Raw genomic sequence first — 60,948 nt, 5'->3', positions numbered from 1 at the left:
TAAAAACGACTCTCTAGAAGACAGTCCAGTATTTTTGTATGAATATGATCAAGCTCTGTTGAGCAGAGAAACATGTGCTGTGTGAGGTCCTTCAGCCAAACACTTTATCATTTCCTGTGGCTTATTTTTTACATGTGAAATGTGAAGCTTTGGATTTTTGTTGTGGTCGATTTTTTTATAACAATACCCAGACAGATTTATGTTAGTGCACCAGTGCTTCTATAGCTAAACTACACAGTTTATGCTGACCATCGGGTGTAGAGACACAGTGACACCATCAAACAGCAAAAGTATTAGGATATATATAAATAAAATACATACAATTTTGAACAAACAGGTCTCAATATGTGTAATAGGCCTACTTAAATGTGGACCATGTCAGTTCCTGAAATTGATATGGTATAATTAGACTAGACTGCGTGCAACTGACTAGTCATACAAATAAATAAACAAGTATTAAAATATTCATAACACGGTTCTGGAAGGGATGTTTTCAAGTCTTGCATCTGTTTGCAAATGGGTCATTCCTGGGAATCTGTAATATTTCACCTTGGAATTTTGTTGGGTTTTTTAAATTCATTTTCTACCCCACATCATTAAGCACATATCAAACCCCCCCCAAAAAATCACATTTTCTTTTATAATTTTTAAACACCTTTTATTCTCAACCCTGTAACAGACAAAATGGAATTGGTTTCACAAAAAGGATTTTACACGAAACAAAACATCTACCTACTGCTCAAGTGTCCCTCATAACAATTAAATACAAATGTAACATTTATGATACTTTTCACATTTTTATGGGACTGAAGTTAAAAATAAACAAATGGTTTGTCTGTGGTCTCTTTATCTTTGTAAAAAATATGTTCAATTTAGATGTTTAACTAATTTTATTGTGTTAGTCCTTAACATATCAGATGCTAATCAGCAAGAAATGCTTTCATTTTTAATTGTCTTCCCTGTTTCTTTCAAAAATATTAATGTGACAAGGCTGAGAATAGTGTGAAGGGGCTGAAGACCGGTTTGAAGGCATGTTTTTTTTAATATATATTTTATCTTTCTCATATTATACCCTTCTTTCTGGGTCAACATATTTGCATGCACAACACTGTGTTTCTGCTGCTGATGTGCTGTCATTTCAGTGTTTAAGTGGACACATTGCATCAAATATTCTATTTATAACAAAATTATGAGTTGTCATGATTTTGGTAAGTATTTCTTCACTGAAACCATGACTATTATTAAAATTATTCATCAAATGAAGCGAAAAACTCAGGGTTGAGTGTGACAGGGTTGAAGTTTTTTTGCACAAAATGTCCACCGCTCCTTTTGTAGTGACCATATGTGACAGCAATGAAATAAGTACACTGGATATACTTATGGATTAAAATAAAATTTTGAAAAATAATCATTTTCCATCTTAATTTTATGTGATGGGGTTGAGTTGTCAAGCTTGAAAGCACCCTCCCTTGACTATAATAGGCCTCAAAAATATGAATAAAAATTATTCATGCACTACTGTTAAAGAGACCTGAAGATGTCATTTCTGGTAAATTATGTCTTATATGGGTGGAGTCTAAATTATTATTGGTGGAGAATGGTTGGCATGACAGGGGTTGAGTTCAGACCGAGGGAATTTTTTGTAGAAAAATATTTTTTTCACTAGAAAGTAACACAAATAAACACTTTTTGCCAAAAAAAAAAAAAAACTGTGCACATTTTGTTAAATATTTTCTAAGTATGCTACAAATTCAGTCTCAGGGACATGACAAAATGCTTAGTGTACAATAGTGGTGGAGGGGGAATTACAAAAATGCATTACAAGCATTAAAAAATGCTTTTAAAAAGGCACTACGGGAGCAAGTCTTGTACAACAGGCACGGACACGTTAAAAAAAAACGGCAGAGATCAAATCTGCCCATGCGCGTTCCACATGTTGCCAACGCCCGCCTCCTGTATTAGGATTGGCTATTGATCTTCCAAATCTGTCTACGATTGGGTAGATTAGAAGTCACTCATTATAGTACGCCCAACCATATCAGTCAGAAGTGAGATGAAGGGCGGAGCTCACGGACTACGGGTGGGGAGAACTGTAACGTCTAATTTGTGTCTGTCTGTCAATGCTGAACTTTGAGGAAGTGCTGGATAATTTCAACTAAGCGATTGTACGTTACACCTGACGAGCAACGATGGACAAGTTGCGACGTGTATTAAGTGGTCGAGAGGAGAACGAAGAAGTTGGACTTACAGCGCAGGTGAGTAGGAGAGTAACGTTAAACTTGTGTTTATTTGTAGTTTTTCTGCGTAACGTTACTCTGTAATGGAGAGGCCCCAGAGTTTACTGTGTACTGTAATTGACAGTATTGGTATTTTTAACTTCTTTTTAGTTCTTACAAAAGTAACGTTACTATGATACCAGATGGAGGTGAATGATTACCCAAAGAATACGATGGTAGTATGGTATTGCAAACAACAACATTGTCACAAATCATATTGTACATTTCTGTAAAGGGTATATTAGTCTGCATGTGCATGAAGTGATTACATTGTAAGTTTGCTCTATTTTGGACAGTATTGCAATGCAATCTGGTCTGTCTGTTTGCAAATGTTTGTTATGTGATAATGATATTTGTTAACACTACTGGTTTTACATGCTTCCATGAGGGAACGGATCATGTGAGGTAAGGTCAAGACCTCCGGATGTTGTTTAATTTCTGCAAGCCAATCTGAAATATCTGACACTGGGTTTTAAACAGTTGCTGACCCTCTCTAGTTGTTTTGTCCTTTTAAAGGGATAGTTCACCCAAAAATTTAAATTAGCCCATGTTTTAATCACCCTCAAGCCACCCTAGGTGTATATGACATTCTTCTTTCAGACGAATACAATCAGAGTTATATTAAAATGTCCTGGCTAATCCAAGCATTATAATGGAAGCCCAAAATTTGGAGCCATTATAAAAGTTATCCACACGGCTCCAGGAGGTTAATAAAGGCCTTCTGAAGTGAATTGATGGGTTTTTGTAAGACAAAATATCCACATTTAACATGTTATAAAGTAAAATATCTAGCTTCCGGCGGACTGCCTTCCGTATTCAACTTTGGAAAAAGTGTAACTGTTGCGACGATGACTTCGGGCGTAGCGTAAGCGTTTTGAACTGCGAGATCCGTTGCACTTTCTTCGTAAGTTGAATACTATCCCTTTAAATGCCACTAGGTATGTTTAACATGCATAGTGTCTTAAATGGTTCTTATCACGATTAATCACATTTTTCTTGGTCTTTTTGAGAATGCACCTCTACACTATTAAAACATTCTGTAACTTTCTATAACTGTAAAACTGCTGTGATCTTTTTAGTTTTTCAGTTAGTATGACACACGTTTATTCTCATGTAAGGTACCGACCATTCTGTGAATCAGTTTGATGCATGCATGCATGTCCATTTATTTGGAAAAGCAAGAACAATAGCACATTTTATTCCTGTCTTGTTCTTCCTGTGGGTTAGTGGCATTTTAATGAATCAGATACAGTCAGGAATGCATGCTAAAAGCATGCACTTTTGGTCTTTGTTCTTGGGGCATTACGAACCATGTGACATCCTGTGATTCTTCTCTGTAGATCATGGACGGCTCAACACTCAGTTTCAGCACACGGGTGAAGTGGTTCGTCATTTGTTTCGCAGGAGGGATCTTGTGCTCTATACTTGTGAGTTAACTTTTCTCATTATTTCCCGATTAAAGGGGACATAGAATGCCATTTCTTTGGGGGTGAGCAAAAACACACTGTTTTTGTGTCTGTCCCTTTAAATGCAAATGAGCTGCTACTCCCTGCCTGTTCTTTCAAGAAGAGGGCGGAGCTTCAATAGCTCATGCAACAACAACAGAACATGTCAGAAACTAACTCGGACAATAATGCCTACAGAGCCAGATAATATATGCTGCATGGAGATAGAACAGGTATAGTTTAGTTTAATTGACCAGTGACCAGTATTGCTTTGGAGACTGTAAACTGGATCATGAACAGTTGGTACTGATCCATCCTTGAGCTTTAACTTTTTAACACCTGCATTGCTTACAAGATATTGTTGTCACTACAGCTGCTCGAGCGCGGAGAAAATGGCGGACAGTGTACAACTGACTGAGGGTAGAAACCAGTGGTGGGCCGTCAGGGCCAGCAAGGCCTTCTCTGCTGGCCTAATCACTATCAGAATCACAGACTTAAATTTTAATATATTTTGTCCATAAATGTGTGTTAAATTATTCCCAATAGTCTATTTTCTTAACTTCATAGCTTTCATGCCAGGTCAAAGAAATCTGCCTTGAGGCCTTCAGAATCAATATTGCGGGCGCCGCTAGCTTAAAATGAATGGCAATGAAACTTTGCGCTTTAACCAATCAGATAACCACTCCGATTTAATCAGCCAATCAGATTTCGAGTTGGCGACAGCGGGGCCATCTAGCTGGCGTACAATAACGTCGACATTTTCACATCCTTTGTTTGGATGGTCAAAGAGCGTACTAGTAGCCTAGACATAATAACCAGCAAACTGCACAAGATAAAACATCTGTAGTTTTAATAGTGTTTTTTCAAACCCCAATGGCTGACAGAGGAGAATAAATTAATGTATTATTACTTATAATTAACATACCCACAAAGCCATTTTCAAAATTCCCGCATACAGCCTTCTCCAGCTTAACGCACAGTCACAGAACACTGTTCGATCTGTCACGGCTAAAAACGAACGGACTGTAATGTATACCGTCACTGATTTTGAAGTCCCGCGGATCTCCTTGATTTATTTGAGAGGACGGGTCAGCTGCACACATTGGCATGTTTTTTGTACAAATAATCATTTGGTGAGTAAGTTAAGCTATAATGCATTTTATTTACATTTTTATAGCCTACAGTCAACCCTGGGCTGGCTAGTCCGTGCCCCGGTTTTTTTCCATTTATTTTTTTCTTGTAATTTTATGATCGATTTTTTTATTATTTTTATTATTAAGTTTAAATGTAAAAAACTTAGTATTATCTTTGAACCTCACCTGAAATAAATTCATGTAAAATTTGCACAAAAAAACGAACAATTTGCTTTTCGTGGTCGGAGAACTCAAAAGGTAACGTTAGCCTACTACACACAAATGCACGGAAAACTTGGAGCGGATCGATGCTTCTGTTAGATATGATGTATGTGGTGCAGCTGTGGCTGCAGTGAAAGGAGACTTGTTGAATTGTGTCAATTAGGTTTCCTGCGTTAATTATTTTTAAATCATTTAATAATTTAATCATTCATTCTCGCTTCATGAGAGACGCAACGCCCTGTAATACTGCATTTCTGTATAATATTAATGGTTTCTATAGCGTCATGATGATTTTATTAAGAGGTGAATTAATTCAGGTAGGATTCCACTGAAGGCCTAGGTGTGAAATGCACGGCCCGCCACTGGTAGAAACTATGCTAATACGGAACAGTCTGTCAGCGGATGTCGTGGATGGAAACGTGCAGATTAAGGGGTGGTAATATTATAATAAAATCAAAGCGGCTTGTTTTTTCACATGCTTGCAGAAAAATCTTACCAAAACAAAAGTTACTGGGTTATCCTTTTTCACATTTTCTGGGTTGGTTGATGCACCGGGGACCTGATTATAGCACTTAAACATGGGAAAAGTCAGCTTTTCATGATATGTCCCCTTTAAAGTCTTTATCTGTCCAGTAATTTGTTCTTTCAGCAGCCACTATCATATATTGGTCTAGTTCAGTGGTTCTCAAACTTTGTATACCAAGTACCACCTCAGAAAATATTTGGCTCTCCATGTACCACCATAATGACACACATTAAAATACAGGGCCCGTATTCATAAAGATTCTAAGAGTCCTCTCAGAAAACTCCTAATTTAGCTTAAAAACTTTTACGTAGGAGTCTTAGCTTAAGAGCTATTCGGGACCAATCTGAGAGCAACTCTGAGCAAGGAAAATACAAAAACTTTTATCTTAGTGAAGAGGCGGGGCTGACCCCGTTGCTACGTATGACAGTCTTTTGAAGACTGTGATTGGTTGGTTGTCCAAAAAGGGGAAAAAGGAGTGCTTTTAAGTATAGGGTCTATTCTAAGCCTTCACTTTGAATTTACAAGCGCAAATTGTCCTATTTTACCGTTCTCTCTCACTCACACACACACGCATACACACCCACATTATATATATGTACACTGAAAAATTAAATTAAGCATAATTAATTTGTGCTCGTTTAAATAATTTAAATTTAGTTTTTTGATTTTAATTTTAAAAAATGAATTGGTTTTATGGGAATTGCATTTGTTTTTGTTTAAATTGAGATCAAATAAATTGATTGCGAGTGCGACCACTTACGATAACATTTTTTAGTAAATTCAACAAATCATTTTTTTCAGTGTATATTAATCCTTTTATTATTTACCATGCTGTTAATTCTATAAGGTATTTGATTGGCTTAGAATTATAAACATTGTTCCACTCTTTCCAATTACACTGATTGCTGGCATGTCTATTTAATTGGTGGTTTGAAAGTTGGATTTAATGCAACAAACATGATCCCTGCACAATCTAATCTATAGTGTCTTATTAAGTCACTGTTATCCATTGTCTGCAACACATTTCTTCTCCCTCTTTGTCTTTCTGCCATTTTCTCCACTGCTAAAGAAACTCTTAAGCCTCTTAAAAGTCCTCGTCCGTGCTCCTAACAAATTTGACCTTAAGACCTCTTTTAAGGGTTAAGATGCTTTCTGAATTACTTTTTTCTTTACTAGGATTTTTTAGTTAATTTTAAGAGTAAACGCACACATTTCTAAGAATTTTCTTAGAATTTTGTCACTAGGAGCTACTCTTTGCATTAAGATTCTTTATGAATACGGGCCCAGTAGTGTAGTACGCCTAACTATTCAGCTACATCTTTGCACAGTTAAAAAACGAGGCAGTTTATTCCTAATAAGAATATTTATTGTTGTCAGCCACTTTAAAATTGAACATTAACACTGTGCTTACAAACAGGCAAATGAAAAATGGAGGTGTTATGATGAATTGAATAAATAATGATTAAAATATGTTGTACCTAAAAGTTAAATTAAAAAAACTGTACTTTTATGTAAAAAAAAAATAAATAAAAAAAAAAAAATAATATATATATATATATATATATATATATATATATATATATATATATATATATATATATATATATATATATATATATATATATATATATATATATATATATTTATTTATATATATATATATATATATATATATATATATATATATATATATATATATATATATATATATATATATATATATTTATATATATATTGTGTTTTAACATTAATTTATATTTAATTTTGTGATTCCTCTGTTTACCACTAAAGGGAGCTTGAGTACCATAGTGGTACTCGTACCACACTTTGAGAACCACTGGTCTAGTTGATTTCCAAGACCACAGTCATGTGTTGTTCAGGTTTTTTCCTGCATAGAGAATTCCGCCTCTGTCACATTTCAACTAAATTGTTGACAACTCAGACAGGCAGTCACATGCTCAGATACCCCTTTTCTACAAACACGGTTCTGTTGCAGGTTCCTGGCCTGTGTCCATTCTTGAACCCTTCTTCCACCCATTTCCACTGCAGAAAAGGCAGTTCTGGGCCTGAAAGATTGGTTCAACTCCGGCCCTAAAAAATGGCTGGTCTCGAACGGCGCACAATAGTGATGCACGGATCGCTTTTATATCCGTGAACACTGTGGTTAATCCACGGGTCAGGCGGGCCAAGCAGGATTTTATCACCTCCACCTCATTTTCAGCCAGGAAAAACCCTGTTGTTTCCTTAGTCTTTAAAGAATATTTCACCCAAATCTGAAATTCATTTTCTCACCATCATGACGTTTCAACCTGATATCATTTTTTTTCTTTTTTTTTCTTTTCCAAACAACAAAATTGGATGGTTATTTGTACTGCCAAGCTCCAAAAAGAACTACAACAAGAACACCATAAAAGTAGTCAATAATGACCTGTCCGCTATATTTGTGTTATATGGTTTTCTGAAGCCAAACAGTATTTTTGTGTGACTAATAGGCTAATTTATCCAGCAAATCTAATTTACTCTTGAGTTTATTTAAAAATGTTGTATTGATACCCAATGCCATAGATTATTGCATGTCACATTAGAAATTACATTAGCAAGTTTAAATATTCCTGATCGTAAATTGTTTGAGAAGATGGCTAACATTTTGGTCACACACACACACACACTCACACACACACACACACACACACACACACACACACACACACACACACACACACACACACACACACACACACACACACACACACACACACACACACACACACACACACACACATAAAAATAGGCAATTGACAGCAAAACACCAATGGTTCTTGAATTTCATGCAATGCAACACAATTCATAATGATGCCACCCTGTTCCGGCTTTCAGTTTGTATGTGGTCTGGCCACAGTGTGATAGCACTTTTACTGATAACACCTACAACAGTGACAATAAAGTTAAACTATAGACTGCTGTACAATATACCAAGCTGTGTAAATCCACTAAAATCACCTTGGCACAAGTTTCTGTACAAATCATTGCAAACAGGGACAGCAAGTTACTTCTAATAAAAGCTCTAGAATCATTTAGCATGCCACTTTGTGTGATATTTTGTTATTTGATGCAACAACATTCAGACAGTTTTATGTAGTGCTCTATGCAAAAGCTTTGCAACACCACTAGGTGGCAGAACTGGTTAAGAGTTTGTAAATCAGAAGGATTTCATTTTATTACATATGTGCTTTGTCCGTCAATTTCCACAATTTTTTTAAACAACATTACATCTTTTGAAACAGGGAACTGCACTCCTCTTCTTGCCTAAAGCTGGTATTAACCTGTTTGCTGTGTTCTACACTCTTGGAAACATTGCAGCAATTTCAAGGTAAGTGCAAGGCAGGATATATGACATGCATATGATGACACAGTCTCTTAGATGTTGATTCAGTGTCATTATATAGTGGGTTTGATTACTGTATATTGTATAAAGTACTTAATTTGTCTAGTTTTGACGCTTCCATGGATATGGAGCAGGTAATAAACACAAATGACGCATTTTTGTTGTGAAAAACGATTAGGTATGTTACATAAACTATTATCTAACGTAATTAATAAATGGTGACAATATTTATTAATAGAAACAGTTTTGCAGACATTACATTTAGTGTTGTTGACACAAGCAAGCTTCCATTCATCCCAGTTATCCAAGATTATCGTAGCAATCACTTCTTTAACATATGGGAAATGTATGTTTATCAATAACTACAACATTTGGCCCAAACAGGTCAGCCGCTATTGGGTGACCGCTTAAAGGGATAGTTGAGCCAAAAATGAAAAATCTGTCATTAAAGGAACACTCCACTTTTTTTGAAAATAGGCTCATTTTACAAGTCCCCTAGAGTTAAATAGTTGAGTTTTACCGTTTTTGAATCCATTCAGTCGATCTTTGTATCTGGCGGTAGCACTTTTAGCATAGCTTAGCATACATCATTGATTCTGATCAGTCCATTAGCATCTCATTCAAAAAATGACCAAAGACACTTTCAATATTTTTCCTATTTAAAACTTGACTCTTCTACAGTTAATTCGTGTGCTAAGACCAACTGAAAATGAAAAGTTGCAATTTTCCACACCTATATGGCTAGGAACTACTTTCTCATTCCTGCGTAATAGTCGCGGATCTTTGCGGCCGTACCATGGCTGCAGCGGCACAATGATTCGTTGGTATTCTGTGAAACATGGTGGTAGTGATACACCTTCGTCTTACTATCACAGCCCTTTACAACACACAGAACCATGGCTAATCACACAGGTAAATCCATAACACAATTTGTTGGCTGCAAGCCTGAAACTTTCTCTGCAACTACACGAACTTAGTGCCGGTCACATTGAAAGTTACCTAGCTGGGGGCTACTTTCAGGCGCTGTGTTCCATCATTGCGCCGCTGCAGCCATGGTACGGCCGCGAAGATCCGCGACTATTACGCAGGAATGAGAAAGTAGTTCCTAGCCATATAGGTGTAGAAAATCGCAACTTTTCATTTTCAGTTGGTCTTAGCACACGATGTAACTGTAGAAGAGTCAAGTTTTAAATAGGAAAAATATTGAAAGTGTCTTTGGTCATTTTTTGAATGAGATGCTAATGGACTGATTAGAATCAATGATGTATGCTAAGCTGTGCTAAAAGTGCTACCTCCAGATACAAAGATCGGCTGAATGGATTCAAAAACGGTAAAACTAAACTATTTAACTCTAGGGGACTTGTAAAATGAGCCTATTTTCAAAAAAAGTGGAGTGTTCCTTTAATTACTCACCCTCATTTTGTTCCAAACCCATAAGACCTTTTGGATGAAATCTGAGAGCTCTCTGATCCCTCCATAGCTATTTAATTAACACATTCAAGGCCCAGAGGTAGGAAAGACTTCATTAAAATAGTCCATGTGACTTCAGTGGTTCAACCTTAATGTTATGAAGTGACGAGAGGACTTTTTGTGTGCAAAAAATAACTTTATTCAACAATTTCTTCTCGTCTGTGTCAGACTCCTACGTTGGCCATCCTACATCAGCATCACACGCATGCTTTGTGATGCTCATGTGAACACCATCGGCCAATGGTAAGCCGGCATTCTGGCGTAGCTCTGACATAACTCGGAAGCGCTGGACTGTGTTTACTATTTCAACAGCGTAGGAGACTGACTCAGACGAGAAGAAATTGTTGAATAAAGTCGTTATTTTTTAGTTTTTTGCGCACAAAAAGTATTCTCGTCGCTTCATAACTTTTAAAGTTGAACCACTGGAGTCACAATTGGACTATTTTAACGATGTCTTTCCTAGCTTTCTGGGCCTTGAAAGTGTTAATTAAATTGCTGTCTATGGAGGGGTCAGAGAGCTCTCGGATTTCATCTAAAATATCTTCATTTGCGTTCCGAAGATGACATGAAAATGAGTAATTAATGACAGAATTTAAATCTTTGGGTGAATTAACCATTTAATTTTGGTTAAATCTGCAGACTTGTTCCCCTTTTCTTTCCGCATGCATAGAGTATATAACATAAAGTGATATCTACTGTATAGCAAGCCTTAACTCCCTGCTTGTTTTATTTTGCTGCAAGATGTAACATTGGATATATACAGTAAGTATTTCATACATGCAGTATACTTGTGTAGGGCACTAAATACTAACTATGTAGCATAAATATAACTGCTTGATTACTTGTTGTTGCAAAATCTAAACTGTATTAGTGCCCAGCTCTAATCTGCTGAATCCGACTGAGGCATGAAGAAATTAAAGTCGTCATGAAACTGAAGTTGCGATAGTCTTTTTTCCCTATTGTGATGTATATATCCGAGTGAAACGGCTTCTTGAACAAGAAAAGAAACTGTAGGACGGGGACTTTTGTCCATTGGGAACTCTTTGTCCATTTTGTTCACTCTCATGTGAGTGACAGGTTGTCCCGACCGCCGCCATTCATCAGAGAAGAGATGCAAGAGGGAGGGGAAGTTCTTATGATCAAAAAAATTATGAGAGCACATGAATAAAAAAATAAAAAAACATCTAACACCGTAACAAAACAATGTTTCCTAGCAACAACAACTGCACTAAAAACCAATGAGAAAAGAAACAAATACTTTTACAGTGCTGTCCAATTTTGTTGCTTGACTGCTTCTCTATTTATAATAATTACTGCAATATTCCATAAAAAATAGGAATTGTCCTTTGACTTTAGGATATTATAAACATTATCATGATTTTCTTCAAAGCTGATTTGAAACAGAGTATTGTGAAAAGTGCCATATAAATACATTTCTCTTTACTTGACTTTTGGGCATTTTACATTTTTATGCATTTAGCAGACACTTATCCAAAGTCACTTAGCGTGTGTCTCAATCACTGATCAGGACATAAGTCAATGGGCTGACTCCCTGATCAGTGTCCTGACTACTGAACTAGGGAGCTGATTGAGACGCACCAAAGTATTAGGGCTGGTCCGAATACCATTTTTTGAGCTTCGAAGCTTTGGTAGTGATCAACATTGAATATTCGAAGCTTCGGAGGGAAGGAGCTGAACATATCCTTTTCTCTAATAAAGGCTGGAATCTGGAGAAGCGGCGCGCCTCACGCGGGCAGGGCTTTTATGCTCCGCGAACGGGCAATGAATGAACTAGTGATACAAAACACACAGATCTGTTACGTCCCAGTTTTGATATATTATAGCTAGTAAAAATAATTCTGTTCAGTTATAGAACAGACTAAGAGCCCCTATTTCTGCCCCTGGGGCCGGGCTTCGGGCCAATTTTCACGTCATACCTCAAACGCAGGCTTTTTCCTTCATTTTATATTTTAGACATTCATTAATTAAAAGAAACAATGAGGTGTGCAGCGCTGGTGGAAACAACATGAGACTATGACAACACGACTGTCAAGATGGCTCACAGTGTTTAGAGTATCGCCGCAAATGAGTAAAGCAAGCCAACACGCAAACTGCCGAACCTCTTAGATGCTCAAAAACACAATCATCTTCATTAATGAGACTCAATGCTCTTCCAGTGCTTAGGTCACTCGTTCTGATATTACGGTCTTTGATCTTGAAATGAGCTGATGGATAGCCTATAATGCAGCTCATATCTGTTGCTTTCGTTGAAATGAACAAGAATTGAAGATCGGATTTATATTAATTTTGCGGAGAGGTGTAAGTTAAGACAACCTGCCTAATTTTTATTTATTTCTTTTTGAACACGTTTCCTCAAAAAAAAAAAAAAAACGTAGGCCTATTATAAGCAAGACAAGTTAAGTGTTGATTTAAGAGGATAAATGGATCAAACGTGTTGTTAACTCACTCAGTCCGCTTGGTCGTTACTTAAAAAAAAGAAAACTTTAATTTAACAATCAAAAAAATGCTTTAAACATTTTTCTAAATTAACTTAATAAAGAAACAAAACGAAATATAACTGCTTTGACATTAAAAACAAAACTGAACTATTTTAATGGCTGCAACAATGTGTAATAGGGAGGAATGTTTACTCAAAAAAAAAGGTTCTATATGGCACTAAAATAAAAAAACAAATTAAATAAAAAATAAATTAATTAATTAAAAAAACACGTCACGTCACTTCATTTTATTTGTTTCATTTGCGCCGTTGCGAGCAGCATCAGCCTCACTGTGCGTTCACACCGCCGCCGGCGAGAGCGTCAAACTTCGCTCTGGCCGCCCTGCCATCGACGCTGTAGAAGATTCGTGGACGCGCTGCCGCTCTGACGTAGATCGAATGCTTGGTCTTTTTTGAAACTGCATTTAAAGGGGCTGCAAAGCAAACAATCATGTTGATCGGCGTTTGTGCTGACTGACCACAAGTAGGGTATAACCGTATAATATAACCTCATGAAATCATTTAAATGTGAAAGTTAAAAAAAGCAGATCGATGGAAAGAACTTAACAAATATAGTTACATGTTTGCTAACGAAATAAACCGATTAAAAGCCATTTGTGTGGTGTATAAATAATGTTGCGCATCTTCTTATCAAACCAGCCGCACCAGCAGTGATCAACCTCTCTCTATTTTGCTTGGGAACTAATGTAGTCGGAACCAAAGTTTACAGCGCTGCGTTCTCTGGAATCATCTCAAGCGGAGCACGTAGCTCATTACCATAAAGTTGACCTGATCCCAACTCTCCTCGACGCCCAAATCGTCCAAGACGCGCCGCGCCGCTCTCGCCGGAGCTCTCCGCCGGGCTCCCATTGAGAATGAATGACTTCCGGCCACTTTGACGCTATCGCCGGCGGCGGTGCTGCCTTTTTACTGTGCGTCAGGGACGTCACTAGGATTGGAAGACAGGGGGGGCTTAGCCCCCAGGGTATTTGTAACTTTGCAAAATCTTTGCACTCACATCTAGAGCTACACTTATGTCAACAACCAGTCGAGAACCAAGATGTTAACAAGTAAAACGTGACAGACATATCCTCTTCTTCCATTTCTACTCTGTTAAAGAAAAGTTACTGTAATGTTAGCTTTTAGACACATCAAAGCTGGGGAATTTACTTATAGGCCAGACTTTGCTCCTGATGAGTTACTATAAGCAATGACTTAAATGCTATCTGTCTGCTCATGTAAATGTATGATAAAGTAACAGCATAGCCTACTATATCTAGTTCCTCTCTATATAAGATAAGTTGTCCACAGAATGTTCATGGGCGTCAGTTTGGTTAGAAATGTGCTGGGGACAGAGACGCATTCAGAAGTGCATTTTCAGAAGTGCTGGGTACATTTTTTTTTCTCTTTCGCGCAGGTCATGTTTTGAAAGACTATGTCCTGCAGCTTACTAATGTAAATAAGTAAAAAATGTCAGATGAGACATATTGCGGGTCTTATAGCCTATCTTACTCATGCTGACGAAAGCGCCCCGTGAATTCTTTAATGTTTTTCATTTTTGCAATTTTTTTTACCACTTCATTATCAGAGTCCCACTGGAGCCCGTGTTTTTTTTATGCTCCCTATTACACATTAGTTACAGCCATTAAAATAGTTCAGTTTTGTTTTTAATGTCAAAGTAGATATATTTCGTTTTGTTTCTTTATTAAGTTAATTTAGAAAAATGTTTAAAGCATTTAATGTTTGTTAAACTAAAGTTTTTGCTTTTTAAAGTGACGACCAAGCGGCCAGCAGCCGACAGTGAGTTAACCCAACACTTTAGCCTCTGAAATCAACACTTGACTTGTCTTGCTTATTAAATCCATAAAAAACACTTAAAGCATCGTTTAAACGTTTAGCCTATTATCACCACCATCACAGTAAAAAGGCATTTTTGACAAGATGAGGTAGGCAGATCGCAACGGCGCGCGCAAACAAAACGGGCTACACAATCTAAACAAATAATTAAAAATAAAAAACATGCTGGTTGTCTTACCTTAGGCTACACCTCTCCGCGAAATGAATATATATCCGATCTTCAATTCCCGTGCTATATGCACATTTAACGGAGTTCATGTCAACGAAATCAACCGATATGAGTATTTTATTCATCAGCTCTTTTCAACATCAAAGACTGCATTATGAGAACGAGCGACCTAAACACTGGTAAGAGCATTTAGTCTCATTAATTTTAATGAAGATGATTGTGCTTTTGAGCATCTAAAACTTAGCTTATTTTCAGTTTCACTTGTGGCAGTTTGCGTGTTGGCTTGCTTTACTCATTTGCGGCGATGCGTGTTGCATAGCGCCGTCCTATAGCCTAAAAAAGCCCGAAGCCCGGCCCGCGTCTGAGGTAGGCTATGACTGGAAAATTGGCCCGAAGACCGGCCCTAGGGCGTAAAAAAGTCGGGGCCCGTCGGGCTCGGGCAGAAATGTAGGGCTCTACTTTGAGTAAGGCTGAAAGCGTCTTTCTTTTTAATACATTTCTTGAATGTCTCAATTACAGTAGGCCTAGCCTATAGATAATTATGATATTTGTGGCTGCACCGGGGTCCGTCATTACGCTAAATCATGAGCAGTCCATGGCACCTGCTACCCATGGCTGTAAAGAACTGTATAGGCTACATCAATCCATTACAACAATTTCGTGTTATGGGCACTGCCACTGATACAGGCAGCGGAAGAGCCTATTTTACGTAGCTTGCTTCTGCTTTTCAAACGTTTTTACAACAAAAGATGTCGTTAAAACGACATAAGATCTCGTATCATCCACAAAATAAGTGATTTTTTTTTTTACACGATTCTTACCCACAAACTTAAAAAAAAAGAGTCTAAAGAGTTTATAACTACACAAAATATTTTGATTTTGGCCGTCAGCGTCCTGATCCATCATTGCACATCACACTCATCTAATCTCCTTGAAGTTTACTTCCCGCTACTTTTTCCCTCTTCCTCCCGCCCGCGTCTTCTTCTTCTTCGATAGTAGCCTAAGCCAGTGTTTCCCAACTTTTTTCAGTCATTTTATCATACGTTATGCTAGGGGTATAACGGTACAGATTGCTCACGGTTCGGTTTGTATCACGGTTTTAGGTTCACCGTTTCGGTACGGTTCAGTATTTGCTATGTTCAGGGAAAAAAGGACTACAGTCAAATAAAAAAAAAGAAAATAATAAGAACAAATCATTTATATACAAGCAGCAGCACAAATAAATACTATCGAGCAAAGATACTAATAAAATAAACTATGCTTTTCAGGTTTTTCAGGTACGTCTAACATTAGTTTTCAGGTACAGAAATTGATCAAATGTAAAATAACATTGCATATTTGACTGTATAAATTAAAGATTAATGCTATTAAACTTACAAAAGCTATTCCATCAAGAGCAGTGAGTGATGCCCTTGTCTTTTGTTTGACATTAAACAGACAGCTGTAAAGGCTCCTGCCCCTTTAAGACCTCGGATATGCGTCGTCTTTTCTGGACTGTATAAAGTTTACTTAAGCCATAAACAGACTATGTCTGCTATAATACTCATCAATATGGACATGTTGACATAGGCTACTTTTTGCGTGAGTTTGTCCGTTCAAGAGCAAGACTTGAAAGAGAACTCAATATTTGCGCGCTGAGAGACGTGTGCGCGCTCTCGGATGAGTGCACAGACAAATTTTCTCACAGTGCGCGCGACTTCTCATTCGCGTCTTCTGGCACTAAAACAGATAGTTGTGTGTTCTGAGTTAACACAATCAGAACGTAAAAATACGGGATATTTTACGGGAAAATACTAAAACGGGAAGACAGCGGGAAAAGAGCTAAAATACGTGAGAAACACGGAAAAAACGGGAGGGTTGACAGCTATGAATTGAGTGGAAAAAATAATATGTGTGTGTCAGCAATGCTTCACCGCAAAATTGAACTCGAGGTTTAAAAAAAAAAAAAAAAAGTGGTGGGTACAAAAGGACTCATGACGAAATCTGGTGGGTACGCGTCCCCCCCGTCCCCCTCCGAAATCGACGCCTATGAGAATGTTATTTAATTACACAGAACCGCATGTATTCAACCGATTTTTGAGCTAAAATAAATCCTACAGCTAAACCTAAATTGAGCTAAACCTATACAAATACCTCAGCAGTACAATTTTCACACCCTATACTAAAATTACTCTGTAGCCTACAATAGCCGAATGACATAACATTATTTAATATTTGAATCACAGCTTATATTGTGTTTTGACATCGACAACCCAAGTGCATTTTACCTCAAACTTGCGACTAGTTAACTTTCTAAAGTAGCAATCGCTTCTCGGGTCGACATTAACACACTGACAAAATTATATTCTGAATTAAAAATATTTTATACCACTTTTTAATGTGTGATTGTGTAAAGATGTTCACGAGATACCAACCTTTCGCAGGAGGGGAGGGGCTGTGTGTGTGTGTGTGTGTGTGTGAATGTGGGCATGTTTTTGTGAAATATCAGGACAAATGTGTATAATGACATGGGTATTACAAAAAGGGTGAAATATGAGGACGTTCCCCATGTCCTCACTTTTCAAAATGCTTATAAATCACAGAATGAGGTTTTTTTCACAGAAAGTGAACTGCACAGTCTCCTGTGATGGGTAGGTTTAGGGGCAGTGTAAGGGGATAGAAAATACGGTTTGTACGGTATAAAAACCATTACGCCTATGGAATGTTCTCACATTTCACAAAAACAAACGTGTGTGTGTGTGTGTGTGTGTGTGTGTGTGTGTGTGTGTGTGTGTGTGTGTGTGTGTGTGTGTGTGTGTGTGTGTGTGTGTGTGTGTGTGTGTGTGTGTGTGTGTGTGTGTGTGTGTGTGTGTGTGTGTGTGTGTGTGTGTGTGTGTGTGTGTGTGTGTGTGTGTGTGTGTGTGTGTGTGTGTGTGTGTGTGTGTGTGTGTGTGTGTGTGTGTGTGTGTGTGTGTGTGTGTGTGTGTGGCGCGGCGCGCGTGAGTGAGTGAGAGACGCAGCGAAAGGAAATGCAGCTGAACGTTATTTGCCAGAGGTGGACAGTAACGAAGTACATTTACTTGAGTACTGTACTTAAGTACACTTTTTGAGTATCTGTACTTTACTGAAGTATTATTTTTTAGGGAAACTTTTACTTTAACTTCATTACATTTGAAAGACAAATATCGTACTTTTTACTCCATTACATTTCTATCAAGATCCTCGAAGTCAAAAGTCGTTTCTGTGGCAGCTTTGCAAGTCAGTGGATGATTTTTTTTTCTTCTGTAAAAGTGTTTTTTTTTTTTTTTTTGCACAATGTAAATGTCTGGGAGAAAGAGAAGCATAGACATATGGATAAATCTGAAAAAGCATGATGAAAGAGCTCAGTTCAGTCTGTTTTGTTGTGCCTCTCAGATGCCAGAGTTTGAGTAGCGAAATGAATAGAGCTTTCTTAGCACTTAAACAGACCAATACACACAAAATGTCACAATTTTCATTTTGGAAAGTATTCACGTAAACAAAGCTGATTATGTCTCAAGTGAACGTAAACAGTTGGGGGAATATCAGATGTGTATCAGTGTGTAGGATTTGTGCATTCAGCCTTAAAGTGACAGCAGCTTTGTAAAAAGCTTTGTAACTTTTAAGTATTTAAATTAGTTCAAGGTGGTCGTATGCTAGCATGTTGGACCATGATGGCATAGCGTGCATTTATACAACAATGCAACAATAATGAAATAATGCATTGACATAAAAAAGGAAATTTACTTTTGATACTTAAGTGCCTTTAAAAGCAAGTACTTCTGTACTTTTACTTAAGTAAAAATAGTTTTTAACAACTTTCACTTGTAACAGAGTAATATTTGACAAGTGGTACTTTTACTTTTACTCGAGTAATGGAGTTGTGTACTTTGTCCACCTCTGTTATTTGCTCTATGAAAGACATTGATAAAGACGAAAACTAAGGACATTTAATCTATCATTTTAGTTAGTTTTGCCAAACACACATTACAGATTTGGTTAGTTATCGTTTTTTTTTTGTAATGCCTTTTTATTTTACAGTTAATTGCAGCAGCGCTCCGGTCTGCAACGCTCTGAAAGCTGCCACAGTTCACACCAATGAGACGAGACGCGCATCATCTTCATAGCACGACTCTTTGTAGGCTACTTGTCCAACTTCCGACTTTTCGGCTATTTTTTTGTAGCTGGATATATATAATTTGTTGCATCAAAATATGAATGAGGATACGGTTATTGATAAATCAAATTGTTATTGTTGTTCTTATTATCATTTAGGGGGGCTTGGGAACATTTTGGGGTAGCTTCAGCCCCCCTAAAATAGGCCTAACGACGTCCCTGCTGTGCGTTCACACCGCCGTCGGCGAGAGCGAAGTTTGACGCTCTCGCCGGCGGCGGTGTGAACGCACAGTCACTGTGGTGGTGGTGGTGGTGGTGGTGATAGTAGGCTAAATGTTTAAACCAACATTGTGATGCTTAAAGTGTTTTATATCTATGGATTTCATTACAAGTAAGACAAGTCCAGTGTTGATTTGAGAGGCTAAATTGATCCAACATGCGGTTAACTCACTGTCAGCTGCTGTCCGCTTGGTCATTACTTTAAAACAACTAAAACTTTAATTTAACAAACAAAAAAATGCTTTAAACATTTTTCTAAATTAACTTAATAAAGAAACGAAACAAAATATAACTACTTTGACATTAAAAACAAAACTGAACTATTTTAATGGCTGCAACGATGTGTAGGCCTAATAGGGAGGATAAAAAAATAAAATAACAAATAAAAATTCACGGGACTCGGGCCGATAGTTTTGGTAAGCTGTAGGACACGGCCAGGCTAGGGTCTAAGACTAACTACAATTAAAAAACTGAACGTGCCACTCGAGCCAAACTAACGGCCGTCTCAGCACATCAGCAGCAGCAGTCAGATCATATTCTACACGAGAGCGAGGAGCTAAATTACAAGATGATCGCGGAATATTTGGTTTTAAAGCGATGTAAAAGCGCCTACTTAAGGGAGTTTGTCATTGTACTGTTTTGTTGCTATGTTTTTCATTATAGAATAATAGCTAATGAACCCACAATTCAAGCAACCCGCCCCTGAATGGGCAAACCGAAAGTAAACGCGGCGCAGGGCTGCATGCGTTCAGCCGCTCAGCGCACAAGCACAGCATTGAGGGAAACGCTGAGGGAATATTTTTTCACCGTTACATCCCTAACGTATAAAAAGGATAATACATTTCGATTATATTATTCTATTTTCCACAATGTCAAACGAACGCAGTTTAACCCAAAATGCAAGCTCAGACATGGCTTCTGCCACATAAGCTTGTGCAGTTGTGCGCTCTGGTGCACTGAACACTAAGAAGAAGCAAATATATTTATTAAGTATAACGAGGCTATTAAAATGGCTTGGCTATAAGATAATTGAAAACAAGTATTGTATTTTATAGTGATTTTATAGTGTAAACATATGCAAGCGCGAATGAGAGCCGTTTTGAGCGGGATGCCATGTGTTCACGAAAAAAAACAACAACAACGAATATTCGAATCACAAATTTGAAAATCGAATACCAACCCATCGAACGAATATTCGAATATTCTGGTCCAGCCCTACAAAGTATACATTTTTACCAATTCATGCATTCATAATTGAACCTATGACCTTGGTGTTACTAGTGACTCTCTAATCCTTAAAGTTTCAATTGTTTCAAACATTAACTAAATAAAAATTGTATACCTGTTAAGTTATCTTATCCATTACAGTGTACAAAACAATTGTCGCAAAATGGCAGCAGCTGCGTTTGTATGAAACAAGAGCGAGTCTGCGATATCCGGATGACATAATGGTAAAATTATTCACAAAGTATTGATTTGAGTTGTAATATTTTGTTAGCTCACCAAACGCAAAACTTCCAGAAAGAAAAAAAAAAACATTCCTAGCAAGCCTAAAGCGCAGAGTTACCTGGATGTGCCTGTGTTATCAGTTTTTATAGGTTGCTATCGGGGAATAACATCTCCGCTGGATGGCACAACTGACCAATCAGAATCAAGTATTTCACAGAGCTGTGTAATATTATTAAATGGACTTGAGCTAACATGAACAACAATAAACAGTTGTATTTTTTGCATATTTTGTAGTTTTATTAACTAACATTAACAAAGATGAATAAATACTGTAACAAATGTATTGCTCGTTAGTTCATATTAGTTAATGCATTATTAACCAACATTGAATAATAGAACCGTATTGTAAAGTACTGTAAAGTAAAAGCTCATGTGATATTTCCTGAGGTTTCAGCACAGTCTTTACAGGACTAATCCTGTCAGTCTCTTTATGCAGTCTCTTTAACTGACCATTTGGTGCAAAATAAAAGTAACTTTCAGGCCCTATGTTCAATCCTATTTGTGGAAAGCGACGTGCGCATGATCTGCAGCGATTGCTTGCGTTGCCCAGATCAGAAGCTGCCCTGTTTTGTCATTTTTGTTTTTATATTCTGTTAGCAGAAGACCAAATCAACAACTGCCACTGACCCAAAGTGGCCACAATTGTCCTAAAATGAACCTGGACTTCAGGAATGTGTTCATGTCTCCTGTTACATATCCGTTGGAGGGATGATTGCATAAAGAGACTGACAGGATTAGTCCGGTAAAAGCATGTATTTGATATGGTTTCATGAATTTGTGCTCTGATGTCAATGCATCGCCTCAAAGGATGACAATATAACACTTTTTTTTTTTCAAGTTGTCAAACACTTGCAACTTCCCTTCAAAAATGGTCTTTGGCTTACATTGACATGCATTGTCTTTTTGTAGGACTTAGAAGTTTGAGAGATTCCTCCTCTTACAATGTTGTTGGGTTGCCATGTGGCAAGATGTTCTAAGACTGAAACCGGTCTGTCAGGTTCTCTGAAATCATCAGCAGGCTGAACAATCTCTGTAATCAGCACAATATTGTAAATGGAAAGATAAAATTTTCTCTGGATTTTCTTTTTTCAGTGTTTAGTGCAGGTGTCACCAACTTGTATTACTTACAGGAAAGATATAATGCATTTAGAAATTAATCAGGTCTTCTTGCATGAAGACATCAAGGCCAGTTGATTCCATGGCCATCATGAATAAAAAAATGATGTATAGTAATATTTTGCAGAAGAACATTGTTTTGGTTGTGCTTTGGCTCTGCGTGACTGCAGATGAATTTCTCATTACTAAAAAGAGAGAGATATTATCCAACTGCTCATAAAACATTCACTACTAGGCTAAAGAAATGTAACCAGTTTAGATGGAAATGATCTCAAGCTGACTAGCTCAAGAGGTTACTGAAGCTATAACCATTAATAGACACCGTACTTCCTTAAATTCCAGCACAGCGCTACAACAACCCATAATGAAATGACACTTCGCAATAGATACAGCTTTACAATGAACACTGTTAGAGAGCTACATATGGTCATTTATCTGTTTATCTATTAATAAAATATCTTACTCACCTATTGAGTAATAAAAACATAAATGCTGCATCACTTTTAGAAAATTTCAAATCCCTCAGTTCTCTGCTTCTTGACATGTCCGAAAAGCCAAGCCGGTGTTTATTCTTGTTTTATTACGAGCTCGGTCATGTTCTCTTTTTGCCAGCAGACAGCAGAGATTTGTTATTTAGTGTTCTCCACATCAACCTTTCTCGCTCACTGTGACAACTAACATTTGCCACTCCCACACCATATATGTGTCAAAGAGAAAAGTTGCTCTGGCTACTATTTACGAGATTACGCATGGGCGAGTGACGCTACGCAAATTCCCAGGAAAACCATCCTGCCCGGTCTAAAATATAAACATAGTGAATCAGGGTAAGACAAAAACATGTTTTGGAAGAAGAGTTGATTATGTATTGACTTGTGCTGTCAAAATTAACGCGTTAACATTTATATTTACATTTAGTCATTTAGCAGACGCTTTTATCCAAAGCGACTTACAAATGAGAGCAAAAGAAGCAACTAGAACAGTCAAGGGCAACAGTATGCAAGTGCTGTAACAAGTCTCAGTTAATCTAGCACAGAACACACAGGACATTTTTTTTTTTTAATAAATAAATTAGACAGACAGAAAATGAATAGAATGATAAGTGCTATTCTTGATTGGTCAGGTGCTGCTGGAAGAGATGTGTCTTTAGGTGTTTTTTTGAAAATGGCTACAGACTCGGCCGCTCGAATTGAGATAGGCAGGTCATTTCACCAGGTGGGAAACACATGCAACTACTTTTTTTCAGTTTAATGCGTCAAAAATATTTAACGTAATTTACATATTGTTACATTATATGATCACGCTCCTATTAATTCAAATGCTTTTAAACCATTCAAGTGCAATAAGACACAAAAGAGAACGCAGTGCAGTACTGGTGCACGTCTGTGAATCTCCTGTCTGTGTGACACACACACTTATGCGCTGATAAAGCCGCTTCAGACATTGCTCGAAGGGTCGAAGCACACAAAATTATGCCAAAATGCTCATTTTGTCACGTATCCTCACAAGTACAGTCTTAAATTAGTTAAATGAAGTCTTAAATGAACTTAATGAGTTGAGAAAATGGTCTTAAAGTAACAGCAGCCTAATAAACCTGCCACTGTCAATGATAATCAAATAACAAAAGAAAAACTTTTGTAACTTTAATAGTTAATGTATATTTAATTTATAATTTATGCATTGAAGACTGTGAAGTGTTTGATAACTTTATTCAATTTCTCTGTATATCCTACCTTTTAGACCTACCTGAAATCTTAAAGCACTGTTTACAAGGTTGCATGGGTCAAAAACAATGAAAACAACAACTTTTTGTGCATTATGACAGGACAAGTAAAGATCTGAACTGGTCTGACTGGGCCAATAGAACAAATTAAGCCCTGATATATAGAAGGAAATAGGTAAATGTGGCGTTTTTTTTAATAATGGGTTTATGTGAAGCTTGTTTTGAGTCCACTTAAATTAAACGTTTTTTTTTTTTTAAATAATAAATGTTCAAATGTATAGCATTCAATTATAATGCTGAATGCATAAAATTGCGAAAAACAATCAATTTCATAGAGACATCAGTAGCAGTACTGGTATCGGTATGATACTGGCCTTCTTTCATTAAAAAAAGTGCCATTAAACAAATATTTAAAATATAGGCTACTCTCTTTGTTGTTTCTACATTAGTTTAGAGATTACATATGAAATTATTACAATATAAAAATAGATTAAAAACTTTATTTTTTTACTTCTGTTTTATTTATTTTTTTACTTTAGATTTTAGGGTGAAATACAACCTGGAAAGTTCTGGGTGTAAAAGGTTTATAAATGTAGCTAAAATTCCAGATTAGCATGACATTGGTGTATCACAGAACGCTTGCGGTCAGCTATTTCCAATCATGATGTAGGAAGAAGGAAGAGACCGAGTTAGTAACCAGGGCAGTGAGATGTAAAAATGACCCAGAAGAATTCCCCTGGCATTCACCCACACTGCACCTCTGCATATCTGAAGATTGCTTTTTACTTTGAAGGTCTTAACTCAGTAAGAAATCATTAAACTAAGCCATTCGGCCACTTAAGTAAAAAGTCAGTCTGGTTTGATTAGTAACCAGACTTTGTCTTTATTCTGAGATTTGTCTTGACAGAGCTACAGAGGTTAAGTCTTTAGAGTGACGGCTCATGCTGTCTGGGTTACCTGCTTTAAATACACACAACATTGGTTCAGGTCATGGTAGCGGTTTGGAAACCTACTGGCGTGACATATTAACAGGTAGCATCAGGAAACTTCATTTAAAGGCCATGACCCAGACTGAAAAGATGATTCAGATCATTTTATTTACTGCTCTGCATTTACATTCAAACAACCTGCTGTTCTGAAAGGAAGTTTGTTATTTGAAAATTTTGAAAGATTACATGGGCCTGTTTTTGACAGGTTTTGAGAGTCTAGATCATTTGTATGTTGGGGCCCTATCTTATGTACTATGCTATACTATGCTATATGCATTTATACTATGTAACGCAGGACGTGAAAATGATAACTGCGTTGGGCTGAAACTAGCAAAAAACACTTGCGCCGGGTGTATACCCGGCGCAAGTGTTTTTTGCTAGTTTCAGCCCAACGCAGTTATCATTTTCACGTCCTGCGTTACATAGTATAAATAGCAAATACATTTGTGCCCATGGGCATGCTGGTCTGAAAACAAGGTATTTAGGTGCATTGTTGGCGCGTTGCTATTTCGAGGCAACTGAAAATGACTGCGCCATTGACCAACAAAAACCTGGTCTAAAGTCAATATTTTTTGTGTTATTTAAAGGTCCCATGGCATGAAATTTTAATTTTTATGAGGTTTTTCAACATTAATATGAGTTCCCCCTAGCCTGAATATTGTCCCCAAGTGGCTAAAAATTTTGATCGGTGTAAATCGAGTTCTGGCTGTCTTTCTCTGCCTTTGAGAAAATGAGAGCTCAGACGAGCTGATCTTGAACTTTCCTGTTATGACGTCATGACAGGAATGGTTACCTCCCTTTCCTCCGCCCAGAGAATTTGGCACGCCCATGCGAGCGCCATGTTTGTTTGTCCTCGAGAGATCATGGCTTGTCAACGAGTGAATGCTGGCAGTTTCTCAGTGTTTGGATGTAAAAATGAAAACAGAAGTCTTTTTTTCAGTTCCTTCTGATCTGTGATCAGTGATTTCTGATGTGTAGCTAATTATTCAAGTTCACACAGAACTTTATTATTCGTGCTGCGGCTTTTCTCTCTCCCGACAGAACAGTGTTTTCTATCTTGTGAGTCTTTGTACGTTCTCGTTGCGTCTATCTGTTCTAAAATGTGCATATAGTCGTGAGTTTCTGCTCAACATCGGCAAAGTCACATCTTTAGAGATAAACTTCACACACGCCGAGGCTCAGGCTGCACTGACCGGTCGGCCCTCTAACATCACCGACCCCCAGTACTGCATCTGGCCCACAGCGGAGGCACCAAACGAGGTGCGAGATTAAGCAGAAGGGGGGTAAGCGTGAGGGTCTCCGGGCTAGGCTAGCCAGCTATCCCCACAATAAACTGGATTACATTCGATTACTGCTGTTGTGTCTTTGTTTGCGCTGTGTACTCAATGCGCGTCACTGACGCTTTTCAAATGATAGGAAAATATCTAAAAATAATGCTATAATAAACACTTACTCGTAACTCGTTTATCTCGACAGCTGTAATGGTACATTACATGTGTTACAAAGTTGGTAATAAGGACGAAGTCGGGATCGGCGTGACTGGGACTCGTGTTTATTCAGAACTCTCAGATACAAACAAAATAAACTCGCGCTGACAGCGCTCTCACAACTCAGTAGTTACAATATAACTTTGTTAGCAATCGCTCCGTCTCTGGTCCATTGATGTCCGGTTTTCGCGAACAAATCGTTCTTTTGAACCGGTTCTTTTTAGTGAACCGGTCGAACCAGTTCACCAAATCGGACTGAATTGTTTTAAATGGTTCGCGTCTCAAGTCAGCGCTGATCCATCATTTACTAAAGTTACTAACTTTCTGACATGAGTGACAGTCCCTCCGACTAGAAATAAACGAATAACCTGAAGTATATGCTGTAACTACAACAGTTCACTCAACTGAGACGTGCTGAGAGAACTGATGAGAAGTGACATCCGTCTCTCTAGCAGGCTTGTGCCTCGTAGACCTCGTTAAACCACGCCCCCTCCGCTCATTTCAAATGCAAAGATGTCAGCCAATCACAACAGTGGGCATTTTTACTGAAGTCTCACAGCAGACACGCCTCTTGAAACAGGGCATTCAGCCACAGGGCAAACATCAGTATGGAAAAAATGCCTTTTATTTCTAAATTATGACATTTTATGATGTAAAAATCATACTAATCAAGTACACCTCAGAATACATTATAAAATAAAATAAAAAAAATCCATGCAATGGGACCTTTTAAAGGGCGCGTTAGTCATGTGCCTATAGGCGGTACAAGTGGATTTAGACACGGCCGTAAGTGCACTTGTATCGTGCACTTTAGACCATGTGCTTAGATTGTTAAAATTGGGGCATTTAGCTTGAAATAACTCATACTGTAGATTAAAGGAGAAGCCCTGTTTCTTTCTTTAGAATGTTTTACCATTTTTGAAAATGTCAGATTATGGCTGCCCTAGATGCCTGTTCTCGTAGGAGAGAGGATGACATCATGGCTGGCTCGTGCATTAGTGTTTCTGTGATCTAATGAGTGTCCTGGTTAAGGTTGCTTGAGTAATGCAGGGGAGATGGGTTCAGCCCCCTGAGACCTGAGCACAGTCCATCTACTCTCACTGAGTCTGCACCCCCTTCCACGTCATTGTGATGATAACTGATGTCTTGCAGCATAAATTAATAAAAGGGCTTTATGGATTTAGGAATTATGCTTATCGGTGCTGTTGGTGTCTTCCTGTCACTCAAATGAAAATCAATACGATTTTGCTTTTGTAAGGTCAGGAGATTAAATATTTGTAACGGCTACAAACCAAGGGCTGGCTAATAATCATTATATGTTTGTGATTTTGCTTATGATATAAAATTAAGCAACATGAATATCACAATTATTTTAATATCTTTTAATTTGCTTACATTTTCTAGACATTAGATGATGCTTCCTTGACATATGTTATAAATAGCATCTAAAATGTCTTTGAGTTGGAAAATTTAGTTACATTTTTGTCAGTATGTGTTTGTTACATTTGCTTTTGTTAACACTATTGGGTAGAGGTTGACCGATAGTGGATTTTACAGATAATGATAACCATTTAATTAACCGATTGTAGTATTTTTGAGGATCTTTTGACAGAAATGCAATATAATATACATTACTATGTTTTCAGTGGTGTATAAATTCCTAACATAATGAAACGTTATGTATTTATTTCCTTAGTATGAGCTATTTCTATCTACATACCCTTACAGTGAAATCACCATTTTGTGCCGCCATGTTTCTACAGTAGCCCTAAATGGACAAACTTCTCTACAGTGCGCTAGTCACTCTCTGCTCTCTCCCGACGGACGATGACATTTTTGTCCTGTGTCAGTAACTATAGCTTCTCTTCTCTATGTGCTCCGAAAGGGAGGGGTGAGTGGTGGGCGATAACAATTCACAACCTCACCACTAGATGCCGCTAAAATTTACACACTGTACCTTTAAATGGAAAGTGAATAAAAACAAACATAGCACATCACATACATCTATTTTAGAACACTTACCCCCGGTTTCATAGACAAGGCTTAAGCTCAAACATGCATTTTAGTCTGGGACTAGCTGTTTTATTTGAAAGCGACATGCCATTGTTTTGTCTTAAGATGCACACCAGTAATGTTTAGGGGAAGTAAGGAAAAAAAAAAAAATTTAACTAAGCCTTAATCGTGGCTTATTCTAAGGCCTGTATGAAATCAGATCTTGATGGTTATCTAATCAAAATTTCTAAATGTTACAGTGATGATAAAAAAAGAACTGAAATCAAATGCATTTCTGATTTGTTAATACGTTTCTGTCAGTGTCATAATGAAACAGTTTGCTTTCTCATGTCTCTAGCTTTAAATATACAACTTCACTGCATAACGATACATAAAAGAGACTTACTTTAATATAACCTAACGCAAATAGATGGTAACAATCGTGACATTTAAACATTTGGGTTGGGCTTGTGTGTGTTTGTCACATTGTTTTAACCACTTGAGGTTAGATCCTCCCAGCCTCGACGGCAAACATACTGCTGAACTCCACTAATGCAGCATCTAGTCAACAAATTAATTACTTTTTAATGATATCAAATCACGTACGGCTGTGTACTGTATACATACTGTACCGTTTTATTGTCTTTTTTTAAAGCTGCATCTGAAGTGTCCTCTGTGCAACGCACATTCTTATGTGTCAAAACAAACTCCACAAGGTGTCAGTGATAGTTTTTTTTTTCACTTCTAGAGGCCAATCTTGTACTGTATAATGAGAGCGAACCCTTCTCAGCCGCTCCAGCAATGGATGCACCCCGGAAAAACTATTGGTATGGATTTTTGCCAATAACCAATTGTTCAAGCAATCGGTTATCTGTGCCGATTAATTGCCAAAATCAATCAATCGGTCAACCTCTACTCTTGGGTATGTTTTAGGGTTGCCATTTTGGTAGACATCGCCCAACCCTAGTATGTTTAGTGTAGGTGGTACTTTATTTTCAAAGGAGCATTAACCTTTTAGTGCCACTCACCGGACATTTAAATTCAGAACTGCCATGATACGTACAACAACCAATGTAATAAAACGTTGCCAGATTCACTTTCATCTGTTTTGGATAAAACTGAACACACTTTTAGCACCCCTCACTGGACATTTCACTTTTTGAACGCGCAAGACGCAACATAATATCATTTTGCAGAAATGCCACCACAGGCACATTTTTCCAATGAGTCTGCTGTTGAAATCTGTATCTATAAAGCTCAGTGTGATACACAATAGCGTTCAACTAGAACAGTCATTGTATAGTAAGCAGTCAGTATCAACAAAAGTAGAACAAAAATGTAATTAAACATTGTCAATCTTGTTGGCTGCTGCAGTTGTTTGGTCAAATCGATGCTGTTAAGATCACACATTTATGTGGTTTTGGAGAAAATGTATAAATATTAAGAAAATGTCAACAAATTATTTTGCTTTTGTTAGTTATTATGCACCTTTAGTGTTATTGTGAGTGATGGATACATGTGTGTTGTGAATTGAACTCATTCTGTGTCACTGTTTTTCCACAGCACCTGTTTTCTGATGGGTCCATTTAAACAGCTGAAGCGTATGTTTGAGCCCACCAGGCTTATAGCCACCATTATGATGCTGGTAAGAAAGTGCCTCTGGCACACACCACACTGCGTCAGCACTGGAGAGCTAATGAGAAAAGACATTTTGGAAAGGCGAATTTAACCTCAAAGCAGAACAGTTGACTCATCCTTATTAGATATTCTCCTTATTTGATGTTCTTTGTACCTTGTCATTGTATTCGATTTAAAAAAGTCAAACCAAGTGAAATGTGTTTAAGAAAAAAATGCATTTCAAAAACTGCAAAAAAGCACACTTTTATATTGAAACATAAAAAAAGTTTGATTTTAAATATTTTTATATAATGAGTGTTAAACTCATATTATTGACAGTTGTGTCAGGTATATACACCGATCAGGCATAACATTCTTAATATTGTGTCGGTCCCCCTTTTGCTGCCAAAACAGCACTGACCTGTCGAGGTATGGACTCCACTAGACCCATGAAGGTGTGCTGTGGTATCTGGCACCAAGATGTTAGCAGCAGATCCTTTAAGTCCTGTAAGTCGCGAGGTGGGGCCTCCATGGATCGGACTTATTCAGCACATCCCACAGATGCTTGATTGGATTGAGATCTGGGGAATTGGGGAGGCCAAGTCAACACCTCAAACTCATTGTTGTGCTCCTTAAACCATTCCTGAACCATTTTTAGTTTGTGGAAGGACGCATTATCTGCTGAAAGAGGCCACCGCCACCAGGCAATACCGTTTCCATTAAAGGATGTACATGGTCTGCATCAATATTTAGGTAGGTGGTATGTGTCAAAGTAATATCCACATGGATGTTATAATCAGACCCAAGGTTTTCCAGCAGAACATTGCCCAAAGCATCACACTGCCTTCGCCGGCTTGCAGCCTTCCCATAGTGCATCCTGATGCCATGTGTTCCCCAGGTAAGCGATGCACACGACCTGGCCCTCCATGTGATGTAAAAGAAAATGTGATTCATCAGACCAGGCCACCTTCTTCCATTGCTCCCGATGCTCACGTGCCAACTGTTGGTGTTTTCGGAGGTGGACAGGGGTCAGTATGGTCACCCTGACTGGTGTGCGGCTATGCTGCTCCATACGCAACAAACTGCGATGCACTGTGTATTCTGACACCTTTCTATCAGAACCAGCATTAACTTCTTGAGCAATCTGAGCTACAGTAGCTCGTCTGTTTGATCAGACCACATGTGCCAGCCTTCGCTCCCCACGTGCATCAATGACCCTGTCGCCGGTTCACCACTGTTCCTTCTTTGGACCACTTTTGATAGATACTGACCACTGCAGACCGGGAACACCCTACAAGAGCTGCCATTTTGGAGATGCTCTGACCCATTCGTCTAGCCATCACAATTTGGCCCTTGTCAAACTCTCTCAAATCCTTATACTTGCCCATTTTTCCTGCTTCTAACACATCAATTTTGAGGACAAAATGTTCACTTGTTGCCTTATATATCCCACCCACTAACAGGTGCCGTGATGAAGAGATAATCAGTGTTATTCACTTCACCTGTCAGTGGTCTTAATGTTATGCCTGATTAGTGTGTGTGTATATATATAAATATACATAGGAAACGGCTTGCTTAGGGCATAGCAGATATGCACATGGAGGTTAGCAGGGCAAAAGTAATCATTCAGCCTTTTACAGTCTCAAATCTGGATGGTCTTAAGGGGACTACAAGGTATTAAGAGATTCTGTAGTAATCCAGATAAATCACAGCGGAAAATCACTTTCTGTTATAATCAGTTTTTTTTCGGAGTCTTTTCACACTCACTCAAGCACAGCACGATATAAAGCTGTTGTAACTAGACTATCAAATTATTGCTACATATTTCTGTGCTGAAGTATGATGAGCTCTGTGTAGAATCTTAGACCTTAAAACGTTTTTTTTACATTTTTTATTGTAATACTCATTATAGATTTAAAACATGAAGTTCTTAACTATCTATTTAATTACTCTGGGTTATCACCAACTATGAAGAGAATGATAGAAATTTGGCTTATTTCATGAATATCATATTATCTGGGTTATTCCCATATTGTTTACCCCACCAGCTGTTAATAGGGTCATTATTTCCACATGTAATGCATAAATATCTATTAAAAATATTTTTGCTATGCCTCCTGGGCATTTGATCAGTCTCTTACCTTGTGTGTGCTCTTCCCCCAGCTATTCCTTGTGTTGACATTATGCGCAGTGTTTTGGGTAAGCTTCATATACAACAGGTTTATTGCTGATAATTGGTTTACTATTCACTTGAGAAAATGTACATTTACTCATATTTTTTTCTCTCTGTGTTGCCCTGCAGTGGAACAAAAAGGGTCTGGCGATCATTTTCTGCATTTTGCAATTCTTGGCCATGACATGGTAGGTGATCCTTTCAGACCATCCTGTCAAAAAGGAAAGAGAATGTGTTTACAAGGTTTCTTTCAAATAATACAATTATTATTGTTTGAAACAAACATTATCATTGTCAAACAGTTACATTTATATAGCGCTTTTCTAGGCACTCAAAGCGCTTTACATATAGAAGGGGGTAATCTCCTCAACCACCACCAATGTGCAGCATCCACCTGGGTGATGCGACGGCAGCCATATTGCGCCAGAACGCCCACCACACACCATATATATATGGGGATGATTAGGAGGCCATGATGGACAGGGGCCAATGGGCAAATTTGGCCAGGATGCCGGGGTTACACCCCTACTCTTTATCGAAGGGATTTTTAATGACCACAGAGAGTCAGGATCTCAGTTTAACATCTCATCCGAAGGACGGTGCTTGTTACAGTATAGTGTCCCCATCACTATACTGGGGTGTTAGGACCCACACAGGGTGAGCATCCCCCGCTGGACTCACTAACACCTCTTCCAGCAGCAACCTAGTTTTCCCAGTTGGTCTGCCATCCAGGTACTGACCAAGCTCAGCCCTGCTTAGCTTCAATGGGAAACCAGTCTTGGGCTACAGGGTGATATGGCTACTGGCGATCAAACAGTTATTTAATTATCGCGACAGGCCTACTAGAAAAAAAGGTTTTCAAGACAAACTTGGAATGCTGGCTTGACAAAGCCAAAAGCCAATTCACACTGCACCAACAGACACCGACCAATGCGGACAATCGTCAGATTACAGTATATCTCTTCTCAAACATTCCACAACATTTGCCGAAAACAAGCGGCAAACAATGCCAACAGGGACAACACACTGATCCAACAAAACTCGACAAAGTCTGTTACCACTGGTTTGCGTCTATCGGTGCAGTGTGAATTGGCCATTAAAAGTAAAAAAAAAAATATTACAAACGTACTGTTTATTATATATATATATATATATATATATATATATATATATATATATATATATATATATATATATATATATATATATATATATATATATATATATATATATATATATATATATATATATATATAATAAACAGTACGTTTTTAATAGCATTAAAGAGTTAGTTCACCCAAAACTGTCATCGTTGACTCTTATGTTTTTTCAAACTTGTATGAGTTTTTCATCTTTCTTTTTTTTTATACTAAAAAGAAGATATTTTGAAGAATGTTGGTAACCAGAAAAAAATACTATGGAAATTGATGGCTACCATCAACTGTCTGGTTACCAATATTATTCAAAATATCTTCTTTTGTGTTCAACAGATGAAACTCGTACAGGTTTGAAACAACATAAGGGTGGGTAAATGATGACAATTTCAAGGTCCAAAAAGGTATTAAAAACATTGTTAAAATACTCCAGGTAACACCAGTGGTTGAACCTTAATTTTAATTAGTGATGAGAATTACTTTTTGTGCGAAAACAAAATATTCTCGCCTGTGTCAGTCTTCTACACAGTTTCTCTCGAGGTCTACGGCAGCCGATGCTGTTCACTTGAGCACCGCAACGCATTTGCAGGAGTAGGACAGCGTAGAAGACTGGCACAGGCTAGAACGTAATGGTTGAATAACACAAAAAGTATTCATTTTTAAAGCATTTATACTCTTTCAGCAGTAAGCCTACAGTATGAAATAATACATTTTAATATAATAGTTTTAATTATAATTGATTCTTCACATTAAACAAGGGTAGAAGGGGAAAAACACATTTCAGTCTGATTGGCATCTGAATGTCATTTTTCCCTCAAACGTGCCCAAGCCCAGCCTGCTAACCTTCCATCTAAAGATAGTTTCATTGTACATGTGATCTCATGATATTTGTGTGACTGTATGTTTGTGTTATGTGTACATGTGTTTCATAAAACGTATCCTGGAAACTACCAGGCAAAAATGCTAAATCACTCTAGCTTAAGACCTGAGCTGAGCACTTTCGGTAGTGCTGTGCCCCGGGCACCTAAAACAAATTGGCAGCTTGTTCAGCTCTTCTCTGGAACCCTGCTGCCTGGGCATCTCAACTAGAGTTGGCAGATTACCTGTTAATTAAACCATGCATGCAGTTTGTCATCAATGTCTGGCTGCAGATTTAGAGGCAGGGGGTTGAGTTCCAGTCTTTGGCGGGATGAGGAAATGGGACAAAAATGGTGACAAATGAGAGGAGTGATTAGATTAGATAGATTGTGTGATGAAAATGGTGTTCATAAAGACTAAAGTAATAACAATCAAGAAACAAACTAAAGAATGGAAGCATTTCATGGTGTATGCTAAGGCAACAGTAACTAAATTTCACTGACCAAAAAGTTTCTTTCATATGAAGCAGCTTTCTCTTGGGCAACGCTGCATACATGCATGACCAAATTGAACCTGTTGTGAAATCTGTGTGTGGAAATCTTTCACCCACATACACAAAATTCCCAATTGCTTACATTCTATTAAAATTACCGGATTGTTCCACGCTCACGTGGGTTACCAGTATGAGTACACACAACAGGAGCTAGCGCAATTGACGATGAAAACCACATTGTAAGTTGATGAGTTGATTTATCCGTGTTATAATAATCTCTCGTTCATTGAGATTTTTAGATGGATGCTGAGGGTCAGGTAGAATCGGTGATCTCTGATCCAGTTTGTTTGCTGGCTTCCATGGCTGCAGCAATACACTGTGTTTTACCGCCAACTGGCAACCTGTGGTGTCTAAATACTATTGGGTAAACTGGTTGCGTGCGTTATTGCACAGGCCAAAACAAAAACAGATATTCTATAGAACGCACATTTTAAAGTAGAATAACTAGCTGTAGCATTTTTTTTTCTGAGAAACAAGTAGGTGGATTTAGCATGTTTCCTAAATATCTGCAAACATATTACGGTATTATCATGCTTTAGTAAAGTGAAAAACGTACATACAACACCTTTACACTTTGGCACTTAACTCGGTCTGCACTGTTTGTGCTAAGAAACATGAATGATACCTTAAATTGTGTGGCTTGTTGTGGAGAGGTGTGCTATTTATTCTATTTTAAGCAATCACACAATTTTCACCTGCTGGACGATAAGAGAAAAGAAATCTACAGCGGAACACTGAAGAAAGGATTTAATCAATATCTAGACACCAGAATATAGAGACTCGGCCAGTAAGCAACCAACCTAGAAACCGCATAGCAATGTCTTAGCAATAACCAAGAACACCCCAGCAATCGCATAAAAGCCATTGACTCCGTAGTAACCGCATTGTAGCTCCCTAGAAACCACATAGCAACGACTTGGCAACCAACAAGAACACACTAACAGCCACATAGCAACACCTTGGTAACCACCCAGAACTACTTAGCAATGCTCTAGCATCCATAAAGAACACCCTTGCAACTGCACAGCAATGCTTTAGCAACTCTCAGAGCCAGCTTCCAGTGTCTTTGCATTGTGGCAACAACATAGATAATTTTCTTAAGAAAATTAAAAAAAAAATCTACTTCTATTCAAAGGTGTCATGACATCATTTTTATTTTATTTTATAATATGTTCCTTGAGATTGACTTATAATGTTAATAAAGTTTTTTGCACAAAAAAAAGAAAACGGTCATACAGTATATTCGCAAAAAATATTTTCAACCCTCGTTCTCTTAAAGGGGTGGTAAAACACATTCTTTTGAAGGCTTGACTGTGTTTGTGGGGTGCACTGTAACGTGTTCATGCTTCGTTTAAAAAAAAAATTGCCTTATTTTTCATATATTTGACCTTTATTCTACACTGCTCTGTCCCTCCTTGTAAAACGGTCTGATGCTTTCCGGGTTTTATGAAGCCAGTCCCTCAAAAATACGCAGTGGGCTCTGATTGGTTAGCTGGCCCAGTGTGTTGTGATTCGCTAACCGCCTAGTGTACGTTTGTCGGAAACGTCACGCCCCTTACCGGAGACTGCTTGCGTCAATAAAACCACACCAATCTGAGCCCGAATCAGACCCAGAACATTTGAGTGAAGATGATCGAGCAGAACCTGTTCAGTCCTCAAGAGTAAAGACTGCGGATCTATAGTGATCGCTACTGAATGGCACTTTAACTTTTGTATTTTTAGAATGATTATAGCCAAATATCTGTCGCAAGAACTAACCCAAAACGAACACTAAGCACTGGCTTTAACTAGTAAGTTAGCCAAATCACACACAGAACCATGTTTAGCATGCCTGTAGATAAACAATACATAAAAGCTCTAATCAAAGAATCATTTACACTAATGTCAGGTTCGCTGTTGAGATTTTAACGTTAGTGTTTGTAACGTTAGGTGTTCGTCGGATAACGTTAAGTATGAATGAGCATTTAACAGACTGGTTTGCAGAACAGCGTTGTCATCTGTTTACTTCCTTGCTACAACCTATTACAGGAAAACACATCGATGAAAAATAAATCAGACTTACAGGTTGTGGCCCGTAAACAGCTTCTGTTTGTAAATCCAGCTTTCAGGACAAGCCGTTGTGCATATCCTGTATTGAACTCGCGAAGTTTGTGGAAGTTTGTGTTGTCCTCCGTGAAATGTGCAGCGCGCGCGTCGTGCATTCACGCACCGGCAGTGTTTTTTTCACGCAGCTGACGTTGTGCAAATCTGGCATTGAAATCGCGAAGACGGTGGATGTTTTCCTCTGTTAGATGTGCTTAGATGTTAGATCTCCTCTGCAGGGAGCCCTGCGAGCGCCTGATTCCCCGCTGACTCAAACACACGTGCATATAACATGCTGTATGTTAAACGCTCTGCAACGCACCCCCGTCCCAAGGAAGGCTGAACAGAGCAAGTACCCCAGACCTGCAATCCGGATGAATATAACAGCGTTTCCTCGGCATCGCGGCAACAACACTCCAGCCTAACTATACCACAACAGCGCCGCGATACAAAATGGCCTCACCCCCCCCCCCCCTTATTTAATATTCTCGGAGGAGGGGTTTATGTAAATATTGAGCCTGTTGATGTCACCAACCCTGGAGGAATGTGTGTAGTTGCCTGCTGGCCGTTTGCTGTAGTTCTTAGAAACTGATTTCTTTAAAAGCAAATATCTCCCTTTGCTTTAAACTTTGAACGTTGTAACTTTGCAGATGTTGTTTATGCTCAAGCAGCAACATTGCACGCTAGCTAAAGTTAGAATAGTGAAATCGTGGTTTACCACCCCTTTAAAACGTGTCTACACCGTACTCGACCTTTGATGCATCGTTCGCTCCACAACCGCTAGAAGCTGTCAACAATGGATGCGACAAAGCGACCATTGCAAAACCTTTGTCCTTCATGTCAGTACGTCATAAATAGAACACGGCATCTGTTTACTATCGGGTATTTGTTGTGTTGTGTCACGCTGGACGGTATACCGGTTCATACTTCATACCGAATACTGGTATTTATTTTAATGATATGAATTTTGACTATACCGGTATATGTCACTTAAACAACGTTCAGAACGAGGCACAGCGAGTCACTGTTTGAGAGGGGTCCCGTTTCACTGTTGCACTGTAGTGAGAGCACAGCTGAGATCGCATTACAGCCTATGGCTGAATCCGAAATCGCCCCCTAAAGCCTCATTCACTATTCCCTACGTTATCCACTTATATTGTTCACTTGAAGGAGTGAATGAAAACGAATGAGTGAATTCGGACAGCCGTTGTGTGTACATCGGATATACACTCGTTATAGCGGTGCAATGTGAGATTGAATGAGTGCACTCAATAACGTCCACTATGGTTTCGTTCACCACTACAAATGGCTGTCCCCTCAAATAATGCCCTATTTGAGGTTATAGGGGGTGATTTCAGAATCAGTCCTTGATTACAGTAAAGAATTCAAACTACATGCGGCATGCGAGAGAGAGCGGTTTCTGCGCGGACACCGTGATGAGATTAACAACGTTCTCCACATGGATCATACAGCACATATAGCCTATAGACCGGAGCGAGCACGTTGAAGTTTTTTTATGGACTTATTTTATATACTTTAATGCTCTAAACATGAACCAGCAGCGTGTGTGCGCACATATTTCATCACGTCTTCTTCAAATGAAATGTATGCAAAGGACACAGATACAACCATACGTCGGATCACGACCGCGATGACACGATGGATTATTCTGCTACACGGAAGACAATGATGTAAGTTAATGGAATGGGCAAAAAAGTAACTGCTTTATTCTTTCTGTGTTAAACTGTGTCGTTTGTTCAGAGACTGTAGTGCTCTTAAATGTATTGAAAATATCCTTAGACTTTATTAATGTTCTTCCGCGTCTCCCTCATTTTGGCAGTTCGTTTTTATAGGGTTAGATTTTTTTTAAATGCTTAAGGTGCCCTCAACTTTTTTTGGTGCTAAATATTTGGCCGTGGTCATATTTTAATATTCAGGTGTCTGTAATGAGCGTGTACTAACTCTAGTGTGGAATTTTTCTAGAATATTCACCCATGAAAGTAAAATAGGGCATTCTAGTCCATCTCCTGCAGTATTTCCTCTCTCAATTAGTAGAAAATGTAGTAAACACCTGGTCATGCATAGGGGGAAAAGAATACCGTCATATACCGCGAAACCGATATAATTTAGAAAAATACCATGATATAAATTTTTTGTCATACCGCCCAGCACTATCGTCATGCCACATACCAATGTAGACAACATCATTTTTATGATAACTAGGCTAAAGTATTATTGCATAAGAAAAATAATCTATAAATGATTTGTTGCAAACTCTCCATTACACTGCCTTGTTTACAAACATTATGTAGTCAAATTAGGGCTGGGCAAATTAACGCGTTAACGTGGGTGGTAAATTTTTTCAGCTTAACGCATTAAAAATATTTAACGCAAATAACGCAGCGTCCGTTTTTATATCCATTTTTGCCTAGCATTACATGATCACGCTCCTATTCATGTAAATGCTTCCAAGTGCGACAAGACACAAGAGAATGCGCTGTATGTCAATGTCCTGTCTGTGTGGCTGCGTCTCATGTCAGCTAATCGAGGGACACTCTGACACACACACACGACGCACAGACAGACTCGAGTCAGACTCCTGCTCACATCGAGTTCTCTTTTGCTCTTGAACAAACAATAACAACAACACAGAGAATTTTGAGTATTCTCATATTAGGAGTCTTAAATTAGTCAAATAACGTCTTAAATGAACTTAAAGAGTTGTGAGGAAATGAGATGCGCGGGACAGCGAGTCTGACCCGCGTCATGTTCGTCAGCGGCTGTTCTTAAAGTGACAGGAGCACTGATGATGCCTGTCATTAATGTTCATCAAAGAACAACGGGAAGAGAGAAAATTGTAGCTTTAATGATGATTAATCTATATTTCATTTATTATTCATGCAGTTAAGAAAGGCGTTTGATAACCATTACATTTCTGTATATGTCTAACAGGGAAGGCCACAGGTAAAAAATAATATTTATTATAATGGATTTATGTAAAGATTGTTTTAAGTTCACTTAAATTAAAAGTTGGTTTTTAAAGCCTAATAAATGTTGAAATTGGGAGCTTTCAGTTATACTGTAATGTAACGTCATTAATGTTTCATAGAGACATTAGTATCAGTGATACTGGCATCATTCATAAAAAGATGCCATTACAACACATATTTAAAATTTACTGTCTTTAAATTGTTTCTACATTAATTTGGAGAGTAACTGAAATTATTACAATATCAAAATATTAAAAACTTAAAATATTAAAAACTTGCGATTAATCACGATTAATTACAGAAAAAATGCGATTAATTAGTTACAAAAAATTTAGCGATTCCCAGCACTAAGTCAAATGCATTGAACAAACGAATGATCCTCTTATGTGATCCGTGACGCCAAAAATAAAACCTGATGCTGGGGACATTCTGAAGGCGGTACAGATGCTAACATGCTGTTTAAATGCGTTAAAGCAAACATTCATTTACGCTCCCATTTGTCCTGTTGTCGGGAGTAGCTCAGGTGTGTGGAGTATGACAGAAGTTATGATTATAGTGATTATAATGGGTTGTATTTGCATTTGACACAACACTTGTGTCCAGTATAGACAGGTGTCAGCTGTTAAGCAATTAAACGGCAGTTGGTGGGGCCTATGGTGCAAGGTATGTCTTGCTGTAGAGGCAAGCTGTTTGGAACGAGCCGTTTTTGGAGCTTGGTTACATAATGCTTTTTTTGTATTGAAGAGGAAATTTTATGGCAAAATGTCTTATGTCGTCTTGTATGTCAAAAAAAATATGTCATGAATCATGACCCCTGTTTTCAAAAGCTAACAATTGTGTGCCATGATCATTGTAGAACATCAGCACAAGCTAATTGATATTCATAAGCCATTTCAAAATAGTGACATCACAACCACCTCATCTTTGACCCTTTGAACTGTAAGTTTGTTCACACTTGGAGACCTCTTAAAGGCTATTTTCTGCCCAGAATATAAGGCAGAGATGAGCAGTATTCCCATGCCAGTAAAGCAGCTAAGCGGAACTGGGTAGCAGAAATAATCTGATCCTCTAAGCATGTCTTGACCCCTTCACTTGGCTACGAGCAGTGCACAGGTGCAGAACCAGGTGGACCGGGCTCACCGCTTCACTATGCTACACGACGAGAAGAATGTTATGTGTTTGTGGAGTGATTTTTATTTGCTACATTAAACCCAAACGTCTTAATATGCATCACACACACATGGTTTGTCTCAGTTAGAACTAGAAATTTTCTTCAAAACAAATGAAATGTTAATTTGACATAGCTGTGCCTGAAAGTTTAAGAAAAGTTTCAAAAGGCCTAGGACATTGAAGATTAATGTCCCATTATTTTTTGATAGATAGGCAGACAAATAGAGAGGGAACACTGTATGTGTGTGTGAGGATGGCCTTTCCGCACTCCTTGCTGCCAGTTTTGCACACGTCAATGGGCCAGGTTTTATTAGCCATGTAATTGCCGTCAGTTTCACTGTCAGGACATTCTCTTCTTTCACACTGTGACACAGACCACTGCCAGCCTTCCTTTGACGGCAATCACTCTGGCAACCACTTGAGCCACATGTATGAAGAGGATACTGAGAAATCTGTAGGGAGGATTCCTTGATGCTAGCCATTTCTGAGAAGCTGTCAGTACATCAGGGATTTGTTACACATAACTGACTTCAAATGAAATGCTAATCATGTTTTAGTCATTTTTTAGAAGTTTGTGTATATATTAGGGATGCACCGAATCCAGATTTTTTTAACTGTAAAAAAAAAAGAAAAGGAGAAAGAATAGGTAACATTATGCCAGGATGACTGACCTTCCTTTACCATACCTGAAGTTTCTGCATTTTGGCTGCTGTCTGTAGATTCCTTCATGCACAACTCGCATTCTTTCGTATAATGCAAGTGTGCTTTAATATTAATCAGAAGGTTTATTTTGAAATGCTTTTATCTTGTACAAAATGACACTTGTGGTGTTCCTGGGCAAAAATAACTGGCCTACAAAAATAGCTTATAAATCTCTCATTAAATGCTGTATTATCACCAATTAATGCATTCAATCTTTTTGTCCATTTGACAGATTTGTATTTATTTTTTTAAACTGACTGTAGGCACCATTGATCTGAGCTTATATTGTTCAAAAATGCCATAAAAAATTAAAAAAAATAAGAGATGCATTTAGTGTTCTGGAGCATCTTGGCACCCTAGTTCTGTTGTTGGGTTAGGGGTCTGTTGGATTATTCTTTATAACAATATAACAAATAATTGTGTTTGATTGGTCCAGCTGCTAAATCAAATAGAAAACAGGTATTTTAAATTGTAATAATATTTCAAAATATTAATGTTTTTACTGTTTCTTTCAAAAACACTTAAATGTGTAACTCACACTGTAAGCACATCTTCTATTACATAATTTCATTATTTTAAAAGCAAGCTATAACTGGCATCTATGACATACTTATGGATTTACTCTTATTTTCAGATTTTGTTTTTGAATCTATTCTAAGCTTTTAATGGGACATTAGGTATTAACACTGCATTTTTGTGTGTGTTTTTTAGGTACAGCATCTCCTACATTCCATTTGCACGGTAAGTAAATACCTTCTCACCAACTGTTTCATATTGTGTAGTTACGATTTTATATAATTTTGCCTACATTTGATTTAAAATCTTTAGTCAAATTTAGTGAATTTTTCATTATTTTATAGAGTAGATATGTCCAACACTGAAATCTGATTGGATGAGCTACATTTGTAGCTGTTGTAAAATAAGCCAGTGAGAGGCTGTGCATTACAATGATTTTAGCACAAAAAGTTCCACAGAAGCTAAACCTGGTATAGTTTAGATCAGTGGTGTTCAAATGGCGGACTCCGGCTTGGTTCCATCCAGACCATGGGACATAATTGCGTCATTTTACCGCTTCTACAGGTAAAAGTGAGTAGCGTGTCAAAACAATGGCGCTCAGTCGTATGATCTTTCGGTGCTACATCCATATTTTTATCTAGAGCCAAACTCCCTTCATTCAAGCCCTTTTTGCTCCGTGTGCATTGCTTCTCTCTCCTGCTAAAGACGTAAAGCGCCACATTAAGAGCTGCAGATGACGTGGTTATTTTTACAACAGTAGCAGAAACATGGTGAGAAATAGATGCTTTTGCTAAAACACTGCAGCAAATATAATTATTTTTATCTGTCATGCAGATGACTCAGACCGTTTAACTAAACCAGATTTGTGACGTTTACGTTTAGACATTTTGTATTTTTCCCATACATTTAGCGTCATTAAGCATATTAAGAGCATTTCATTAAATAACTTCCCAAATTATAACCTTGTTTATAGAGACAGCAAAGGATGAAAAACAACTTTGAAATTACTAGTTAACTTGGTTTTGTGCTCATGATGAGGGTTTTATAGATTGTGTGCATTGATTATGTTAATTACTTTGATAAAAGTTTTTCCATACTTTTCTTAAGAGGTAAACCCTGCACCGCAGTATGTTTTCTCAGTCCCAAGGCCTTCTTTTTGCCATATACATAGATGTGTAAATGTAAACAAAAAAAACAAAAAAAGCCTGATAAAACATCTGATCTAAACTTCATATATATATTAGACATAACTGCTTTGGCTCTCTGGGCCGCCTTCTTATCTCTGATGACTATTTTGAGTGTTTAGAATTTTTTCTTTTATAATGTATTATGGCTGCCCTGATGGAAAAACCCTGGGAAGGAAATCTAGCGACCGGACCACTTCACTTGGAAGTTGCATTGAATATCCCTGACCTGGATTGTATGGGCTCTACTTGTGATGTGCAATACTGAAGTTAACCGTATTAGTCAGCCAAACTAGATTAGCTCAAATGCCAGTTTAAATCCCAGTTAACTTCAGTGGAAGTCAGAAGTTTGTCTCCAAATGGCAGCATGTCAGACTGTGACACCCTCTCTCTCAGTTCATGTTTGTTGGGTGGGATTGGGTTGTATACACATGGGGAGATGAATTCCCTGAATGAAAACATGTTGTTATTTACGCATGGCCTTGCGACTGTTGGACTTCACCATATGGCACTAATCCCCTACTGGAGCGCATTGCTCTCCCAGTGTCATGCAAATGGATGCTTGCTTTTATTCTTGAGCCCAAGGTCTTTATCTAAAACCGTAAAAAACATGCTTCAAATTAATTGTGCTTGTCAGTAACGGTTTCTTTGTTTGAGGCTTTTTTGTGGCAACTTATGCCGAGTTCACACTGCACGATTTTTGGCCCGATTTTCACTCGCCGAAAGGTTTTGCGAAATTGCAGACAAATGCCCGAAATCATAGGCAAATCGGTGCTCGTTGACGTGCGTGACAATCACGCAGTGTGAATTATCAAAGATGCGATCTGAGAGAATCTGGACCTGTCGGCGATTCAAAATTCTTCTGTGTAAAGGCCCTTTCACACCGGACGCGTACTGAAAAAGCGAAGCGTAAAAACGAATATTTCGTTATAGCCGGTTCCGCACTTACTTCAAATGTCCGTGGGACAATTTGTGGAGCTCGAGAGAGACAGTAGCACTGCATCTGACGAGACAAACACACTTCAGGAACCAATCGATCCGGAGCAGCTGTTTCCAGTTGTTTCCAGTTGAGTCACAATGTAAACATTTAAGTGCCACAGTCGTACTGATGGAAACACATTCACTTTCCATAGTCGCGGACACAATTAGGTTAGAAAAAGTTTTAACTCAAAAGGTTATGTTATCGTTGTCTGTAGCCTACAGTGGGCAAACACATCTGCATTTGTACACCTGTACAGCTGTAATCTCATGAGAAATGCGATACCTGGCAAAGGTTAATGTTGATTGAATAGCTAATTACATCAACTGGACATTTCGTGACCTTTGTTTCCTTGTATGTGATTGGTTTAAGCCTTTTCTGTCGCTGCGAGTGTTAAAAAAAATCGACATAGAAACAAAAAAAATAAACATTGTTTCTTCGCCACAGCACATTCGCGTTCGGTGTGTAAGCACTCATTACACAAACAGCTGATCAAAAAATAAAACCATCACGCGAATTACTCGCGCGTCAAAATCGTGTCCAGTGTGAAAGGATCTTAATGTGTTCTGACAGAAAATTACATTGGCGATGACCGACAGCCCAACATGACATCGCAACCCATGACTTTGCATAAACATACACGCCACTTTCTAAAGCTAAATGGCGTCTTATCTGTACGCATTTTGAGCCATCCGCGTGTATGTCTACGCCGTGTGATTCCGCGTGTATGTCTACGCCGTGTGATTCCGCGTGTATGTCTACGCCGTGTGATTCCACGTGAATGTCTACGCTGAAACGAACCATTATGTGTGTGTGTGTGTGTGTCCACAATGTAAATGGATTTATAAACATACTAAATTATGTTTTTTTGAAAATGTAAAAATGCATAATGTTTCTTGTGATGGGTAGGTTTAGGGGCAGCGTGTGTGTTTGTGTGATGGGTAGGTTTAGGGGTAGGGGCAGTGTAGGGGGATAGAATGAAACGGCGTTGATAAACACGCTAAAAACCGATTATGCGTCTTGATAGCACGCCAAAATGGCATACGAATTGGCGTGTCATACATACGCCATTTCATGAGATCAGTCTGGACAGCCAATGAGAGAGTAAGATACAGGGCAGGGTTCTGGGAGGAGTTATAGACCAGAATATCAGTATTTTAATTGATGGATTTACAATTAAATCAAACTGAAAAAGCATACCTCCAACTCTCTTTGCAGAACACAATCCTTGCTCATTGTGTCTCTCCAACCAAACCATAATTTAATTTTCTTTTCGTTTTTGCTGTAAATCAGTGCACAGACAATTTGGATCATAAACTTCTTGAGGGCTATCATTTTTAATAACAATTTGTCTCGCGTGAAAACGCAGGTTTCAAATCAAAAAGGGTTTCAAGCTTCAAAAAGAACAGAAAAAGCACCGTAAATGGATCGTTAAAGTAGTCAGTGGAGAGGAAATGTATCAGTGCATAATGAATTGTGGTGTGTTCCTCAAAAAAAGCTACCATATTGTTTTCGAAGTCTCTAAATATAGCACACGTCAGTGTATGCTTTTGTTCAATGGAAAATAGCAGCATGAACATTCTACAAAACTTCTCTTTTTGTGTTCCGCTGAACGACATAAGAGTGTGTAAATTATGACAGAATCTTCATTTTTGGGCAAACTCTTTGTTTACAGATTCATTTTAGGTGCTGGATGGCAAAAGTATCCAGAAGATAAAGTGGTATAGAACATTTAAGTGAAAATCCTAAAAAGGGATAGGCGCTAAATAAATTAACATAAAACGCAATCTAGCTCATGATGATAACTAACTATCTATCTAATACAGATAACAAATAACACTCTAAACTAACTATCATAAACATAAAGCCAACGTAAACAACTTACGATGACACACAGGAACATTCAAGTGGCGGCAGTCGCCTCATTCGTTGGAATGTTGAGCATTATTGGATCTCCAAATACAAAAGAATCGTTAAGCGTTTTGCATCCCTTGCTGAACCCGACAACCCCCCTTCTTTCCTGCCAGAGGTGCTCGTGCATGTTTCTGATGGATTCTGACAGCCAGGGCACCCCATCCCCCCCAACCTGACACCCTCCCTGCTTCAAGAACCTCTTGAAAGAGGAAAACAATGATCTCTTGAATGATTCCCTCTGTATTCCACCTGCTGCTTTCGTTTCATTTGAAGACCAAACCCTTGACTCATCTTTCCATTTATCTGTAGCTGGTTCATCTTTAGAGGCCCCTCGCACCATTGTTTCATTGTTGATTGTTTTCCTAGAAATAGCCGCACCCTTCGACATGCTCAGTAATGCTGTTTTTGAGTGGCTTAAAATTGTGTTAGGGCTCTTTTCATTGTTTTTTTACTGGATTAGCATGAACAGGCTCCACGTCATGACCTGTTTATCCCACTGATCTCTGTTTTGAACATTGGCTGTGCACATGTTTTTTTTCATGAGGATGGTGCATATCCACAATCTAATATTTTAATGCACTTTTTTTAGATTAGTTTGATTATATTTCTTTGTCCCTCCAGTACGAGAGTGTTAAGATGATTTATTAGTGATATAATTTTACCCCATATTGTTTCAAACATGTATGACTTTCTTTCTGAAGGACACAAAATTTGTTTGTTTTTTGCCCATACAATGAGTCAATGAGGTTTGGATCCCAATGTTCTTCAAAAAAGATATACATTACAAATTAGGTAGGTTTGATTAATTTCCCTGAACCAGACGGTCCATTTTAATCAATTCTAAACTCTAATTCTATTATTTACATCCTGCAAAAAGGCTCTGTGTTGCAATTGTTCATATATATTTAAATGTTTTAGTAAAATAATGAACTGAAGAGATAAATATGAATTAATAATAAATATAATTATTATTATTATCATTATTATTATCACTGGAGAAAATGCCTTGATTTTATCTTTAACTTGATTTTTTCAGTTTGGGTCAGTCAGTATTATTTTAGTATTATACTATTGTAATTTTTGTTAATATTTAGAATTGTGTGATTTTTTTATCTTCTACTTTTTTTAATTTTATTTAAAGTTTGACATTTTTATTAATATTTTTTGTATATGTCTATACAGTTTTTATTAAGTTTTGGTTTTAGTTTATTTCATTTTAGTACTTAAACTAAACGGAAAATGGCAAATGTTGATTTAGAAACTATCTGAAATACAATAATATGTTGCTTTTATTTTATTTTAATTCATGATTTTTTTTTCTTAATCAAGTAAGAAAAATGCTTTTTGGCTTTAGTTTTAGTCGACGATAATAGCCCTGTTTTGGGTGTAATGATGGTCCCTCTGACTGGGAAGAACAACAACTCTTTTTTCAAAAATGGTTTCATAAATATTGAGATATTGAAAAAAATTGGATTTTTTTTTTTTTTTTTTTGCCATATCAACTTCGCCCTAATATGGAGCTAATGAATCTTGGCAGATAGATGCCTCTTGAAATAATGGGTTTCCCCGATTAAAAAAAAAAAGATCCAGCCCAAAAATATTCCCTCCTCTGCTGTCTTCCCCTTATGTGTCAAATAAAAACATAGCCTATTTATATTTGTGGAAATGATAATAATAATCCCTTAATGTCTCTACTTTTGTTTAAGCCCATAATGTTTTATTTTTTTTTCCCTTTTTCTCTATGATCATCAAGTTCTGGCTTATTCAGCTTTTTTTTTTTTAAGAAATCCACCCGCTGTGCTGGAAAGCCGGGGCATCCGTTGCGCCGATATTTCATCAGAAAGCAGGGGGAGTTAATCATCATTTATTTATGTGCTGTATGTGCAGTGCTTTTAAGGCTAAACACTAAACAGTCTCCTGGTTGCGGCTGCTGTGTGGGTGCGTGTAATGCAGGAGGGATGAGTAACATATCTGCAGACGTTCGTCAGTCTCCCTTCTTTTTCTGTCCTTGTTTCATTCTCTCTCTGATTCTCTACTCTTCCTTTTAACCTTGACTGCTTTCACACCTCCTCCACTTCCTGTGAATTTTGAGCATGACAAAGTCTGCATAGCAACACATTTAGAGAGGGTGACAGAGGCAGAGGCGGAGGAGAGAGGAAAAAGGGTGGAGGCTGAGGCGAGGAAGGCACCGTGACCTTGTTCTGCTGTTGCCTTGGAGACCGTGATGGTTACCTCATCTTTTAGCTCCATATCAGGGCTGGGCGATATGGAAACAAATATTTTTCATCCACATTTTTTTCAGTATCTCAATATTTATTATTTAATTGTTCTTTTTCCTAATCCGAGAGAACCATCCAAACAGCCAGTATTGCACTTACTCTAGAAGTAAAATACTGCAAAATATAATAAAAAATTATCAAGTAATGTTTTTTCAGGTTTTTCTGTAAATGAAGGCAGAATGTGTGAGTGATGAGTCGAGTTTCCAGACGATTCATTTATGCCAGACTAAAGGAGCCAATTCATGCCCAATTTACCCCTCCCGACATTCACATCCAGGGCATCGGTCGGTTCCGATGTTCGGCCCAGATTATCTGGTAATGTGAGGCGTTTACAGATCAAATCTTCAACCTCCCGATCTGCTCGCAAACACATCGGGGCCTTCCCGACAATATCAAACATGTTTGATATTTAGGATTTTAAATCGGGATGAATATGACAATGATGATGTCAGTACTTACAATAGCCAATGAGAGACAAGTCTACAAGGAGACGGAAGTGACAGAACTTTTGAAATGGCGTCCACGAAACAACAAGCAACTGTACGGGTCCGGTGGACAACGGAGATGGAGGAAAGGCTGGTCGAAATGTGGCAACAGCACAGCCGTTTTTTTTTTTCTCTCTACAAAAAATAAGTATTGATTATTAGGGCTGCAACATTATCAACAATGAAACTAATCGACTACAAATTTGACTATCAATTAGTCGCATCTACGCACTGCCGAAGAAACCATTAGCAAGTCATGTCACTTTACGTTAGTGAATTCTGAATAACCAGTTTTGGGAAGGTTACTTTGTAAATTTAATGGGTTACAATTACAAGTTACCGTATTTAAAATTAAATAAGTAGTGTAACTATTTCAATTACTTTATTAAAGAAATGTAAATGGTTACATTTTGATTACTTTTTGATCACTTTTCAAAATTTCTAATGAATGTTTTCGACTGTTAATCTTTGTCAAACATTTAAGCCAGGCAGGGTTAACCTATAAAAAAAAAGACATGCATTGAGAGAAAACACACAATTCTAGATCATTATACTGTATTACATATCATGCTGATTTTCAACTTATTGATATAAAAAAATAGTACAAATCGACATACTATTCTTTTTACGTGTGTGTGTGGGTGTGTGTGGGTGGGTGGGTGTATACAGTATAAAAACCATTACGCCTATGGAAAGTCCCCATAAAACATGAAAACCCAACGTGTGTGTGTGTGTGTGTGTGAAGGGAAACCGTTATACCATATAAGGCCTATTATTGATTTCTCACTAACTGAAGCAAGAATAGATACTAGTTTCACACTCGCTAGCAACCCAAACAGACTCCCCCAGTGTAGCTGTCATAACATGCTTGGTACACTCTAAAAAAAAAAAAGGTTCTATATGGCACTAAAAGTGGTTCTTTGTCATAATCATAGGGGAACCACTTCTGGTGCTATATAGCACCATATCTTAACATGTTCTGTATATGGTAGCGGTGCTATATAGCACCTCAGCCAAAGAACCACGGAAGAACTGCACCAAGATTGGTGCTATACAGCACTTAAAAAGGTTCCCCTATGATTACGAGCCAATAACCACTTTTAGTGCCAAATAGAACCTTTTTTTTTTTTTTGAGTGTATTGTTTTGTGTTTTTTGTTATATTCCACCAGTTATAGTATGTAGAAGTTATATTACACCTAAAATATTGTTTAGACTCAATGACCAATCGTTGTGTAGTTGAATAGCTCTATTTTGCGAGTAAAAACGGGACCAACTAATGGAGAGATTTGTCCACTAGGTGTCGCTTGAGGTTAACATTCATCATAGGAGATGCTTCCTCAGGTTCGAACCATTGAAACCTCCGATGTCAATAGCATTTTAATAGTTGCCAAAGATATTTTGCACTGAACTGTTATATTTGCGCCCTTTTCTGGGTGGAATGAATTTTATATTTCCAGCACTGGAATTAATTTTTATTTTAACTTTCAGACAGGTTGTAGCCTAAAGGCTAAAGCTTTCAGCGGCAATGTGGATTGATGTAATTGGCAGAAGTGGTGCGCTGCATATTCGAGACAAAAGAACCAATCAAAAATGGCAGGAGGAATTGTTAACATCAAAAACAGGCAAAGCAACAAAATAATATTATTCAACATTATTCAAAATATTCAGATGTAATACTGCGTTTTTTCAGGCAGGTTTTTGAGCCTGTAAGTTAAAACCTCAAACTACGACTTTGTAGCGTTCCAGGCAAAGTCACGCCAAACTGCCAGAGCGCAAGAAATTGTGGTAGCTGGATGCAAGCAAAGCATGGGGGACCGTGCGGGGCTTATGCTCATTTACAATCATTTCTATCATCAAAGGTGCTTACTCCTTGCTTATTTGAGGGAAACGGAGGAGAAAAAACGGCACACAAGGCAAGAGAAGCTGCTATAGCTTTTATTTAACGTTATTTGTAATGTTTATGACTTCCATAGACACAGCATCCGTAGGGGCTGCCATTGTTGTTTCGCGGGCTAATGTGACATCAGAGCTCGTAACTGGTAGTACATCGATCTAGTACGAGTTCACGGGTGGGAAGTCACGGGTTTGACTGCCACTCCAGTCCACTTTCATGGGTAGAAGGTTGGAAAAACACGTGTTATGGGTTGCCTGGAAAGCATAATCATTAAAGGGTTAGTTCACCCAAAAATGAAAATTCTGTCATTAATTACTTACCCTCATGTCGTTCGACACCCGTAAGACCTCCGTTCATCTTCGGAACACAAATGAAGATATTTTAGTTGAAATCTGATTGCTCAGAAAGGCCTTCATTGGCACAATGCACGGTTCACTCTCAAGACCCTTAAAAGGCACTAAAGACGTCGTTATAAAGTCCATCTCACTACAGTGGTTCTAAAATAATTTTATGAATCGGCGAGAATAGTTTTTGTGCGCAAAAAAACCCTATATAACGACTTATATAGTGATGACGATTTCAAATCACGGCCTCATGAATCTTCGAAGCGTTATGAATCAGTGAGTCGATTCAGCAGTTTGGATCGCCAAATTTCAGCATGATTCGACTCGCTGATTCATAACGCTTCGAAGCTTCATGAGGCCGTGTTTTGAAATCGTCATCACTATGTAAGTCGTTATTTAGGGTTTTTTGCGCACAAAAACTATTCTCGCCGATTCATAAAATTATTTTAGAACCACTGTAGTGAGATGGACTTTGTAACGACGTCTTTAGTGCCTTTTAAGGGTCTTGAGAGTGAACCGTGCATTGTGCCAATGGAGGCCTTTCAGAGACATCAGATTTCAACTAAAATATCTTCATTTGTGTTCCGAAGATGAACGGAGGTCTCACGGGTGTCAAACGACATGAGGGTAAGTAATTAATGACAGAATTTTCATTTTTGGGTGAACTAACCCTTTAACATTTTCGTAAGTAACTGTAATTTAACCAAGCATTTTTTCTCAGTAACTGTAACCGATTACAGTTACATTTTTATTTTGTAATTAAATTACGTAACTCCGTTACATGTAACTAGTTGCTCACCAACACTGTGAATAACCCATTTATATGGAAAAAACACTTTGGGTGATCCAAGTTGCCCGAAACACAAGTGCTTAATATTTGAGCTCTTCAAACTAAAGCATAAGCGTTTACCACGTCTTGCCCTGACATACTTTGACAGATGCGTGCACTGTTTAATGAAGTGTTTTCTTCAGCGCATAACTTACATTTTATGGTTATATCCTTATCTGTAAATGTTAGACTGTCCCGTGAGTATTTCCATTTTGCCTATTAGCGTCTTGTTAAACTTCACTGAGCGAGCGCACGCGAGTCAAACAGACGGAGTGCAGTCCAAACACTATTATCGCAATTTCTTCTTGCCCGTTGTCCGCCATGTTTGTTTACCCTAAAGTTAGAGTAGAGATGTTCTGTGTTCACAGGAAGAAGTTTGCTCACAGTTTGTTTGTGATGGTCTTGGTCACATTGCTATAGGAACAAAACTGTTAAATCTATCAAATAGTCATGTTTGATTTTAAAAATCTTAGTGTGGGCCAGATTTGAATCTGTTAACAGAAATTAAAAGAATTTACCAACTTGTACCAGAAGTTTAAATCTGATACATACAAAATATCAGAGAACCGTACTCTCTGAATGAAACATTATGCCTTTTTTCCCCTCGAATTGCTTGACAAAACTAGTCTAATGAAATTATCTTTAGTACAATAAATGAAAAGGGCATTACAATAATCATAAACCTTACTTCTATGGGGTTGTTCTGCTTCTCTTCATGCAATGTTTTCGCAAATAAAATATGCAAGAGCTCCACCCAGTCACAACGAAGAAAAATATGTTCAAAACAAGCTTTTTTGGGATCAAAGAATTAAATTGAATGTTGAGGTAATAAACCACATTAACAGCGAGCTATCGGTTTATTTAGGATTAAGTATGGTTTTCATCATGGTGTTTTAGTTATCCATCTGTTTCTGTGGATTTTGCTGTGAGCCCCCACCCATATGTAATACTCTTATGAGTCGTCAGCCATAAACATAAATGTCTTTCTTTTCACAGGGATGCTGTTATGAAGTGTTTCACCTCCTGTTTGAGCTGAAGTATCAAGTATTCCATCTGACGACAGGTCCTGCGTTTGCAAGAGTGAATATGTGAAAAAAAGATTGTTTTTCTCTTTCATCTCAGAATCTGCCACATTATTCTCCATGGCCTTAAAATGTTCATGTTTTGTCTTAAGATAATAATTTTAAATAAATGTGTAATATTAAGAGTGAATATGTAATATTTGCATTTATTACAAGCCTTTTTTTCTAAACGCTTTTTGGTTCTTTTTATTTTGTGTGTGGCGGATAAATGCTTATTACATGATATACTGCCAGTTAAAACGGAGTGAAAAACTTGTGCCTTATTACGTGTGATGTTTATGAATGAAATTCATTACTACTGCTCCATATTGTACAGAAAATACCTTTCTACCAGACTTATTAACAAAAAAAAGAAGAGAAATTTGTATGATACCACATTCACACCAAATAAATAAACACTATACTCAGGCTTTGTTGGTTTGATGTTTTGGAATTTATTTGTCTGCTGCACGGGGAGTTAATGTGTCATATGTTATAATCTTCTGAGTGATGTGTTCAGAATAATGATGTACATAAAGCCCTGGGCAAAAGAGACAGCTGTCTCACCACACTGAATCTCAGGAGATGAGCTGATGGGATTCTAGGAGTCTACCTCTTTCTTTCAGAGCTTAATCTACAGAACAATAGCTTTTTGTTTAATAAACCCTTATGATTGTCTCTTGCATGCTCGGATACAGGTTTTGTTCCTTACCTCAGAGCGTCACATGTTCTTAACATGACCTAATAACCTAGAGTGGCTGGTCTGTTTTTAGACTGCCTAAGCAAGGAGACTGATGCGGTTTCCATGACAACTGTGGGAGTGCTCTGTTTTCTTGAGCATCCCTCCTCCACAGCACACTTCTATGCACAATGCTGATCACGTGTCAGTAATTACCGTGGTGAGATTGTGGGTGCAACTGTTGGTGGACCCTCCAGCTTATGGCTGAGACGATGCTTTATATTTTACACTCCAAAAAACACATTCAGTCAGACAGCTTTAATATTAAGTGAGAATATGTCGGCTGAGAGTACATCTGATACTGTACGGATGTCTGATAAATCTTCCCCAGTGTATTTATGATATCAGCTCAGAACATTCTACACCTGGCAGCGCATCAGGACTGATGCTATTAAGTATAAAATGGACCAAATTAAGGTTGTTTTTCATTCTACACCGATCAGGCATAACATTATGACCCGTCGAGGCATGGACTCCACTAGACCCTGGAAGGTGTGCTGTGGTATCTGGCACCAAGATGTTAGCAGCAGATCCTTTAATTCCTGTAAGTTGCAAGCTGTGGCCTCCATGGGTCAGACTTGTATGTTCAGCACATCCCACAGATGCTCGATTGGATTGAGATTTGTGGAATTTGGAGGCCAAGTCAACTCCTCAAACTCGTTGTGCTCCTCAAACCATTCCTGAACCATTTTTGCTTTGTGGCAGGACGCATTATCTGCTGAAAGAGGTCACAGCCACCAGGGAATACCGTTTCCATGAGGAGGGTGTACATGGTCTGCAACAATGCTTAGGTAGGTGGTAGCCTACGTGTCAAAGTAACATCCACATGGATGGCAGGACCTAAGGTTTCCCAGCAGAATATTGCCCAAAGCATCACACTGCCTCTGCTGGCTTGCTTTCTTCCCATAGTGCATCCTGGTGCCATGTGTTCCCCATGTAGCGACGCACACGCACCCGCCCACGTGATGTAAAAGAAAACATGATTGATAGGACCAGGCCACCTTCTTCCATTGCTCCGTGGTCTAGTTCTGATGCTCACGTGCCAACTGTTGCCGCTTTCGGCGGTGGACAGGGGTCAGCACGGGCATCCTGACTGGTCTGCGGCTATGAACCAGCTTTAACTACTTGAGCAATTTGATATACAGTAATTCGTCTGTTTGATCAGACCAGCCTTCGCTCCCCACATGCATCAATGAGCCTTGGCCTCCCATGACCCTGTCGCCGGTTCACCACTGTTCCTTCCTTGGACTACTTTTGACAGATACTGACCACTGCAGACCGGGAACACCCCACAAGAGCTGCAGTTTTGGAAATGCTCTGACCCAGTCATCTAGCCATCACAATTTGGCCCTTGTCAAACTCGCTCAAATCCTCACGCTTGCCCATTTTTCCTGCTTCTAACACATGAGGACAAAATGTTCACTTGCTGCCTAATATATCCCACCCACTAACAGGTGCCGTGATGAGGAGATAATCAGTGTTATTCACTTCAGTGGTCATAATGTTATGTCTGATCGGTCATGCCATCACAGATGCACTTCAAACGAAGCTATATGCTTTGAAGCTAAAGGTATCAGTCACAGAACTGTAACATTGTTTTATTACAGGCATAGAATTTTATATTTTGTTTCACTTTGGATTCTTTTGAAGTTATAATTTGCATAAAACATTTATTTTCTCACTGTAATCTCTATGATTTAATTCTGAAGGCAATCTATGGACGTTGTTTGTGAAAATAAACATCTGTCTTTGTGTGCTGCTTATCAGTAAGGATAAGCCTATTGATTTTTTCCCTCATTTTACTGGGGCTGAAACACTTCACAGTGGCTGGGTGACAGAACAGCTGTCACTGTGAAATTACCAATTGCTGGAAAGGAGGGCGACGGATCAATAACGATGGAGGCTGCTTGTCTTTAACCTCCTCTGTGCTATGCCAAGGTCGCCAAGGAGAAAATATTGACAATCAGCAAAAAAAGAAAAATGTACCGTCGGATGGATCTGCGTTATGAAGCTCTGCTTGATGCATTCCAATACATTGCTGATCCAAATATGTTATTCTATAGCCTATAACTATTTGGACACTTTAAAGTCATATTCAGGATTCAAAACAGTCGACAGAAAAAAAAAAAGAAAAAAAAACAATGTTATAATTATCTTTAAAAAAGAAAAGAAAATCAAGGTTATGTAAAATACATTATTTTATCAGTAGTTACGTTATGTTGTCATTGCAACACAATAGTAAAATAGTGATAGAATTTGTTTTTGTTTGTTTTTTCACTAAAAGCATGTTAAAAATAAGTTAGGTTAAAAGCAATGCATACTGTCTTAAGGTGACATGATCATGATTTATGTGATGAATTAATTACCGGTTGTTCACATAGCTATGACACTTGTGTGAACTTGTCTGTATTATTTTGTATTGTGCAATGCAATAAATCTTCTTTATAATATACATTCATAACAGGCACTTGTGTACGCATGGCTTTGTTGTTTTAACCTTTATGTTGTGACCACGCCCCTTCCGCCTGACACACTATAAATCCCCCGGACGCCCCGCCCCTTGTCAGTCTAGAGGTGAGATGTGGAGCGCAATGGACTACTGCGTCTAATGCCCAAAGATCCGGTGGACCGAGGCGAATGGACGTATTTCTCCCATCATTCACGCACAGATTTCTTCGTTGTTTTGCGCATCGATAGCGTTCAAAATGCCTTTTCCACCGATAAACCTGCACTCACGGATATCATCGCCAAGAAAGGAGCTGTTCAGGAGGAAGAAGAGCAGGGACAATGTCGCGCCTCCTCAGCCCACGTACAGTCAAAGGACAGGAGAGGACAAGGAATCGGAGAAAGATAAAATATCCACACCGTGGCCGTCGGCCAATTTAAAGCAGCTGGGACGAAGTAAGCCGACCAGAGTCCCTCCAGATCCCGAGACGGACAGCAAACATTCATGGTTGAGCGTCCCCAAACCCTTGGCTACCTCATGCGAAAGCGTCCCGCGGTCCAGTTCTGGAGAGTCCAGCCATAAATATGCCTCCAGGACCTCTATAGCAAAAGAAGAAGGCGAACAAGAGATCCACTTCTCCCTCAGCCTGACCCCAGAAGCCATCCTGGTCATCCAAAAGCGCAATCTGGAAAAGCAGATGATGGCCAAGCAACAGAAGTGCTGCGCTTCCGCGGATTTGCGACACCGGCGGGTTTTCCCATCCAAAAGAGCTCAGGGCAGCTCTAATAATAAGAGCTCCGGACCTGTTGCCAAGCTGGACGGTTCCAATGACATCAGCACCATTGTGAAGATCTCCCTCCTCAATGATCAGCACAAATATGATGATGTTGAGTATGAGGAGGAGGACGGAGACGTGGACGAGACTGTCATGAGGAAATGCAAAGAGTGGCTCAAAGGTGTGGAAAGTGCTGCTGCTTTTGGGAAAGTTGATAAACTGTCATCGTTGCCTCATCTTAAAAGTTGATGACCTCAACTAGCCTACTTCATTCCGCAAAAGAAAGACCCACTGTGAAGACTTCAGTCCAATATGTGTCAAACACAAGTCACCTGATTTCTTTTAGAAATAATGTTGTCTGAGGGTCATTCACACAGGACGCGTTCTTGCGTTCTTTCAGTGATATTGAAGAGAAGTTGAACTATTAGGCCAATTAAATGGACACACCGTCTTAAAACGCAAGGCTCGTGGCCGTTTTACGCGTAAAACAACGCAAACGGAGCGAAGGAAGGCGCACGTATAGGGCGCGTTCTTGCTGAAAAAGCGCAACAATGGAATATTTTTTTTTTACGTGACTGGGCATGTGTCTTAAAACTTGGCACATATGGAAGACACTGAAGAAAAATCAAAATGCGTAGCAATGGTTACACAGACCAAAAATTAAAACAGAGAAGATGTAGCCTAATGCAAGAATGTGAACGTTACGCAGGACACGTAGTCGGGTTCATAGGCCTACGCTCTACCAAATTATTGAAATGGAACAGAATGCGTATGCCTTTTTAAAAGTTGAATGTTTTCAACTTGCCACGGCGTTGACAGAAACGTCCACATGACGCAGTGCACATAAAGCAACAATGAACGGCGCTGAATGAACGCAAGAACGCGTCCGATCTTTCTTAATGGGCTGACGGGAATGTTTTCTGCATTGAGATGTATTGCTGATCACTCAGAGAATTTTTTGCAGGTTACCTTTACACGTTGACTGGGAAACAGTAGTAGCTATTTTTGCACATTGCTATTGTTTTCACTTTGATGGGCTGAATGACAGATGTCTGTTTCAAACTGCGGAAGTAATGTGGACGATTAATGGGGAAAATGAAGCGAATGAATGTGAAATGCATTCAGAGGCCACGGTCCTTTGTGCCAGAAAACAATAGCTGTCAACGGCGACACTGTCTGAGAGCCTTAGAATAGACACTTCATATCTGAGACTTGTTAAAAGTATGTGTGTAATATAAACTGAAGGACTGTTTGATCGACGAACCAGCCGTGTACAGTATTTATTTTGCAATGTGGATGTGTTTATATGCTGTGTGTTCTTCATTTTTAAAGGTTCTGATAATAAAATCGAAAAGACATGTTTTGTTTTTCTTATTATCCTACTTGAATGATCAAATGTGAACAGAATATTAGATTTTATATAAGATTTGCCTTTCACATTAACTAAATGTATGCTAGCTACTATGATATGATACCAAGACAACTAATAATGATATGTATAGCCTACATTAGTCATGTTTGTATCCTATTATAGCTATACATTTTGTCAATGTGAAAGGCAGGTACCACTAAAATCTTACAAGGGATTAAATATTAATTTAATAATTGGGTAAAACTTGAGAACAACAGGGCTACAGTAAACAAAGTGAAATGAATGGGCTATAAGGTATCAAAAGGACTGAGGTTGTGTAAGCTTGCGCTATGGCAACGTCCCCTTAAACACAGATCAGACCTGAAACTCACCACACACGCTTTGAGCTCTCACTGTGGAGACAAGTTTGATGCTACAGCGAAAAATACTGAGTCATTCAGAAAATTGTTTATATAAAATATATAGCCATTACAGTAACACACTGTGTTAGCTGTTTAGCTTGGGGTGATTGTATTCAAGTCTCTTAGAAAACCACTAGTTGATTGGTAGTAAATCAAAGTCTTCAGAGAGCAGATTTTTATTGTTTAACGGGTAAGTTTGTTTCATTTATAGATGATTTATTTTCATTTTCTAGGTGATAACTATGTTATGGGAATACCACTGCTGATGTAATTCAGAAATGTGAGTAATCTTTTTCTCGTTGACATAAAAATAATGAGTTTATTTTGTTGACTTTATCCAAAATCATTCTAATGTTATTTATATATACACACTTATTATCAACTGAGAACCATTTGTACATGGTTCATTGAATTCAAATATTTGTATTTTTATAAATTAATGTATACCATGAAGGTAATTATGTGATTAGGTGAAAACTTCAAATACTTCAACTATCAAATAGTTAATTTCTCTGATACATTTTGTCCATGATTTTTGTTAACTATAGGCCAATTTACATAATAGCTCACTGGTCTGATTATGACAATGAAAACTGAAGATGTTCATCATGTCAGCTCGTTCCCGCCTATCCTGAACTCTTACCAGTCAGCACAGTGTCCAGAAAAGGTATGTGTTAAATAGTACTCAATAGCATGCATTATATTTAAGAGAATAAACCACACAAATAACAAGAAAAAGCAGAAATGTCCTGCTTATATACCATTTTGTTATGAGTGGACAGAAAATGAATACAATATTGATCAATATTTACTATATTTTAGACACCAACAGTTTGAAATACTTAAAGCATATTTTCTTTGGCATCCATAGCCAAGTTAATGATAAACGGACACTTTTGAATATGTTGGGCAAATACTTGGAATGCTATCAATGTCCAAAACAAAAGGTCTTGGTCACACTTTAGTTTGAGGAACACATATTCACTATGAACTACGACTTCTGCCTCAATGAACTCTTACATTTACTGCTTATTAATAGTAAGTAAGGTAGTTGTTAAGTTTAGGTATGGGATAGGAATAAGGGATGTAGAATATGGTTATGCTGAATAAGGCATTAACATGTGCTTTAATAAACAGCCCATATCCTAATGTGCAAGGAGCAACTAGTTAATAGTGAGAATTGGCCCCCTAAACTAAAGTGTTCCCAAAGTCGTTTCAAAATGTTGTGAATGTGGAATATGATGTTCAGACTTCTATAGGGACACGGTGTGTCCGTGACAATTACAGAACAAATGCAACTTAAAAACAACATAAATTGAAGAACAAATGAACATAAATACATGGGTAAATTAACTATTAAAATCTGTTAAGATGCTATTGATTCAGACAAAAATCATGCTGGCATTTGTAATGATTGGTAAATTCAAAAAACGAAGGAGAGTTATTTTATTAACAAAAAATAAACATGGGCACACCAAACATACTGCCATGTAGAACAAGACTCGACAAGGAACACAAGAAACACTGTAGCTTAAATGCACAAGGGGTAGTTGTGAAACGGGAACAGTCAAAGAACTAATCAACAAGAAAAACTACAAAGTACTACAAAATATGATGCAGGAACAGGAAATAACATTATATACCACACAAGACCAGGCTGGGATCATGACAGCATTTTTTAAGTTTCCAATTTTTTTTTAAATTAATTATTAATTTTGATGTTTTATGAGACAAATTTTTGAAAAGTGTCCAGAGATTAAAATTTTAAATTAAATTTATTTAATATATATAATTTGATTAATAGGTTGAAGTTCTTCGGTAAAAAACTACATTTTTAAAACTTGAAAAAGTTGTATTGCTCCTTGGACAAGCCACACATTTTTGCATTTGTCAATTCACTCCATGGGGTGTGACTGTAATCAGCGTCATCTCTGAACATTATAAAATCCCATTCCTTTGTGCCCTCATCCCCATCCATGGAAAATAGTAGAACAGGGAAAGTACAAATTAACAACTGCTGTGTTAGTCACCCTGGTTACAACTATCAACACAGTCCCCAGGTCAACTTCACAAGTCCTTTTCAGTAGTTAAAAGCCCTTATTCTTCCCCCAAACCTTTGCATATTCATTACCCCATTCTGTTATCCTTTGTACCATACATCAGTGTTCTTTTTTTCTGTCCCAGTTCACCCTTACAGGTTGTTATTGTGGGGAAAAGGAACATTCTTAAAAGGAGTGAACTGTGC

General features: G+C 38.1%; 2 protein-coding genes across 3 annotated transcripts; both read left to right on the top strand.

Annotated features, from left to right (window-relative positions):
* Positions 1-2,071: 2,071 nt before the first annotated feature.
* On the top strand, positions 2,072-53,412 carry sft2d1 (SFT2 domain containing 1). Of its 2 annotated transcripts, none has more exons than XM_079843151.1 (8): positions 2,072-2,255; positions 3,617-3,703; positions 8,887-8,972; positions 29,749-29,830; positions 31,966-32,001; positions 32,105-32,163; positions 42,196-42,225; positions 52,906-53,412. In XM_079843151.1, the coding sequence occupies exons 1-8, from the start codon at positions 2,190-2,192 to the stop codon at positions 52,943-52,945; spliced, it is 486 nt and encodes a 161-aa protein (XP_079699277.1). In that variant the 5' UTR covers positions 2,072-2,189; the 3' UTR covers positions 52,946-53,412. The 2 variants fall into 2 exon arrangements, with proteins under 2 accessions (XP_079699277.1, XP_079699278.1); XM_079843152.1 differs by having other exon boundaries at positions 2,083-2,255; positions 2,388-3,703; positions 52,906-53,408.
* A 2,868-nt stretch (positions 53,413-56,280) lies between these two features.
* On the top strand, positions 56,281-59,018 carry prr18 (proline rich 18). Its single transcript, XM_079842542.1, has one exon. It carries the CDS (start codon positions 56,415-56,417, stop codon positions 57,177-57,179), a length of 765 nt encoding a protein of 254 aa, XP_079698668.1. The 5' UTR covers positions 56,281-56,414; the 3' UTR covers positions 57,180-59,018.
* The last annotated feature ends 1,930 nt before the right edge of the window (positions 59,019-60,948 follow it).

Source organism: Gobio gobio, assembly GCF_949357685.1.
Source record: "Gobio gobio genome assembly, chromosome: 18".
Taxonomy (NCBI): domain Eukaryota; kingdom Metazoa; phylum Chordata; class Actinopteri; order Cypriniformes; family Gobionidae; genus Gobio; species Gobio gobio.
The sequence above is the reverse complement of the archived record's forward strand: the minus strand, read 5'-3'. Positions and strand labels throughout refer to the sequence as shown.

What these genes read in the sequence shown, in the direction of transcription:
- prr18 (XM_079842542.1), top strand. Translation starts at nt 56,415, where the DNA reads ATGCCTTTTCCACCGATAAACCTGCACTCACGGATATCATCGCCAAGA.
- sft2d1 (XM_079843151.1), top strand. Translation starts at nt 2,190, where the DNA reads ATGGACAAGTTGCGACGTGTATTAAGTGGTCGAGAGGAGAACGAAGAA. An exon ending in AAGTTGGACTTACAGCGCAG is followed by an intron (nt 2,256 to 3,616) that starts GTGAGTAGGAGA and finishes TCTTCTCTGTAG; the next exon opens with ATCATGGACGGCTCAACACT. An exon ending in TCCTACATTCCATTTGCACG is followed by an intron (nt 42,226 to 52,905) that starts GTAAGTAAATAC and finishes TTCTTTTCACAG; the next exon opens with GGATGCTGTTATGAAGTGTT.